This window comes from Tympanuchus pallidicinctus, unplaced genomic scaffold (assembly GCF_026119805.1).
Source record: "Tympanuchus pallidicinctus isolate F22 unplaced genomic scaffold, pur_lepc_1.0 scaffold4, whole genome shotgun sequence".
Taxonomy (NCBI): domain Eukaryota; kingdom Metazoa; phylum Chordata; class Aves; order Galliformes; family Phasianidae; genus Tympanuchus; species Tympanuchus pallidicinctus.
This window is the reverse complement of record NW_026294758.1, coordinates 24,332,340-24,391,523: the sequence shown is the minus strand read 5'-3', so window position 1 is coordinate 24,391,523 and position 59,184 is coordinate 24,332,340. Positions and strand designations below refer to the sequence as shown.

At 42.5% G+C, this 59,184-nt stretch overlaps 1 protein-coding gene and 1 pseudogene across 6 annotated transcripts; both read left to right on the top strand.

Annotated features, from left to right (window-relative positions):
* The first annotated feature begins 10,791 nt into the window (after positions 1 to 10,791).
* On the top strand, positions 10,792 to 42,845 carry YTHDC2 (YTH N6-methyladenosine RNA binding protein C2). 6 transcript variants are annotated; one of them, XM_052700961.1, is made up of 28 exons: positions 10,795 to 11,138; positions 11,345 to 11,435; positions 16,500 to 16,696; positions 18,626 to 18,825; positions 18,951 to 19,117; positions 19,455 to 19,557; positions 20,730 to 20,886; positions 22,352 to 22,459; positions 23,076 to 23,224; positions 25,336 to 25,471; positions 25,816 to 25,942; positions 27,419 to 27,484; positions 28,811 to 28,989; positions 29,171 to 29,267; positions 29,350 to 29,437; positions 29,519 to 29,599; positions 30,495 to 30,577; positions 31,661 to 31,766; positions 31,881 to 32,000; positions 32,336 to 32,608; positions 33,064 to 33,190; positions 33,685 to 33,890; positions 34,425 to 34,620; positions 36,466 to 36,572; positions 37,250 to 37,533; positions 37,854 to 38,028; positions 41,724 to 41,823; positions 41,964 to 42,845. In XM_052700961.1, exons 1-27 carry the CDS (start codon positions 10,940 to 10,942, stop codon positions 41,811 to 41,813), a joined length of 3,912 nt encoding a protein of 1,303 aa, XP_052556921.1. In that variant the 5' UTR covers positions 10,795 to 10,939; the 3' UTR covers positions 41,814 to 41,823; positions 41,964 to 42,845. The 6 variants fall into 6 exon arrangements, 3 of the variants coding, with proteins under 3 accessions (XP_052556920.1, XP_052556919.1, XP_052556921.1); XR_008210526.1 differs by lacking the exons at positions 31,881 to 32,000; positions 41,964 to 42,845 and adding an exon at positions 40,513 to 40,739 and having other exon boundaries at positions 10,793 to 11,138; positions 41,724 to 41,821; XM_052700959.1 differs by lacking the exon at positions 31,881 to 32,000 and having other exon boundaries at positions 10,794 to 11,138.
* A 1,153-nt stretch (positions 42,846 to 43,998) lies between these two features.
* On the top strand, positions 43,999 to 47,099 carry LOC128089501 (uncharacterized; annotated as a pseudogene).
* The last annotated feature ends 12,085 nt before the right edge of the window (positions 47,100 to 59,184 follow it).

The window sequence follows — 59,184 nt, the reverse complement described above, 5'->3', positions numbered from 1 at the left end:
GGCAGATACAGTTTCCGTGCATGTATAAGGTGAACTAAATCATTCAACGCTATTACATGTAAGTGGTTGAGTGAGCAACTTCAAGGAGAAAGACTGCAAAGGCTTGTCACCTTCTTGTTTACATTATAGCCAATAATCTTGAACATCACCAGATGATATTGCCCTGTCTCTGAAATCTCCCACAATCCTTGTCCTGAAACCACTTGTGACGATATGTTTTGGCAGTGAACAAGAGCAGAGAAAAAAAAATAGTAACATGTAAAAGTATGGCAATGAATAAAAACATCGCCTCCACGAATCTGTTAGAGAGGTGCATGATTAGTTGCATTTTTTAGAGTCTACCAGACACATACTTTGATCAAAATTTCTCCTTGATCTATGTTTTTATAAGTCTCTCCATTATCCAGTAAGGACTGAGTTCAAGATACAGGCTTCCTATTCAACTGAATACGAATAGGATTTCTACCTCCTACTCTGATGCCCACCTTCATTAAACTCTGTGGAATTTGGCATCTGAGATTTTTACCCCTTCTTTCAGTTTTAGTGAAAACTCATGAAGAATTTCAAACATTATTTCAGGAGAGACTGGAAGCAGGCAGACGGATGGGCAAACTGACAGGCCATTGATTTAACTGATGGATAGACCTCCCCCCTCAGTATTTTTAAAAATAAATATGAAGAAGTAAAAATTACAGAGAATAAGGGCAGATGAAAAAGAAATGCATCAGTAACTTGTACAAGTAACCATGATGGGTTTATTTTGGAGGGCCACCAGGTACCCTCCATGCCACCTTCCCATCTGGACTCCTCTAAGAGACAGGGGGAGAAAATACTGTGAAAAAAATCATGGTCTGATATAAGAATAAACAGATCATTCACTAATGATGGTAAAACCATGGACAAAACAGGCTTAATGTGGGGATGATGAGTTTAGTTTGTTGCCAGTTAATAAGAGAGTAAGTCAGCGAGAACTGAAGTCAAACTAAAGATCTCTTCTCCACATCCTATTCTTCCCAGGCTTAGCTTCAATTTCAGTCTCAGTTCTTCTACATTGTCTTGGACTGAGTAGTACAGAGGAATAGGGAACAGAGCTGTGGTGAGTTCGTAGTGCTTTGTTTCTGCCGCTACTCCATGGTCACTCTGCCTCTGCTCCATGTGGGTCCCTCCCACAGGATGCCAGCCCTCCCACACTGATTCTGTGTGGGCTTCTCACAGGCTGCAGCTCTCCCAGCACCATTCCAACATGGCTCAGTAGCACAGGGCTCACCCTTCAGGCACTGCTTCACATGGGTCCCCACAGGTTGCATTTCCCCCAGCCCCTTGTCTCACCACAGCCTGCTCCCTACAGGCTGCAGCTCTGACCTGGACTGCTCCTGCTGGAGTATCCATGAGCTGTGTGTCCTCCTGGCCTCATCCCCTCATGCACTATTGGTGGGCTCCTCCATGGCTGCATGGGGAGAAATGCCCATGAGCTGAAGGGGGACAGCCTGCTCCTCCAGGAACCTCTCCTGGGCTGCAGGGAGCTTCTGCTCTGTGCCTGGAGCTCCTCCTGCCCTCCCTCTGCACTGACCTGGGTGCCTGCAGGGCTGCTTCTCACCCATTTATCACCCATATTTCCCAGTTGCTGTTGTGCAGGAGTTTTCCCTCTCGTAAATCTGCTGTCACAGAGCACACCCAGTACTATCTATGGCTTAGCTCTGGTGGCGTGGGTCCCTTTTGGTCTTTTGGACCTTTGGGGCTGGCTCTGCTCTGACATTGATCAGCTTGCCCTGTAAACCTAATACTGTAACATAGATGGGGAGGAGGCATGGCTCACAACTGCAGAAGTTTTCCCTCTCATAAATCTGCTCTTATTTGAAGAATATTTACTTTGTCTAAGCATTTGCCAGAAATTATTTCTGAAGCTAATTGTGAAAGAAGATTTTAAAAAGTCTTACAAGTTAATACTTTTGATAAAGGAATCTACAGCTAGTAGTTCGTTGTTATTATTGTTTAATATAAAGAACGTGTCTCCCTCCAATTTATAGGAGGGAGAGGAGGTTTTTTTAATACCTGTATACCTGGTGTGAGATTAAAAATAACAGTCCAAATGTTGGTCCAACCAGTTTATTGCAGATCTTAATCAGGGAGATGGGGAAGGGGAGGACGGACACTATTATGAATTAGGGTAATGGGGAAGGGAAGGAGGGCGATAGAAAAGATAAGAAAGAAGAAGCAAAGAGTCTTTACAGGACGCGAGAGGGAGATAGTCACCACCATGGAACCAGCGTTGTTCATAGTTCAGTCACTGCTCTTCAGTAGTGGTGGGTCATCTGCCATTGCTGTTGTGTTGACAGTGATGGTGACCACGGTGATGATGGCCCCTTTTCAATGGTTCCAAAGTGGTCAAGTCAGCTGTCTTTGGAGGGAGAGTTCAAATCCAAAGTGGTTGAGTCAGCTCTCCTTGGAGTGGCAGCTTCTAGCTCTGGGATCTCAGCAGCGACTCCTTTTTTCCCATCTTCCAGGCTTTGTCAGCAGATAAGAGGGAGCAGAGATGCCCACCTACATCCTGTATTTCATGGGACACGATGGTAACATTCCCCAATTTTCCCCTACCAAGCTGGAGCTATTTAGTCACAGGCCAGATCTTCTGCCCATAAACACTCCTCAGCACTCTCTTCTGGAGGCAAGCAGCTCTGGAGATAGGGGCTTTCAAATGTCCACAAAGTGATGTCAATGGTCACACGGTAGCACCCATCACTCGCCTCTTCAATAAATCAATCTCTTATCACAAGAAATACTACAGGAAGCAAGTTTTGAGCCAAAAAACAAAGAAGAATTCTCACAGAAAGTATACAAACTACCACGTTTAAGAACCTAGACAGAATCAAATTTTAAAAAGTCTTGTGTCTACATTTAATATTGGCCTAAGCTTGAGCTGGAACTCAAAATGGATGAAAAGCTACCTGAATGCAGATGAGCATTTCCTTTGCTTATAGGCACAAACTTTTCTTGTTTGATCCTTTCTTAAAGATCCTTTCTTACAAGCCTGAGAGGAGAAAACATAATGGGAAAGTGGGCCTATGTCTTGGATCACATTACTCAGTGAGTAATATTCACCAAGAAGCAATTTAGACAAAATGATGAATTACTTCTGAAGGGAAGGGAAACTGTCAAAACTACACTTTGCAGTTATGTTTCCTTGCCTATACAACCTATAAACTACAGAGGTGAAAACAATGGCAATACCTATGTGGCACTAGGCTATTTTGCTTATATGACAAAATGGATGAAAGATTATGCATGCATAAAATAAGTGACACACATGTATTCACACACAACTCATACCAAATTCATTTTTCTTTCTTTTTTCTTTTTCTTTTTTTTTTTTTCTTCCCCTCTCCACTCTTCCTCAACCCCCCCCAACCCGATAATCCCTTTGGTTTGTTAGTTATGGTCAACTTATTTGCTTTGCTACTTATTTGATTCCTCTACTGTAACTATTCCTTGAATGGCAGCTGTATGCAACAAATTTGAATTTCTGACTTTGAAACTCATGATGATTAATTGAAGCTCATTTTAAGAAATGAGCAGCTGTATGCAACAAATTTGAATTTCTGACTTTGAAACTCATGATGATTAATTGAAGCTCATTTTAAGAAAGCACATGTTAAATTCTTACTGAAAACCAGTTAAAACACAGGATTGTTAAAATCCATATAATAATTTTTCTAGTCCTGTCGATGTACATGTTGATGCACATGTTCATTAATAAAGGGAAGCAGCTTAGCAGCTTTCTGAGAACATACTGCATGCTACACCCCACTACTGCTGTGAAAAGTCAGCCCCTTGAGCAGCAGTAGGCATGATGCATTTTACCACATGCTTCTACAATCTGGACCTAGGCAGAATGCCAGGTACATCCTGTGTGACACTGATACAGACATGTTTGAGTACCTTGGGCTTCAGAGAATATGTCCTGCTCATCCTGCCCAGATGCTGCCCGCACGCAGGCCAGAGCTGGAGGGCAGCCTCAGCTTGGTCCATAAACACATTTGGTGTTTTCAAAAGCATATTTGCTGTTTCTGTGGAAGATCCCAGTCTGCACAGGATTTGAAATTAAGACACAGTTCTGTTTTCAATTTATTTTTGTATATTCAGTGAAGACTGCAATCAACAAGTTAGCAGCACTGGTTACTGCATACAGCTATCAACTATCTAGATATGATCAACTATCAATACAATTTTTCTCCTGCTTCACTGTAGTCTACTGTGTTCAGCAGATTTTGTTACCTAAATCCTGACTCCAGTTTGTGCCAGAGTTCTGAGGAGAATGACTTGTTCATTGCCTGCATTTTTTTAGGCATATTTGTAGTGAAAATCTAAAACAAACAGATAGTTTAAATCGTGCTCAGTGCACTAGCACCCCACTCATCTTTACAGTGTGTTGAGACACTATTAGTTTACTGAGTTAAGCTTCCCTTCATTTCACTAACCTTTTATGAAATCAGATCTTAAAAACATGGAAACAAATTAACCTCTAGTATAACACTATCAGCATAACTACAATAGCTATGAATTCAGGCTGCACTCCTTAAAATCACAGAATCACAGAATCACAGGACGGTCCAGGTTGGAAGGGACCTCAAGGATCATGAGTATCCAACGGCCTCCCCTGCATCCCCTCCCGCCACAGGCAAGGCCACCAACCTCCATGTTTATTGCTAGACCAGGCTGCTTAGGGCCCCATCCAACCTGGCCTTGAACACATCCACGGACAGGGCATCCACAACCTCTCTGGGCAGCCTGTTCCAGCACCTCATCACTCTCTCTGTAAAGAACTTCCCCCTGACATCCAACCTAAATCTTCCCTCCCTCAACGTAAAACCATTTCCCCTTGTCCTGCTGTTATCTACCCTTTCAAAGAGTTGATTCCCCTCCTATTTATAGGCTCCCTTTAGGTACTGGAAGGCTGCAATGAGGTCACCCCACAGCCTTCTCTCCAGCCCAAACAAGCCCAGCTCTCTCAGTCTGTCTTCATGGGGAGGTGCTCCAGTCCCCTGATCATCTTTGTGGCTCCCCTCTGGACCCTCTCCAACAACTCTCTGTCTTTCTTGTACTGGGGGCTCCAGACCTGCACACAGTACTCCAGATGGGGCCTCATGAGAGTAGAGCAGAGAGGGACAATCCCCTCCCTGTCAATGCTGGCCACCCCTCTTCTGATGGAGCTCAGGATACCATTGGCCTTCTGAGCTTCAAGAGCACACTACTGGCTCATGTTAAGTTTTTCATCCATCAAGACCCTGAGGTCCTCCTCTGTGGGGCTGCTCTCAAGGACTGCTCCTTCCAGTCTGTGTGGATGCCTGAGATTCCTCCGGCCCAAGTGCAAAACCTTGCACTTTGCTGTGTTGAACCTCGTTAGGTTCACCAGGGGCCACCTATCAAGCCAGCTGAAGTCCCTCTGAGTGGCATTCCTTCCTTCTACTGTGCCAACCGCACAGCTTGATGTCATCAGTGAACTTGCTGAAGATGCACTCGATTCCATCCTTGATGTCATTGATAAAGGTGTTAAAGAGCATCGGTCCCAAGACAGACCCCTGTGGAATGCCACTCATTACCGGCCTCCAGCTGGACACAGAGCCATTGATCACCACCCTCTGTCTGCAGCCTTTCAACCAATTTCTTATCCATCGAGTGGTCCACCCATCAAATCCACATCTCTCCAATTTGGAGATAAGGATGTGGTGGGGGACCATGTCAAAGGCTTTGCTCAAGTCCAGCTAAATGACATCGATCGCCTTTCCCTTGTCCACCGATGCCGTCACTCTATCACAGAAGGCCACCAGATTGGTTAAGCATGACCTTCCCCTGGTGAAGCCGCTCTTGCTGTTCATGGATCACACACACATTCCTCATGTCATCAAGCATGCCATCCAGGAGGGTCTGTTCCATGATCTTCCCAGACACAGAGATGAGATCCACTGGCCTGTAGTTCCCCAGGTCCTCCTTGCTCCCTTTCTTACAAATAGAACATGAGAAAGGGCCCCGGGCCGCCATCTCTCCGCCATGTATGCGGGACGCAGTGGCGAGGCCAGCCGAGAGGCGCCGACACGCTGCCGAGGGGGGCTCGGCCGCCCTATGGAGGCGCAATCCCGCTCGGCGGTGCGGCGGGGCTTCTTACCTTGGCCGCCGCCGCTGCCAGGAAGGAATTTATTTCCCTACTTTTTACCTACAGGTTCTTAGCCTGCTTGGGGCTCTTCCTCAGAGGCAGCTCTTCACAATCTATCCGCTTCTTAACACGGAGGGAAGCTCCCTCACCCCTTTTGCCCTTGCTGTCTCTTCTAAAAAGCTTGTAGCTCACAGCTGTGGTGTTCCAGTTCTGTGATTAATTGCACTTTGTTTTTTTGATAGCATGTTAGGTCATAGCTTTCTTGTTGCACCATTGTTTCCATCCCCTCCTTCCCCCCCCCCTCCAGTGCTTGGCAATGGAAGGAAAGATCAGTAGGGGTTAGTTATGTCCAGGTCCTTTAGAAAAATCATGGCTGTCAGGTGAAGACTGATGAGTAGAAGAGAAACATTTTTAGAGAGGATAAAAAGGAAGACCCAAGAAACAACAGGCTAGTGAGCATCATTTCTGTGCCTGGGAAGATCATGGAACAGATCCTCCTGGAAGCTATGTCAAGGCACATGCAAGATAAGGAGTTATTCTGAGACAGGCAGCATGGCTTCACCAATGGCAGATCAATACCTGACCAATCTGACGGCCTTCTACAATGGAGAAAGGAAGAATAACTGATGTAACTTACTTGGTCTTCTGCAAGGCCTGTGACAAGGTCCCACAAAACATCCTTATCACTTAGATGGACAGAGATGAATTTGATGATTTGAAAACTCATGGGTTTCTTGGTCATGGGAAGGTCTACATGACATCAGACCTGCTGGTGCCTGTTAGGTGCACCTTTCTCTGCTAGAACGCACCTTTCTCAGAAAAGGAATTTTGCATTGGAGTTAGCAGGACTGATAAAGAGGGCTTAAAAGTAGATTTGAAGAGGGAAGTAGATAGAACCTGGTCAAGTAGTTATAAACTATGGGACGTCTCACCATAATGAGAGGGACAGTATGCTAGTGAGATCTTTCAGTATGCTCCACAAGGTGCTGCGTACAATAAAGCACATCTGAAGTGCTTCAACACCCATGCATGCAGCATGCAGAACAAGCAAGAATATCTAGAAGCCTTGTCTCAGTTCCCAGATCTATGATGTCATTGAAATATGTGAAATCTGGTGGGAGGAGTCTGGTAACCAGTTACAGGCTCTTGGGAAGAGACAGACAGGACAGAAGAGGAGCAGTGGTGGCACTGTAAGTCATGGAGGGGCTGGACTGCACAGGCTCTTCAGGCTAGAGAACAGAAGGCTCTGCGTACCTTACAGTGGTCTTCTAGTACCTGAAGGAGGCCTACAGGAAAGCTGGGGAGGGGCATTTTATATAGGTGTGTAGTGACAGGACAAACAAAATAGTTTTAAACTGAAAGAGGATAGATTTAGACTAGGTTTTAGGAAGAAATTCTTTACTGTGAGGGTGAGGGTGGTGAGACACTGAAACAGGTGCCCAGAGTGGTTGTGAATGCTCCTCCCTGGAAGCGTTCAAGGCCAGGCTGGATGGGACTTTGAGCAACCTTGTCTAGAGGTAGGTGTCTTGGCGTGTAGCAGGGGAGTTGGAACTAGATGATCTTGAATGTCCCTTCCCACCCAAATTACACTTTGATTCTATGGTTCTATGACTAGAAGGTGTTCTAAGCAAGTTTGCTGATAATAATGAATGAAAAGCTGTTGACTCTGTTGAGGGTGGAGAGGCTTTGTAGAGAGATCGAGACAAATTAGAGAGCTGGGAAATCATCAACCGTCTGAAATTTAACAAGAAGAAGTGCCAGATTCTGTACCTGGGATGAGGAAATCCTGGCTATATGTACAAACTGGGGAGCAGCCACACTGAAAAGGATCTGGGGGTCTATTTTGACAGCAACTTGAACATGATTCAACAGTGTGCCCTGCCAGCCAGTATGTCAGCTGCATGCTAGGGTGCATCAAACATGGGTGTCATTGCTAGCTAGTTGAGGGAAAAGATAGTCCCACTCTACACTGCACTGGTACAGTCTTACCTTGAGCACTGAGTGCACATATGGGTGCCACAATATAAAGACCAAGACTCTTGGAGAGTCCAAAGGAGTGCTACAGAAATGGTGAAAAGTCTGAAAGGAAAGACGTATTATGGGAGCAGCTGAAGTCCCCTGGCTTGTTCAGCCCAGAGCAGAGGAGCTGAGGTAGCGTGATGGTAGCTGCAGCTGCTCACATGGAGCAGAGGGGCTGCGCTGAGCTCTGCTCCCTGTGACAGCGACAGGGCCTGAGAGAAGGGCATGGAGCTGGGTCAGGGGAGGGGCAGGGAGGATGTTGAGAAGGCTGAGGTCCTCAATGCCTTCTTTACATCTGCCTTTGATAGGCAGATCAGTTATCCTCAGGGCACTTTAGCCCTGACCTGGAAGCCTGGGATGCTACACAGAATACACCCCATTAGACAGTTAGAGAGCTCCTCCTCCATCTGAACTGTTACAAGCCCAGGGGACCGGACGGGGCTCCACCCTAGAGTGCTGAGGGAGTTGGCGGGGGTGACTGCAGAGCCACTCTCCACCATCTACCAGCACCCCTGATTATCTGGAGAGGTCCCAGAGGATTGACTCCCATCTACAGGAAGGGCAGTAAGGAGGATCTGGGGAACTACATGCCTGTCAGCCTGACCTCAGTACCAGGGAAAGTTATGGAGCACATCATCTTGGCTGAGATCACATGGCACGCGTGTGGCATCCAGGGGATCAGGCCCAGCCAGCATGCGTTCATGAAAGGTAGGTCATGCTTGACCAAGCTTCTACAACTGGGTGACCAGACTGGTAGACAAGGGAAAGGCTGAAGATGTTGCCTACCTACACTTCAGCAAAGCCCTTGACACGGTCTCCCACAGGCTTCACCTGGGGAAACTGGCTGCCATGGGCCTGGACAGGTTACCCTTCTTTGGGTAAGGAACTGGCTAGAGCGCCATGCTCCAAGAGCAGTGGTTAATGGAGTTAAGTCCAGCTGGTGACCCGTTACAAGCGGTGTCCCCCAGGAGTCGGTACTGGGGCCCATCTTGATTGATATCTTTTTTAATTACCTAGATGAAGAGATTGAGCGCACCCTCAGTAAGTTTGCAGATGACACCAAGCTGGGAGGTGGTGTCGATCTGCCTGAGGGTAAGAAGGCCCTTCAGAGGGATCTAGATAAGCTGGAATGCTGGGCTGAGGTGAATGGGATGAGGTTCAGCAAGACTAAGTGTCGGGTCCTGCACTTTGGCCACAATAACCCCATGTAGCACTATGGGCTTGGGGCAGAGTGGCTGGATGACTGTGAAGAAGAAAGGGACCTGGTGGTGTTGGTTGATGCTTGGCTGAACATGAGCCAAAAGTGTGCCCAGGTGGCCAAGAGGGCCAATGGCATCCTGGCCTGCATTAGAAACAGTGTGGCCAGCAGGAGCAGGGAGGTGATCATCCCCTGTACTCAGCACTGGTGAGGCCGCACCTCGAGTATTGTGTTCAGTTTTGGGCCCCTCACTACAAGAAAGACATTGAGGCCCTGGAACGTGTCCAGAGAAGGGCGAAGAAACTGGTGAGGGGTCTGGAGCACAAGTCTTATGAGGAGAGGCTGAGGGAGCTGGGATTGTTCAGTCTGGAGGAGGCTCAGGGGAGACCTCATTGCACTCTACAACTTCCTGAAGGGAGGCTGTGATGAGGTGGGGTCTGGCCTCTTCTTCCAGGCAACAAACAGGACCTGAGGAAATGGCCACAAGTTGCACCAGAGGAGATCTAGATTACACATAAGGAAAATCTTTTTCTCTCAGAGAGTGGTCAGGCACTGGAATGGCTGCCCAGGGAGGTGGTGGAGTCGCCATCACCGGCAGCGTTCAAGAGGCGTCTGGATGAGGAGCTGCAAGATGTGGTTTAGTAGCTTGTGGTAGCAATGGTTATGGGAGGATGGTTGGAATAGGTGATCTTGTAGGTCCTTTCCAACCTTGTGATTCCATGATTCTATGTTAGGGAAAGGTTCTTCACTAGAGGGCAGTGGGCATGGAGCAGGCTGCCCGGGACAGCGGGCATTGCCCTTAGCTGCCAGAGTTCAGGAAGTGTTTGATCCACGCAGTCAGACTGTGAATTTTGGGTGGTCCAGCGTGGAGCGAGGAGTTGACCTTGGTGATCCTTACAGGTCCCTTCCAACTTGGGTTACTCTTTGATTCCAGAATTGTATGATTCTAACCCTAACCAATACTTAGGCATCTTCACAGATGCCTGCACGGGCACACCGCACTGCTAACTGTATTCAAGATACCAGCAAGGCCCTCTTTTGTGCTCTTTCCCAGTTTAGCAAGGTGGGTTACCCTGGCCAGTCTCAGTGAAGTATCAGTGCTGACAATAATAGGACTAAAACTCCCTCCCCTCATACCGGCGCCCCTTTACTCCTGAAGGAACATTTCAGTGATTCTACTCCTTCTGTCAAAAAGCTTCCAGTGCTAGCGCTACGAAGGGCCGAGACAAAAGCCACCCGCAGCCGCGTGGCCGCCTTTCTACGACCTGGGAGAGGCTCTTCAGGAAGGGAACAAAGACAAAGCAGCCGGCCCCTACCGGCCAAGGCTCTGGGGACGCTAAAGACCACACGCGCCCCCCGCCCAGCACGGCCTGCGGGCGAGAGGCGGGGCGCAAGTAAGGAGCCGTAGCGCCCCGCCTCGCGCGCTGACGGAACGACGCTGCCCGACTCCGGCGCGCAGGCGCTGGTGCAGCCGTTGCGGGCGGCTCGGATGCGTGTTGTTTTGTGGTCGTCGCCGGCGTTCGCGTCGTGTCAGTTCCCACTGACTGCGTGCGTCTCTCTCTCCGCAGCGAGCCATGTCCTCTCCCAGGAGCGCCTCCCCGCAGCAGCACGACGGGGCCGCAGGGTACGCCTCTGCCTTCGCGTCTGCACGCTCGGCCGCTTCCTCCTCCGCGTCGGGCCGCGGCAAGACGTTGGCGGATGCCCGCGTCTCCGAGGAATTGGAGATCGCGTTGGACCTGGCGCTGGAGCGGTTCTTGTGCAGCGATGATCAAGGTGGGGTTCTGGTGGAGGTGTCGCGTCCGCGGGGCGCGGGCCCGAGCCTGCGGGCGGCAGCATTGGTTTGCGTCTGCGCGGGCGCTGTGTCTCGAGTTGCCGCCGTCCTGCGGCGGGAGGACGTAAAGATGAGGGGCTCTGAGAGCTCGCGCCTTCGAGGTAGTGTGGTGTAGGTGCTACGTTTGTTTTCTTCGTTATCTTTGCAGAGATGGCGTTTCCTTCGTCTTTTACTTCCACCGAAAGAGCCTATGTTCACCGGTTGTGCCAGTCTCTTGGTTTGATATCTAAAAGTAAAGGGTGAGTTGGCATCCAGTCTTGTTTGCTGCAAATGTGTGGAAACTTAACTGTAAAATGCTGCACCTAATCTGGTGTATCCTGCATTGTTACAGGGCACAGTGAGTGTGGGAGGAAATACGGAATGTTTATTTGCACTAAGTTATCAAAGCTCCTGGCATGCTTTTTTTGAGGTGGCTTGTCTTGTGGAGTTTGTAAAGTCCTCACGCAGGACTGCTCTGTGTTACCTGTGCCACTGTTACGTCCGAGAGTTTTAGATAGTGCCTGACTACGTGTTGGATAAAATGCAGCATAGAACAGTCTTCCAGAAGAGAGGAAAGGGCTCATAGGCAGGTGTCAATATGTGGCGTTTTCCCCCCTTTCATTTTGCCCTCGTGTGATCTTTTGAAGAAGAAATAGATAGTTATTGACCACATGAACTTATATGTAAGTGCTGAGAATCCAGTGGCCGAGGAAATGAAGGTGGTAAAGCAATGGAAAAGGGAAAGATGCCCAGGAAGAACCTGGGTAGAGGAAGTGTCATGTCCTATCTGACGTCTGTGTGTGCAAGCTGCTGTCAAACCGTAGTATTGCTGGCTGTTTCTTATTTTTGGTGGTACTGCCTGATCCTTCTTAATGGTGTGTAAAATGCTGATTTTTGGAGCTGTGTCAGGTAGAGCAGACTTAACTTGTGCAAGATTAACTTATTTCTAATTAGTGAGAGAGTAAGAAAGGGAAAACTAAAACTAACAATCCTTTTCCTGCACCTTATTCTTCCCTGACTCAACTTCAGTGTTGGTTTCAATTCTTCTTCCTCCTCCGCTCGAGCAAATCATGCGAATAGAGAATGAAGGCTGCTTTGTCTCCGCCATTCCTCCATGGTTGCTTGCTGCTCCTGCTCCACATGGGGTTCCTCGCATGGGATGCCATCCTTCCTGAATTGGTCCTGGGTGGCCTTCCCCCAGGCTGCAGCTCCTCAAGCACTGCTCCGCCATGGGCTTGTTCAGGGCCTGGAGCCCCTCCTGCACTGACCTTGGTACCTTTGGGGCTGTTTCTCTTAGATTTCTCGCTCTCTCCCAGCTGCTGTTGTGCAGCAGTTTTCCTTCTGTGTGATCCCCTGTCCCAGAGCACACTCAGCAGCAGTCATGGCTCGGCTCTGGAGCTGGCTCTGATCTGACATGGCACAGCTGCTGGTTCTGCTCACAGAAGCCCGCTGCTGCCAAAACCTAGCTGCGTAAAGCCAGTACAGTAGTAAGATATCTGTTTACATATGACTGTGTGCTGGGTCTCTGTACAGGGGCAATTAAGAGAAGGACTGGATCTGTGTGGGGTAGAGGTAACTTTCCCTGTGGCAGCCCATGTGGTGTTCTGCTCGACGCCTGTGACTAGAGCAGGATTGGGCAGTGCTGCTGTGGGATTGCACTGGCAGATTACAAAGGCTCTCTCCAACTGGCGGACTTCTGGTGGGCAAAAGGACTGGGAATTGCCTTGTCCCTGCTCCAGCAAAGCCACCATGCATGTGGGAGGCGATGAAGTCATCTTGTGGAAGGGGCTGGGGAAGGCAGGTTGCTCCTGCCTTGTGAAAAGGCAAACCCTTTTGGGACACTGTCTTTGCTTTTGCTTCCCTTGGTGGATGATGTGGAAGGATGGGGACATGAGGTGTGTGCCTCATGGAGCCTTGAGAGAAAGAAATGTGTTTCTGAGTTAGGTGTTGTAGGAAGGCACTGAAGAGCTGGTGACAAGAGTTGATGACTTTGCAGGGAACCAGGTGGGTGTAGCAATGACTTAAGTTAGGCTGGTGTTGACATTTAGAAATCCAATGCGCTGTTGCTCCTGAGCCAGTATGTTGATGGACGAGGCCTGAGTCGTTGCTAGTTCTGCGGACATTTTGAGAGAGGCCCACTGAGTGGGAATATTGTATGCATGTATTAGTTAACAGGCAGGGAACAACGGTGAAGAAAAAGGTGAATCTTTATGTGGGAAGTAAGGATGATCAGAGGATAGAGATGTCCTAAGTGAGGTCTGTTCAACGTGTGGGGTGCTGGTGGCCCGGGACAGCTAGTAATGTGGCCCTATGTGATCGTAAACATTTAACATTGTTATTTTTAGCAGTATTTTCATGAGCGATATCTCCTGATGGAGCTGGTAAGAAAGTCTAAAAGGGGATGTGTCACGCTAGACTTGCTGTTTGCAAAGAGACAATGAGTGGTGGAAGATGTGGAGGTTGGTAGGTGTCTTGTGCAGAATGACCTTAAAATGGTAGAGATGTTGATTCTTGGTGAAGCCAGGAGAGGGACCAGTAAAACTGCTGCCTTGGACTTCCAGAGGGTGAACTTGGAACTGTTCAGGGTACTGATAGAAAGGGATGCTTGGGATTCAGTCCCGAAGGGTAAAGGGGTCTGTGTAGGTTGGCTGCTCTTCAAGAAGGAAATCTTGAAGGTGCAGGAGCAGGCTGCCATTGCCACAAGATGAACCAGTGGGGAAGAAGGCAAGCATGGATGAACAGGGAGCTTTTCCTGAAGCTCCAGGAGAAAAAGAGAATCTACCCCCTGCAGAAGAGAAAGAAGGACAACTCTAGGAGAGTACAGAGAAGTTGTTAGGATGTGCAGCGAGAGAAGTAGAAAGGCAAAAGCCCAGCTTGAACTCAACTTGGCTGTTGGGGTAAAGGAGAACAAAAAACTTTTTTTCACAAGTACGTTGACAGTAAGAGGGGGCTAAGGAGAATCTCCGTCGTTTAGTGGATGCAGCAGGGATTTGTGAGCATTGAAGAAAAGGAAAAGACTGAGGTTCTCAGTGTCTTCTTTACATATGTTTTTAGAGTCAGACCAATTATCCTCGTGGTGCTCTGCCTTCTGACCTGGAAGTCTCAGATGGGGAGCAGGATAAAGTGTCCACAATTCCGGTGGAAACAACTAGAGACCAGCTGTCCCACCTGCACTGTTGCAAGTCCATGAGGCTGGATGGGATTCATGTGAGGGTGCTGAGGGAGCTGGCAGAGGTGGCAGCCAAGCCACTTTCCATCATCTAACAGCATTCCTGGTCTACAGGAGATGCTCCAGAGGACTGGAGGCGTGCCAGCGTGACTCCCACGTACAAGAAGGGTCATAAGGAGGATCCGGGAAAGTACAGGCTTATCAGCCTGACCTCTGTGCCAGGAAAGGTTATGGAGCAGATCACACAGGGACTGCACAGCGCGTGTGGGACAGCCCGGGGATCGTGCTTAGCCGTCATGGGTTCCTGAAAGGCAGGTCCTGCTTGACCAGTCTGATCTCTTTCTGTGATTGAGCGACCCACCTGGTGGATGAGAGGAAGGCTATTGATGTAGTCTGCCTAGGCTTCAGGGAAGCATTTGATATGGTCTCCCTCAGTATTCTTCTGGAGAAGCTGGCAGCTCATGGTCTGTCCAGGTACGCTGTTTGCTGGATGGCTGATGTCACAGAGTGGTGGTGAATGGAGTTAAATTCAGCTGGTGACCAGTCCTGAGCGTTAGCTGGGGGTTGGTATTTTGTGTCTTTATTGGTGACCTGGCTGAGGGCACTGAATGCACACTCAGTAGGTTTGCAGATGACAGCAGGTTGAGAGGAAGCGTTGATCAGCCTGGGGGTAGGAATGTCCTTCAGAGGGACCTGGACAGCTGGGCTGAAGTCGATGGGCTGAAGTACAAGACCAAGTGCTGGGTTCTGCAGACAACGGTGCAGACTTGGGGCAGAGTTGTTGGGAGACTGTGTAGAGGAAAGGGACCTGAGGGTATTGGTTGACACTTTGCTGAACAGGAGCCAGCAGTGTGCGCAGATGGCCAGAGAAGCCAATGGCATCCTGGCTTGTATCAGAAGTAGTGTTGCCGACAGTGGAGCAGGGAAGGGATCATCCCTCTGTAATCAGCGCTGGCGACGCCGTACCTTGTGTTGATTTTTGGACCCCTCACTGCAAGAAGAACCTTGAGGTCCCTGGAGTGTGTTCAGAGAAGAAGAGTGAAGCTGGTGAGGGGTCTGGAGCACAGCTCTTACGAGGAGTGTCTGAAGGAGCTGGAAGTGTTCAGTCTGGGGAAGAGAAGGCTCGGGAGAGACATTATTGCTCTCTATAAGAATTGAAGGGAGGTTGTGTTGAGGTGGAAGTTGTCCTGTTCTCCTGTGTAACTGATGACAGGACTAGAGGGAATGGCCTGAAGTTGTTCTAGGGGGATTCAGTTTGGCTGTTGGGAAGACTTTTCTGAAAGCGTGGTCAGGCATGGGGCTGGACTGCCCAAAGAGGTGGTGAAGTCGTCAGTCGTGGAGTTGTTGAGGAAACATTTGGCTGTTGTACTGGAGGGCATGACTTAGTGGGAAATCTTGGTGATAGATGGGCAGTTGGACTTATGATCTTGGAAGTCTTTGCCAACCTTGATGCTTCAAATGATTCTGAGTTGGCTTCGCGCAGTTCAACTGCAGATTGCATATCTTGGCTTTTCATTTTTTGTAATTAAACTGCCCTTAATTCCAACCCATCCCTCTTGTTGTTTTGAACAGTGAGAGTGAGAGAAGTGTGATGGGGTTTAACTTGCCATCAGTTTGAGATCTCTGCAGATGTCTTTTAGGTTTGCTGGATATGAAGTTACTTTAAAAAGTGTCTTTCTAGATTTGTTTAAGGCTTGGCATATTCATAGAGGGCTGCTTGTTTTTCTGTTACTTCTACTCAGTGATTTTTTTTTCTCTCTTACATGTTTCTGTAAATCAATTCTGTATAATATCTCTCAGTGTTGATTGATACAGTGATTGATGGGGCTTGCTATCTTATAGACTGTGAAAATAGCAGTCAGTGTTTAAAAGGAAGTTAGCAAAACAGTATGACGTTATGAGACTGTGAGGTTGTGCTGAGCACAGGCACTCCAGTTATGCAGTATGTCATGCTGACTTATGGTAATAGTGAGTGGTTTTGCTGTTGCATACTGAAAGCCCTTTTCTTAGAAGCGTTATGCGTAAGATGCTATTTGGACATTTGTTTATCGTGTTTTATTTGAAACTAATCTGACAGCTGTTTTGAAACACTTTTAGCCAAAGATCTTTACAAAGAATTGAAGAGATTACTTATTTAGAACTTTTTCTCTCTCAGAAAAGGATCGAGTCGATATCTAACTGTCAGGAAAAAGAATGGATCGCAAGTAGCTCATGCAGAAATGACTTGTTGTTTGACTCCCAGAACGAAACAGGCTGTTCACAGTTTAATTCAAAGATTTCCTCTCACAAAGAAAGAACGAATAGAACTTCTGCCAAAGAAGCAGCGAGGAAATGCATTTGCTGTTGAAACTGGTACGTGCTGTGTGTGATTTGAGCATCAATACTGCTTACGGAAAACAAACAAACAAACAAACAACCACAACAGATAAAAAACACCACAACCAAACTACACACAGAAAGTTTTTTTCACCCTTAATTCTTAATGTGGCATGTTTTCAAACTGGTTCCACGAGGAAGCGTAACTTGGGCATTAATGCCACTCATACTTGAATGTCTTGCCTGTGCCAAGTTACTTTTGAATCTAGCCAGTTCAACACAGATTTACTTGAAAGGACATTTTTCATATGTGGGAGCTCCTGCATGTTCTGTAAAGTGGAGCTGAAGAGAGAAATGCTCTCAAGTCACTGTGTAAGAACAGCCTGTGTGAATATAAGGCTGTTTGTTCTGCTTGTGGAAAGTCCTGTTTTTGATAAAATGAGAAATCCTGTTTTGTTTTGTCTTCTGGCAGTAGACGTGATCCCTCAGAATTTACTGTTCAGACTTGTTGATTTCCAGAACATGAAAGAGTTTGTCAGAAGGCATACTTCTGATGTTTTCTGTCATTAAAGAGAATCTCAGAATAAGATGTTTGCCTTAACGGCCTTATAAGAAGGTTTTGTTATGTTTCTGTGCACAAAGATGGGTGCAGTGCACAGAAAGCAGGTCTTCCGTTATTCTCTTTTTCACTGGTTTGTGCTCAAAGTGCTTCCTCTTCTAGTTCTCTTTATATGATGTTTCAGTTTCCCAGCAGGTTAGCTATTTGGGTATTCAGGTCTTTTGAACCGTGAGGCTATGTCTGTCTTGGTAAGGCAATACTTCTTGCAATTAAGTATGTATGTCTGTTAATCATGTTATGAATATGTCATTGAATTTACAACAAGCTTTTAATTCTTCTGGAACAAAAAAAAGAAAGGAATTTTAGAATTTGAAGTAGCTCTGAAGAGTTGCAGCAGCTATGAATGCTTAAGTCTTGCTTTCTATTAAGTGGTAGTGTGCTGTCTACGCGTGGGGGTCTAGATCAGTCTTACTGACTAGAACGTCGTGTAAAATAAGACTGACTTGAATGAGGTAATACAAGACACGGAGAATGTGGAGGAGTGGATGTGAATCACAGTCAAGTCTTTTTTTCCCCTCTGAACTTGTTAACAAACCTGTAAGGAGTAGGAAGGGACCTCTGGAGATCATGTAGTCTAACGCCACTTGTAAATCACCCCTCTTTTTAATCCGCCCCATGCTACCATCGGCCTTCTTTGCCACAGGGACACTCTTCTGGCTCACCGTTGACCTGTTGTCCACCAGGACATCCAAGTCCTTTGCAGAACTCCCTTCCAGCATTTCAGCCCCTGACTATACATACAGTTACACCCCCCCCAGCTATAGCACTCTTTGCTTGCCCGCGTTGAACTTCATAAGGTTCCCTTCTGCCCAACTTTTCAGCCCATCCAGGTCTCACTGAATGGCAGCACAGCCTTCTGGTGTGTCAGTCACGCTTCCCAACGTTGTATCATCAGTCTTGCTCAGGCTGCATTGTATCCCTTTTCCAGGTCATTGATAAAGGCAGCGGAGAAGACTGGATGCAGGATTGCAAGAGAATCCCCTATAGCTATACTGAGAAAACTCCCATTTTCCAGTTGGGGTTTCTTAAGAGTTCTGTTCATTTAAGTCTCCAGAGAATATTTCTAGGCCAACTGTGGAGTGTAAATGTGATCAAAAGCCAAGAAAATAAGTCTAGATTTGTTCAAAATGTGTTTGGAAGTTGTAATTCCTTTGAACGGTATCTGTTTCAAACACCGTAGCAGAACACAGTATTATGAATAGTTCTTGTAAATATGCGATGGTTCATCGCTTCATGGGGGGGATGCGTGCCAAGTCAGGAATGTTCATTTCTGTGATAGCTAAGTGATATTGTGTGTGTAGCAGTTCCTTTGTATCTATGGCTAAATTGTCCTGTTCTCTCCACAGAAAACAAAGACGTTGGGAAGACGAGCGGAAGGCTTAGCAGTGGTATTCCTCAAGTCCCGCTGAAAAGAGGGGAGTCGGAATATGACTCCTTTAGGCAGTCATTGCCAGTTTTTGAAAAGAAGGAGGAAATTGTCAAAATAATAAAGGAAAATAAAGTTGTTCTCATTGTAGGAGAGACTGGATCAGGAAAAACCACGCAAGTATGCTTTTTTTGCTATTTGTATAATATTGAGATGTAATTAAGTTGCTTCACTCTTTAAGAAGAAAAACCTCAACACCTATTGCTTCATGCGGCTAACAAGTATTTTGAAACCCTTTTTTATAGATTCCTCAGTTCCTTCTTGATGACTGCTACGAAAATGGAATTCCCTGTCGTATGTTTTGCACTCAGCCAAGACGTTTGGCAGTTATTGCTGTGGCTGAAAGAGTGGCAGCAGAAAGAAGGGAAAAGGTTGGCCAGACAGTTGGCTATCAGATCCGATTAGAAAGCAGGTACTAACAACATTTCTTTAAGGCAGCTGACCTTATTTTCACATGTATGTTAAAGCTACAGTATTTTGGGGGTCATTTTTATTTGCTGATGAATTTATTTAAACATGAATCCTGTGTCTGAGGTTTTGGAATGTAAGCACTAGAATTCTGTGGTGTTCTCTGCCAATAAGGGCAGTTTGAAATCACACAGTATTGTTGAATTACTTGGTGAGTAACTGTAATCTAATTCCAGTTCTGGTGAGTAGCTGATCAATCCTTTAGTTTTGCATACGTGTGGAAAAGGTCACATGCGTTTGAATGCTGCAAGGCTGAATCATCTTCATGAACTGTTCCATAGGGTTTCTCCAAGGACACTGTTAACGTTTTGCACAAATGGCATACTGCTTCGCATGCTGATGGCAGGAGACAGTGCTCTATCAACAGTAACACATGTTATTGTGGTAAGAATCCTGTTAAATTTCATGTAAGGTGAAGTAATACGTATTGCTTTTGAAATTTGTTTTCCTAAGTAAGCATATGAAGTGTTTTTATTCGGGCAGAATCTGATTTTTTTTTTTTTTTATTTTTTTCCTGTACGTACTGAATTTTTTTCTCTTGGAATGTGTACTTTTTTGGTTAAAGTATCTTATTTTTGTGCTAATTATAGCATTTAGTTCTAGGATGATGTTGTGAAGGACAGGTGTCTAAACATTTCTGTAGGTTTTTTTTGTCATAGAATAGGGAAGCTGCAGGCATATGGGTGTGTGACTCACTGTGCATCTGTGAGAATTTCTTGTATCGTGTACTTATTTTTGCAGTACCAGTTCAGCAGTCCACTTGTTAACACAGAGGTTTTCAAAATAAGGCGTAGTGTTATTTCTGTCATGGGGACTGAGAACTCAGTGGAATCAGAGTATGTAATCACCATGAACAATTTCTCCACTGCTGAAAGCATAAACATCAAATTAATTGTACGTGCTCACCTGTCTACTGAAGTAAAAGGGTGTTTCATGTTCTTGCTTTCACCTTAAAAAGTGCTTGGCTTCCTGTCTGATAAATTCTTGATGTGTGAGAAAACAAAACTCACCAAGTAAATAATTGCTGTAATCAATTATTACCAACCAAATGCCTTAACTTATGTTAAGCTTTGTACGTGACTTAATGGACCTAAGCAACCGGATTTATTTTCTTATTATGTGATACTACATTGGTTTAAGTGCTTCAACTTTGAAGAGTTGATGAAAATAAGATTTGTGGGAACTGTGGTTCTTGTCAGTATCTCAGAGATGATAATTGTTCAGAGAGAATTAGTAAAGTTTCAGAAACGCACTTCATAGAATCATAGAAGGGTCTGAGTTGGAAGCAGCCTTTAAGATCAAATCGGGTCATTCAGCCTCTGAAATGAAGTTCTCTCTTCCTTGTTCATTAACAGCACAGCCTGCTCCAATATTTTTGTGAAGCTTTGAGAAAGTTTTTTACTTGAATACTTTCTTCTTAAAAAGCGCTTGGTAGAACTGGGTTAGAATTCTACTTTTTAATGCATCTTCAGTGAACCTACAAACCATAAATTGTAGTTTTAAAATTCCTGTTTGTGAATGTTTATCTACTGGTTTCTTTTTGCCTTTTCTTTTAGGATGAAGTACATGAGAGGGATAGATTCAGTGATTTCTTGTTAATAAAACTGCGAGATATATTGCAAAGCCAGACTAATTTAAAACTAATCATTTCTAGTGCTGCTCTGGATGCAAATCTCTTTATTGAGTATTTTGGAAGTTGCCCAGTAATACACAGTAAGTATTTGTGAACTCCTGGATCTGAATATACCTGTGTCCTGCTGTCAATGCTGTTAATGTGGACGAGGTAACATGGACACTGAGTGAGAATCAGAAAATGCTTGTTATTTTTGCTTCTTTTAAGTTTACTGTTGCTTTTTTTTTGTTTTGTTTTGTTTTTCTACATCTGTTTGCAACTATTTCAGAATGAGGTATTTTGTTGCTAGAAGCACTGTAAGTGCAGAGATGCCTTGTCTCCTGATACTCAGCTCAAGAAAAGGAGAAGTTCTTAATGTACTGATCTGCAGGATGAGAAAGTCCTTGAGGGCTGCAAGAGTACACTTCAACTAATTCCACCAAGTTTTAGTTTTTCAGGCTTCATAGATGGCTGTTTGTTACTGGCTAAAGCACAGATGACTGTACCTGGTCACTTCAAAAATGCAGACCTAGGCAGTTTGTTTTTCTCATGTTTTGATCACATGATTTCAAAGGCAATTGTCAACTGTTAGTCCTGGTAAAATTTGAGAAAAGATGTGATAGTTTATGTTTGGGTTTGGTAACCTGTAGTTAGATTACATTCAAGTGTAGAAAAGTTACCTTTATTTTAATAGCTGATTTGATGGATTTTTAGTAAAGGTAAGGTGTGGGAGATGTGGGTTTTTTCCATTTTTTTCCACATTCCTGGCTTGCAGGCCTTCTGCATGAGTGACCTGCTTCTTTTGATTTTTCAACAATAATGTCCTTGTAAGTACATACAGTTATTCCTGAAGGAGGGAGAGGTTCTGAGTAATTTGAACTCAGCTATGGCAAACGTCTAGTTGAAGGAGCAGGAATCTGGAGAATTTTTTTCTTGTGAAAAAGGATCCTGTCATGCCTTTTAGAATGGCTTAGAAAACAGTGACATTGAAAAAGAAATAGGGGTTGGTTCTCAGAAGACAAAGACAGTTTGGATTGCCTGGCTGGTCAGGCCTTACTCAGCAAAGAAGGGCTGAGGTAACTGAAGAAACTGAAAAGCTGTGTATGTGTCTTGAGCAAAGCATTTGTACACAAAGTGACAAACTTCTTACGGAATATTGCATTAAATCAATGTTATTATTATGTTGGTAATCCAGGTGATAATCTTACAACAAAAATACTAGTTTTCTTTGTCATTTTGATAGAACTTTGATGAATATTCTGTCAGACATGTAGATCCCTTTCCAGAATGCTCAGAGAGCATTGAGGAGTTTAGTGATACATGTTGTTTTTCATTGGGATTTCCCTTCTTAATCTTATTTTGTTTTGCGGCTCAGCAGTCTTGAGAAAGCAAACTCTCAGGTATTCTTCAAGGATTTTTTTTCAAGGAAAGTAGTAACTGCTTAAAGTTTCTGCTTTTAATTTCTTAATTGATTTTTTTGTTAATATTTACAGAGAGTCTTTTTTTAACGGAGATTTTTGGTCAAACTAGGGGATATCTAATTTCATTAGTTATTTGTGCTTGCAGTCCAAGGAAGACCATTTGAAGTTAAAGAGATGTTTTTGGAGGACATTTTACGAAGCACTGGGTACACAAACAAAGAGATGATAAAATACAGAAAGGAGAAGCAGCGAGGTTGGTATACTTCTTAATTGTCAGAGTGGTTGCTGAGGCCTATTGAGCATTGAGAACAGTGGAATCGGATGATTCTGTTGTCTTTAATATATACTATGTAATACTATGATTAGATACCAGCAAGTATCTCTAAACTTGTAATGTTGACATTATTGAAGCTGATTGTTCAGTTAAAAAGCCTTTCAACGGGGTATGCTTTTTGCTTTCATTTTGTAAATGTTTTGCTAATATGATGGTGTAGATTTGCATGTAATTGTTGCCTCCATGAAAAATACAGAACAAGATGAGACGATGTTTTGACAGTGGGTACAAATTGAATTGCAGGCAGCCGTCCATCCACAGTGCAGGATTTTGTACATCTTGAACAGAAACAGTCCCTGTTAGTAGCATCCAAATGATATTTTTTACCTTACTCTTAGAGCAGACATTTGCAGTCATGCACTTTGTGTGCCATTAATCATAGAACTTATATTGGATTGGTGTCAGCATTCTTGGTTGGATAAAAGAGAATGCTATAGGTAAGCCTGTGGTTTGATTGGACGATTTTTGTAGCTGAAAGCAACAGATGATTAAAAGTGATTCTGATACTGTTTTGATAACATTGTACACCTTCTAGAAGAAAAGCAGCAAAGCACTCTCACTGAGTGGTGTTCTGCTCAAGAAAGTAGTAGCAACCCAGAATCACGGAGCAGAAAATCTGTTGCAAGTGTATCTGAAGAGTATAATCTGCTGGACAGCAGTGGTGACACAGTTTTTAATGCTCTGGTAAGTTTTTTCTGTGTTGGAAGAAATGTTTTAGGTTTATGTGGTAAATCTTTTAGAAACTTGTTTCTAACGATATGGGAAAAGAAAGTGCTTAGGTGGTTTGGGGCCGTCTAAGAATTCTGTGTGTGCAGAAGTCTGTGGCATTTGGTGAAGTGCGTCTGGGGGTACTGAGGAAAGTGGCAGATGAAATTGCTGTGTGTCATCTTTGAGAAGTCATTATGAAATTCTCGGTGACCGGACGTAAGAAATAGAACCCCCATTATTCAAAAGATGAAGGAAGATCTGTGGAACTACAAGCTACTCATTCTCTGTGCCTGACAAGATCGTAGAGCATATCCTTCTGTAGACTGTATTATAGGACGTGGAAAACAGATTGCAGGTGTCAGTCAGTACGTCATCTCTAAGGGCAAATGGTATTTGGCTACTTGATGGTCTTCTGTAATGGGGATGCAGCATTGTTGAAATGTGGAGATGTGAAGTTGATGGGTTGGATACTCAGAATAGAAATGGGCTGGATTTTTTAATTCAGATAGTTGCAGTCAATGGTTTGATGTCCAGGTGGAGAGCAGTGATGAGTATTGACCCTCAAGGGCCTGTATTGGAGCTGATAGTGTTTCACATCTTTGCTGGTAACGAGGAAATTGGGAGTAAGTGCATCTCAGCAAGTTTGTGGGTGAGACAAAACTGAGTGGTGCAGTCAACGTGTTGGAGTGAACATTGCCCTCCAGAGGGATCTTGACAGGCTCAAGAGTTGAGACCGTGCCAGCCTCATGCAATGCAGTAAAGTCAAGGTCCTGCTCTTCAGGTAAGACAATCCCAAAACTGAATACAGGCTGGGTGGAGAATGAATTGAAAGAAGCTCTTCAGAAGAAGTTGTATGGGTATTGGTAGAAGAAAAATGCAGCATTAACAAAAAAAAAAGCTCAATTGCAGCCTGCAAAGTCAACCATGCCAACAGAACTGCAGTTACATAGGTTATATGCATTCATCATTTGAATGTTCATAGAGTTTCTGCAAAGCACCCACCTATTCTGAGAATTGGTATGTGTACTGAAGTAGAACACTACGCATGTGCTGTGCTAACATGGGATTCCTGCAAGAGGTCTTTGGTGGCTGTGAGGTTCCACAGAGTGATGGTATATGGTCAAAAAGGATCGTGTGCGGGGTAGGTCAGGTCCATATTTGGTCAGTAAAGTTATTTACAAAAAACTGTTTGTGATTATTGTATAGACCTCCCCGTGGCTTGTGGAATGTTGAGACTGTTTTTGGGCTCCAGATGTCCTGCTTATGTAAGGAAAACAAACTTGCCTAGATAGAGAGTCAGTGTAGTGAGGATTTTGAGGTTATTGCTAGATATTGGAGGGATGAAGACCTGTTGGGATGGGTCCAGAGACAGCTACAAAGATGAACAGAGGGCTAAAGCACCCCTTTTTCAAACACAGTCTAGGTGAGCTGGGCTTGTTTGGCCTGGAGAAGAAATGGTTACAGTGAGAGCTCAGTGCCTAAAGGGGGCTTACAGGAAAGATGATGGTGGTATTCTATCAAAAAGTACGGAGTTAGGATGAGGCTTAATGCCTTTAAACTAAAGGAGGACAGATTTAGTTCACACATTAGGAAGAATTTCTTTACTGGGAGAGTGCTGGGGCTGTGTATGCCCCATCCCTGGAGGAGTTCAAGGCTGGGCTGGATGGGATTTTGGGTAACCTGATCCAGTCAGTGGCAACCTTGTGCGTGGCTGGGGTATTAGAACTGGATGATCTTTAAAATGCATTCCGTTGCCAAACAGTCTTTTGATATTATTCCTGTAGAGTTTCTAGAAGAAGATTATCATGTTCTACATTTTCTTCCTTTTTTGGGGATTAGGGTAAACTATTCTCAAACATAGCCAAAGTATGCTCTTTCATTGTGATGTTTTTAAATAGTTTTTTAGATAAAGTGGTTAGTCTGGTACTGTTTTAAGTACTTGCACAAGATACCATAAATCCATTAGCTCATAACTTAATTCTATATTTCTAGTTGTTTAAAAACTAGATTTCGTAGTACCTCGTCTGTGAGAATGAAGAACAAAAGAACTTTTTGAAGAGACTCATCATTTTAATCTTGTTTTTCAGGTTGAGAGAGATGCAAGTTGTCTTGAACCATGGCTAATAAAAGAAATGGATTCTTGTCTTTCTGACATCTGGTTACATAAAGATGTTGATTCCTTTGCTCAGGTGTTCCATTTCATCTTAACTGAAAACGTCAGTGGTAAGTTGCTTTTGTTCCTCTTGTTGCACGAGGGAAAAAGAAATCACATAGTGACTTGATTTTCTGTTACCACTTTTCAAGTGTTATTTTTTTCTTTCTATTTGCCTAATTGAAAAATGAATGTATTACGCAATTCATTAACTGTTCACTTATTTGTTACTGTACTGGTTTGGAAGTATTGACAGATAGGTTAATACTATTTTAAAGATATTGAATTCATGTGAATTGACTGGTGGCTGGGAAGAAATAAAATTTTGTTGGTCTAGATCTTGAAAGTCATATTCATGTTTTGTTCAGATGAAAAAAAGCGTGTATTGTTTTTGCTAATTTGTTTTACTTCTCAGTTGATTATAGGCACAGTGAAACCAGTGCAACTGCACTAATGATAGCTGCAGGGAGAGGCTTTCTAAGTCAAGTAGAGCAATTGATCAGTATGGGAGCAAGTGTCCACTGCAAATCATCCAATGGCTGGTAAAAACAAACAGATGAAGTGAAGGATTTATTTCCCAATAAAAACATGAGAACTTAAGACATGTAACAGAACTTGTTAATTCAGTGATTTATGAAAATGCTGTAGGTGGTAGTAAGATTTAATAGTCATAATGATGTAGAGTTTGTTTCATCAGATTGTTTTCCATAAATTCTAAAGGAATTCAGAAGGAGTCTTTAAAATGGTTTATGTTTCCTCTTTCAAGGAACCTGCTATAACCTCTGATTAGGAAAAGGTGGTAGTCTTTCTTGATAGATTTAATTACACTCAAAACGCTTCATTATTGTAGTCTTTAAGACGACTGCCTGTAGAGGTTTTAAAAAAAAAAATACTACAGGGGCAAGGGTCTTTGCAGTGTTATGGCTGCAGGTATGTTGGAGCATGTAAGAAAATCCATATTAATATCTAAAAATTCAGGTCTTTATGACCATGAGTTTACATTTAGGAAGCGGGGGGTGGGGGGTACCATAAAACGTTGAGTGTAGAAAGGTAAAAATTAGGATTCTAGGTGTCTGTTATTGGAAAAATTAGTGAAAGAATGGAGTTTAAAGGGAAAACAGAATGATCTGCTTTGTGAAGAGAATGGTTCCCATAAGGCATCAAAAAGTTTGCCATTTTTAGATGTTTTGGAGGAACATGAATTGGGGCATGAATTCTTAAGATTATTCAAGGGAGTTAATAAAAGGATTCTTCAGAAATGCTTAGTTGTGTGCATTGATATTGTGTTTTGAAATAGTGGTGTATTCTACTCCTTCCTGTTTGATCGGGGGACTGGAGCACCTCCCCTGTGAGGACAGGCTGAGGGAGCTGGGCTTGTTCAGCCTGGAGAAAAGAAGGCTACAGGGTGACCACAGTGCAGCATTTCAGTACTTAAAAGGAGCCTACAGAGGGGAGGGGAATCAACTCTTTGGAAAAATTGATACGTATAGGATGAGGGGAAATGGTTTTAAGTTGAGGGAGTGGAGATTTAGGTTGGACGTCAGGGGGAAATTCTTTACCCAGAGAGTGGTGAGGTACTGGAACAGGCTGCCCAGAGAGGTTGTGGGTGCCCCATCCCTGGAGGTGTTCAAGGGCAGGTTGGATGGGGCCCTGGGCAGCCTGGTTTAGCATTAAACATGGAGGTTGGTAGCCCTGCACGTGGCAGGGGGGTTGGAGTTTGATGATCCTTGAGGTCCCTTCCAACCCTGGCCATTCTGTGATTCTGTGATTGCTGTGTAGAGGTAGCATTCATACTTGGTCACAATTTGCACCTATTTAAAAATCATGTAGCTGTTTGTTATACATATTATGCATGTTTTTGCATTTGGGAAGATGTGGATCCATCAGTGAAGGCACTGCTTAAATAATAATGCAGAAACGAAAACAGCGCAGTGTGTCAGCTGTCATCTCATGTAAGGTGCTGCCCATACATATGATTTGAAGTGACAAATAATAAAGTCTATGTACAACTCTTTCAGGATGGCTTTAGATTGGGCTAAGCACTTTGGACAAACAGAGGTGGTTGACCTGTTGGAATCTTACAGGTAAGCTATGGCGGCTTCTCTAAAACAGTTGTTTAATATAGTACGTAAACATCTGTGTCTCCCACCTTTTAATCAGAACAGTTTAATTTTGTATAAAATATGACCTAAACAACAAGACTGGGAGTCAGAACGTTTTGGAAGCATATTTAAAAAAACAAAAACAAACAAACAAGAAGTTTAGCATTATGGTGATTTTTTTTTTTAAGCAACTCCTATGATAAATATGGTAAACAAACTTCTTTCTGTCATTAGCATTTGTTGTCCCACGTCATCGTAGTTGGAATTTCCATTCCTAGATGAAATGAGTCATCGTAACTTACATAAATACGTAGGTCACTTTGAAAGTGATGCCTCCTACTTCCATGGAAATGACAACAGATACGAAGAGCAAATGACACTACTTGGTAGTGCAAGTTCTCAGCTACACAGTTCTATTTTTTCAACACCATTAGCTGATTTGCATGGATGAGCTGATCAAGTGCTCTTCATTTTGAGGTATGGCAGCTGTGCTTGTTTTTTCACATCACTGTAACCACTGCTGAAATGCACCTGCCTCTGCCTCACTTTACTAACACCCACTGTGTGGTCTCCACAAATGTTCAGCAAGTCGTGAGGAAAACTCTGTTTTCCTCATGGAGTAATTCAACAACACAGCCTTGCATAAAGCGCCGTTTTGTCAGGTTTCCCCTCTGGTGCCATCTGTTACATAGAAGACTGTAATGGAATATTGGCAGTAAGGTTCAACCTCTGCTGCCAACGTCTGCCTCTGACCCTGCCCAGTGTAATAAAATAGGGGGCGTTACTTTTGGAGCAGCCTTCATGTGTGGAGGAGATACTGATTCTGTACCATGTTTCCAAAGTAAGCATCTGAAATGAAAATAGTGCTTTTCTATGATGTTTTATTCTGTGTTGTTGATGCATTATATACCTACATAAAATGAACATTGTATGCCAGTACCATACAGCCAGAGCACTAAGGAGCTGATGGTAGGGAAGTGTTTGGGAAATACTCTTTTTAAATGTCTTACCCTTAGCAGATGAAAAAAAAAAAGTAAAATGTTAAAAAGAAAGACATATCTATACTTCTTCTCAGGTTTGCTTATGGTTATGTTTTGATGAAATGTGGGAAAGTTAATGCTAACAGCTGAAGTTCACCTGCTCTGCAGGGTAGTGCTCAAGTCAGTAATATTGTGGACATGCGGTTCTGCTGCAGTGTAGACTTAAAAATTGGTTACATGTAATCTTCTGAGTCTTGATCTAAGCCTGAATTGATGGGTGAATGCAAGCCCGAGGAAGCAACTGTATATGTGTATTTGTATGTTTTAGTGCTTCAATGGAATTTGGAAACCTGGATGAAAGTTCTCTGGTCCAAGCAAATGGTAATGACCTTGGAACAGAGGACAGAGAGTTGTTGAAAGCTTATCATCACAGTTTTAATGATGAGAAGGTGGATTTCGACCTGATCATGCACTTACTTTACAACATCTGCACTAGTTCTGATGGGGGTAGGTATACATACACAGTCTCATGTTATTGCTGTGGATTCAACTTCTGAATGAGTCATTTTTTCAGTAGTACCAAATAGGGAAGACCTTCTGGGTAGCAGTATGCGTGGCACTAACTGGTATTTTTATATGTGTTAAGTGAGTGTCTGGTTTAATGTTGTGAATGGATTCTCTCTTTTAGGAGCAATTTTAATATTTCTTCCTGGATACGATGAGATAGTTAGCTTGAGAGACCGAATTATTTTTGATGACAAGAGATTTGTTGATAATGCGCACAGGTAAAACTTCTAGTTTCAATGATTGTCTCTAGTTTTTTCTTTCTTTAAATATACTTAAAGAGTACTCTTTGTTTTGCATTAGATACCAAGTATTCACACTTCATTCAAATATGCAAACTTTGGATCAGAAGAATGTGCTTAAAACTCCGCCTTCTGGCATCCGCAAAATAGCAAGTATCAGATGACTTCTTCAGATACTGCTCTCCGTAGTCTTTGCTTTTACAGTTACTGTTATGTTTTTCTGCCTGCAGATTCTTTCTACTAATGTTGCAGAAACCAGTATCACAGTCAATGATGTTGTATTTGTTATTGATTCGGGAAAGATGAAGGAGGTATGACTGGGGGGAAGTAAACTTCCTAAGATTATTTTAAAATCATAACACTAAGCTGTGATTTTTGGGAAGTAGTGCTTTTTTATTAGCAGTCTAAAAACCTGGTGTGTGTAAAGTAACAGAACTCGCTGAAGTTTTGACATCCCTTTTGTTTATAACAAATCATAAAGATGCAAGGAAGTTGCCTTCTGACAGCCAGCTGCTGAAGAACCCTGCAAAAGCTACTGCTGATTAGACAAGTAACTTGTCACTTCTGTGTACATTTTAAGGGAAGTCCATTAGTTTAGACCTTCATCCTCCTGGAAGTTAGAGAATACCGGGAGTTCCCTTTGTTGTTTTAATTGTATCTGAATGAAGTGTACTCGAATGTTAAGTTTTCAAATGTTTATCATATATTGAATGCCCCTTACTGGTTACTTGTGAAATAAACATAGATAACATAATTGAAGTACAGTTCAAGGCTCAGTGTATGGAGTAGATTTTGTGGGATATACACGCAGTAGATCAACCAAGTTCTTACATTAATACAAGTATTTTGTGTTTCTGCACCAAATGCAGGAAAACTAGGACATAATTTCCAGGTGAGGAAATGAGCAAAATTTCATTGTGCATAATAGCGTCTTTTTGCTTTCTGTTATGGTGCAAAGCACAACTCATCATTTCTTGACTTAACCTAGAAAGTTTTCAATGTAGAAAACTGTACCCAAAGATGTTGTGAAAGAGGTGGTGTAAATTCACCTACAACAAAGTACTTTAGAATGTAACTGTGTGCCAGAAGTCAGTGGTGCTTAGTATCAGTTTGAGGAGAACATTGTTGTCATTGTAAGCCATTAGTAATTGTTCTTTCATGTACCCTAGTAAATCTTGATTTTATTTCCTTGTTTTTCTTTTTTAGAAGTCTTTTGATGCTCTGAGTTGTGTTACAATGTTAAGAACTGTGTGGATTTCAAAAGCCAGTGCTATCCAGAGAAGAGGGAGGTAATAAATACTTTGTACGTATTTTTATCTTGCAAGCATCCGCTACCCTGTACACTGAGAATAAAGTACTGAATGTAAGAGGAGCAGTGCTGGATAACAGTATTATTCTGGTCCGATGTAGTGTTTGACAGTGGCCAGTATTAATTCTCTGGAAAAAAAGCAGGGGTCAGCATATACTTCCTTAGAGTAAGTTCCTGATAGAAATGTGAGTTGGGAATTTCCCAAAGCTTTACAGTAGGTTCGTTTTTGTTCCGTGGAGGAATTTGTTCTCCTTTCACCTCGGTACTGCCAGCGCCCACTGGGCCCTATGGATTTTACACAACTTACTTTACTGTGGGAAAAGGAGGGCCTGTTACAAGTTTTCCATACTGCTTCATCGCTCTATTAGAAGAGACATTGAACAGTAATTCCTACATTCCTTTGTCAAATCAATTCCCGACTTCTGTTCTTCCCAGTGCTGGGTGAGGGCGAAGTGCAATAGTGGGTCCTGGGGGACTGTATTTGCTGCTACAGCATTGGCATTAGTCTGCTGGAATTTCGTTCTGCGTGTGTTTGCTGTTTGTCCCCTCGCTCATTTGTTCAGCCCTTGTTCTACTTCTTACTCTGGACTGACTCCTGGTTCTTTGGGGCATGTTGAAGGGTTTTGCCAGAGGAAGAAATGAAGATATTCCGTATAGCAAAAACAACGTGATTCAGATTGACCTTGGACTTGCAAAACAAACAAAAAAAACCCAAACAACCAAAGAAACAAAAAACAACAAAACACTTTGGATGCTCAGGGAGCGCTTGCTTAACTTATTTTTTGTTTTTCTAAATCTTTCAGGGTTGGGGTAAAATCACAATAAATTTCTGTCGTATCAAAAGTGGTTCATGTTCTAGAAGTGTCTCGCTTCACATTTGGCTAAATGACAACTTTATCTTTCTGTTACATACGCTTGTACATTTCTGTTCCATATCTGTGGGATGTTTTTGCATGTATATGTATGTCTTATGGGGGAGTTCATTGTTTTTTGTGATTTTTTGCATTTCTCCTTTAGTTTAAAAGATGTTATAATTAATAGCTTACCATATTTTATGTTCAAGAGCTGGGCGCTGTCGGCCTGGAGTCTGCTTCCATCTCTTCAGCAAGCTCCGATTTCAGAATCTGCTGGAATTTCAGACTCCGGAACTTCAAAGAATGCCGCTTCAGGCATGTGTTCTCTTATAAATTACAACTTGAGTGTAGTTATTAGTGTCTAGCCATGTTATCAATCACAGCGGGAGTTTTTTTGTGTAATCTTAGCTTTGAATTTTTAACTTGTAGGAGCTTTGTTTACACACAAAACTACTGGCTCCAGTTAATTGCCCAGTTGTTGACTTTCTCATGAAAGCTCCTGATCCTCCACCAGCTTTAATTGTGAGGAACGCCATACAAATGCTCAAGGTCAGCATAGGTACAGTTCTAGATGGAATCGTATTTGCTTCTGTGCTTTTGGTGTGGCAACATATGTTACTGAGTTTTGTGTTTCTTGAGACTGTTTAGTTACTTGAGGATGCTTTGTGTTTTTGTTCTGTTTTCATTTTTGTCATGTTTTCATGTTAAGGGAAAAGAATGCTTAAGAACGTGGTCTCAAACTTCACACAGAGTTTGGCGTTCGTTCTTAGTAGTCAGAGCAAGTCTATGTAATGTCTTGTATTCACATCTTTTCTGTTTTCACTGTATATTATTTTTGTCTATGCTCTTCTCTGCCCCACCCCCCACTTACTGTTTGTTATCAGAAAATAGATGCCATGGATGTTTGGGAAGACCTCACTGAACTTGGTTATCATCTTGCCGAATTACCAGTAGAGCCACACCTTGGTAAAATGGTGCTGTGTGCTGTTGTTTTGAAGTGCCTGGATCCCATTCTCACTATTGCTTGCACTCTCGCGTATCGAGAGCCTTTTGTTCTACCTATGGTGGCCTCTCAAAAGCGTGCAGCTATGCTGTGCAGAAAACGTTTAGCTGCAGGAACATTTAGTGACCATATGGTGCTCCTCAGGGCTTTCCAGGTATTGTTTCATCTTCAGAAAGGGTACCAATAATAGCTTATGTAATAAGTAAGTGGCATAACATTGGATGTGAAATGATTGACTGGAGGGAGTCCTTAGAGAATAAAGGTTCTTTTTGTGTAGCAGCTTTACTGTCTTGAGCTAATTAGTAATGTTGTAAGGAAACATTGTATTCAGCTGTTCAATTTTATATTTTTTAACCTAAATTTCAACCATTACCATTTTGACAGGATAGAAAACAATATAGAGATAGAGAGATGTAGGAGATAGATTAAGTTAACGTAGAGAATTGGGTAAACAACATTTAGTAATTGACTAGAGAAATGGTTTAATACATTTCAGTTTCAGAATTGTTTTTGGCCTCTTTTTATTAACATATGTCACTGTATTTAAGTGCATTTTCTTATTTTCAAATTTGTCTACAGATTTGTTTAGCTAAAAAATACTCTTTGTAGGCATGGCAGAAGGCACGAAGTGATGGCTGGGAGAGGGTCTTCTGTGAAAAAAACTTTCTTTCTCAAGCTACAATGGAAATCATCGTAGGCATGAGAACAGAGTTACTTGGTCAGCTTAGAGCTTCGGGTAAGTAGCTCAGATTTTTCTTAACATAGTTTTTGAATTCAGTCTAGTACAAGTGTATATAGATTGTGACAAGAATAGTATTCACTGATTTTGTTTTCCATTCCTAATGTGAAATGGACATGTACTTTCTGAGTGTGGTGAAGATGCTAGAGTGAGGAACTGTAGCTGATAACAGAATTAGATGCTAACCTAAGTGAAAATGCCCTCATATGTCCTCATTTCACTGGTTTTCGTAAGAAATCTGGTATGACTCGTATGTGAAATGTTGCCTTGAATTTTTATGTCCTATTAATTTATTTCTGTAAGAGTGAATTACGTTTTGTGTTAGCATGAAACATCAAGAAGTATTTCCGGTGTTTTTTTCTTGGTGCTGTTAAAATTGGCAGTCTGAAAAATGCAGCAAATGCATAGTTTATTTCACCTTTGTCTCGAATTCCTTTTCAGAAACAGGAATATGAGTAAGCAATCCAGTGTAATTTCTGTGTCCTCTTCAGGTTTTGTCAGAGCCAGAGGAAGTGCTGATATTAGAGATGTTAATGCTAACTCTGAAAACTGGGCTGTGGTTAAAGCTGCCTTAGTGGCTGGGATGTACCCCAATCTTGTGCATGTGGACAGGGAAAACCTGGTTTTGACAGGCCCAGAAGAGAAGAAAGTGCGATTTCATCCTACGTCTGTTCTTAGCCAGGCTCAGTATAAAAAGGTAATAAATATTACTCTCGTTTTTATGAACTGCAGATTGAAAAATATTCTGTCAAAGTTAAGGAAGTTTCAGAAACGTGCCTCTAAGTTCGTCAGTACTTTAAAGAATCCTGCGTGTGCCTGTTTTTAGACACTGTGTTTTTAAAAAATGCTTTTCCTGCCGGGATGATAAAATAAAGCACTGGCTTAAGAGCACTGTTTTTTCACCAGAATTTAATTCACTTAATCCTTCTATTGGGACAAGATAATATGGCATAAAAAAAAACCAAACAGCCTTCTTAGGAACCTGTTCTGGAGATACAGTAATCTCTGCTGATAGTAGCAAGAAGTTCTGCTCTGAAGCTCAAATTTCTAGATACATGGAGAAATAAGATTTAGCTTCCGAGATGTTTGAATGTTGTTCTGAAGTGTGGTTGAGTTTTTCTGTGTGTATCTGTTCACATATTTGTATGTTTAAAATAATAAATGTGTTTAAATTTATTTTAATTACAAATAGAAGTTAAAACAGCCTAGTCTCTCGGTTGCTCTTGTGCAGATTCCGCCATCAAATGGGCAAGCTGCAGCTGTTCAGGCACTCCCTACTGACTGGCTTATATATGATGAAATGACAAGAGCTCGCAGGATAGCAAATATCAGATGTTGTTCAGTTGTAACACCTGTCACTGTGGCACTCTTCTCTGGACCAGCTAGGTTGCCACATAATGCTTTGGAAGAGCCTTTGTCCTTTCGAGGTATATGGGCTTTTGGATTTGGAATGTTTCAGTTGGATATACAGCAGTATGTGACATAGAAGGCTTCTTTCACAAGAATATGCACTACATGTGTTAGTGAATTCTTAAAGCTACAAAGCCACGGTACCTGTAGCTGTTGAAGAATAGTTTTCTGGTTCTGTAAGTAGTGCCTCAGGCACAGGCAAGTAATCTTCTAAATGTGTATGATTTTTCAAAGAGCATTGAGTGCTACATCTTTCTAATTTTGAATGTAACTGTTTAGGCATTTAATTCTTTATTATACTATCAGAAGGAACCACCATCTTGGCCTTATATGCTGCTGTAGGTAGAGATTATGAAACATGTGACAAGGATTGGGATCTGTATTCTTAGTCTACGGTGATTTTTTTTTTTTCTTGGGGTTCTCATTAAAGGGCTGATTTCTTTGCAGATGCTAATTGATTATAAACAGCAATTACCCTGTTACGCTTTCTTTCTGTTACTGGTCCTCCGTTCTGAAAAATTACTTTTTAATCAAATATTGTTTCATCTTCCCCATATTTCTAACTTGAGTTGTAACTGATAGCTTAGACACGTTCTACCTGTTAAGGTGAAGTCTCAGGCATCCGTCATACAATGCTATTGAAGAATGACCTCAGGAGATCTCCTTCTCTTACTGCTGTAATACTTACGAAAACATACCGTTTTAAACCACTTATGTCCCTACTGGACAGAAGCAGGTTTGCTTTCATTTGTCTGAGATTAATTAACCAGAAAAAATGTTGAACACAGGCATTTTTAAGTCCCAGATAATATTTGAATAATTACTTGTAAGTTACACTGATCTGAGAACAGTTCAGCATCATATTGTGTTATGAGTAGTAGAGAAGTAGATTTACAGAATATCTTCCTCTAAGATTTGAAGGTTTATGATGTAAATGGGGGGGGGGGAAATTATGGAATGCTGCTGCTTAGGGAAGCAGTGGAGCAAGAACTTCAGATTTGTCTCACAGGTTGTTTGGAGGCCTCCTTCAAGAAGGTAATATGTCTAGAAGCCCAGCTGAAGTGCCTCTGTACCAATGTATACAGTGTTGAATAAGCAGGAGGAATTGGAAATGGTGGTGCAATTTGTATTTGTATTTGTGTGTATATATATATATATATATTTGTATTGCTTCTAGCTGGAAAATGCATTTCAAAGGTTAGCAGTTATGTTCTGCTTTTAATTACAATTAGCAAGAAGAAATGAAGTACGTAGAAATTTTCATTTATTTTTTTCATTTAACTTTGATGGTATAGGAATAGAAGTTCATCTATTCTGCCTTCTGTTCCCTAGAACTGGTATTTGAGTATAAAGAAGAGATAGTTTTAATCTTTCATGTGATAGCCAAGGAGCAAGATCCTTAAAGAATAGTTTTTTTAATAGAAATCAAGAATTACTTCTAGAAATGAGACTCCATTTTAGTAGTATGTATATATACAGAGAGACATTTATAATTATTTAGGTCTGCTGCTTTCCTAGGAAATAAAGCATACAGCAGTGTGTGATTTTTGCAGAGAGCTTCAAGCCAGAAGTTTGTGTTATAACCTTCATCAATATCAACAAATGGTTATGTGGCTTGAGTCGTGAATGTGGGTGCTTACGTAACAGGACCTCAGGAGTTCTGGGTACTGGAGTTCTGCTGAAGCAAATGCAGACGAGCAGACTTGTTACTGAGATGTATTTGCAGCAAATAAATGTAATTTTAAAATATTTTTAATTTAGAAGGAAAACTCTGCTATTTCATGCATTATGCTATGAATAGTGCACATCTGATGACGATTGTGTGGAAATGTGAATGCTCGTTTTATATCTGTTTGATTCAGGAAATAGGGTAGGTAATGATGACAGCGATAGTGGGATGGAGGACGAAAGATCCAATGTGGCACTACTGAAGCTAGATGAATGGCTCCATTTCAAATTGGACTCTGAAGTAAGTAATGTTCAGAGAAGCTCTGAATACTTTAGAAGGTGGAGTTAAGACTGGGTTAGGAAACATTCAACATTCAGATGCGGTAGTAACGCTATCTTGCAGAAGAGTTCAGAACAGTTTTTAGATAATATGGAAGTTAAATTCTGGTCTTCTAAAATATATTGTTTTTAATATAATAATATTAAAATATATTTAAATATATATTATTTCTATATAAATATTAAAATAATATATATATTAAAAATATATAATAATTATATAAAATATAAAATCATTTGAGTTATTATGCATAAGAAAATGATCTCCCTTAGAAATTAAGCTCTTCCTTCAAAATCGTGTAATACTTTCTTTTCTCCCTGTCAGTCTGTATTCCTACAGGATAAAAGTGAAAGTGAAAAATAAGTTCTGTAAGTTGACTGTACAATTTTGAATTTCTCGCAGAGCTGATTGAAATGGAAAATTCTAGTAATGACCTCGAAGCACCTTTTTTCTTCCATTTGTAGGAACTGAGTAGCTTTCTTTAAATCTTTTTTTTTCTTCCTGCTTTACTGGTGGTTGAGTATGGCCCTTTGGCTTGCACTCTGTTCATCATAGAATACCAGATGCTGCCTGATAAGAGAGTGTATACCTGTGTAATCTAACTTTCATTAGTGTTTAACAGTTTGTATTCACGACAGGTTGCTGGTTTGCTGATGCAACTCAAACTCAAGTGGCATAACTTACTTCTGCGCCGTATGAGAGCTCCTTCTAAACCTTGGTCTCAAGCTGATGAAATAACTATAAGAACAATTGTATCTGTTTTAAGTACTGAAGAACAGTTTGCGGGATTGCTGCAGCCTTCAGGAGTTGGTCAGAGGCCAAGGCCTGTTTCTTACAATGAACTTCCTTCAGCACCTACCTGGAGGTCAGCCAGCACCTCAGCAGAAAATGAATTATCTGATGATTCCTCTAATGCTGAAAAGTAAGCTCCTGAAAACTTATGATTTCACTGATGAAAGTTCCATATGTGTGCCTGCTGTATGACAGTACAGGTAAGAGCGTTCCTGAATTGTGATCTCAGAGAGATCACAGTAAGTAAAAGTAGTAGCGGAAAGTTTAGCATTCTAAACTGATGCGTGATGAGCAGTATGCATTTCTTAGATTTGAAGTGTTTGATATAGTTTGTAATTTCTGTAATGCATGTAGTTATGTGATACGCTACTGTGTATACCTTAGTATTTCTGTGATTGCTTGCCAAACCCTTGTATATTAACACCATTTGGTACCAACCTCTACGTTTAGAGTTCTGAGGAAGTCTGCACATCCAGGATTTCATCAGCCAAGGAGATACAAAGAAAAAAATATTTTGTCTTCCAAACGAACATCAGATGAGAAGTCAGATCAGTCATCAGTGAAATCTACAGGCAGCAGTTCCTGTCCTAGCCCACGTGCTAGTCCTTCTCCAATGTCTGGAAAGGTAGCATTCATAAATTACCCACTTTGATATCCACTCTGAATTTCAGAAATAAGTTCACTGGTAACTTTCAATAGTGCTGTGCATTACATGGATAAATTAAGATCTTTGTGTTTTGATTTTTAACAGCTGCATAGCACTTTTTTTTCTTGCAGCTTTCAACCTAGACTAAATATCCTCATGAGAATTTGAAATTTACATTGCAGTTAATGTTTTATTGCATCAAGTCTCTCTTTTTTAAAAAAATTTCCATTCCATCCACTAATTTCCACTGAAGTCTGTCTTGAGCTCAATCTGTTTCAACTGCGTGTCTGGTGATTTAATGCTGGTAGACAAGGAGGCTCAGGCAGAGATCAGCGAGGGAAACTCAGTGCACACAAATCCATGTGTCCCAGTGGGATGCACCCATGAGTTCAAAGGGAGCTGGAAACAGTGATTGCCCAGCCACTCTGTCATCATGAGAGGTATTGGAAAATGGGGAAGGTGTCTGTGGAATGGAAGAAAGCCACTGTCAGTTCATCTTCAAAAAGGGGATAGGAGAAGGAGCTGGGAAACTCCAGGCCTGTCACCTTGACCTCTGTACCAGGGAACGTCGTGGAAGAGATTATCTTGAGTACAACCACACAGCATATGCAGGACAAGCAGGGGATCAGGCCTAGTCAGCGTGGGTTCATGAAAGGCAAGTCCCACTTGACTGTCCTCATCAAGAGGCCTGTGGAAGTAGTCTGCTTAGACGTGCGTAAAGCCTTTGACCTGTTTCTCCCAGTATTCTCTTGGAGAAGACAGCAGCCCATGGCTTGAACAGGTACACTGTCTAAAAACCTGGCTGGATGGCTGGGCCCAGCTCATGGAGGTGGATGGAGTTAAATCCTCCTGGTTACTAGTGGTGTTTTGCAGGCGTCAGCATTGGACCTGGCCTTGCTTAATGTCTTTGATGATTTGGGTGAGGGATTGAGTAACACCTCAGTGAGTTTGCAGATGACACCAGGTTGGGAGAAAATGTTGATGTGCCTGGGTGCAGGAAAGCACTACAGAGGGATCCGGATGGGCTGGATCAATGGGCTTAGGCCAGCTGTATGACCTTGTAACAAGATCCAGTGCCAAGTCCTGCATTTTGGTTACATTTGGACTCCTTGGTTCAGGGAACTTTTAGAGAGTATCCAATGGATGGCCACAGAGATGATGAGGAGCCTGGAGCATTTCTTGCATGAGGTAAGACTGAGAGACCTGAGATACCAACCTGGGAAAGATGAGGATGGGCACAAGCTGGAACACAAAGTTCCATCTGAACATGAGAAAGAACTTCACTCTTAGGATTGACAGAGCATTGGAATGAGCTGTTCAGAGAAGTTGTGTCGACTTCTCTGGAGGTGTTTGAGACTAGCGTGGATACTTTCCTGTGTAACATACTCTAGGGAACCTGCTTTAGGAGAAGGGTTGGACTAAATGATCCCCTGAGGTCCCTCCCAGCCTCTGTGAATCTGATTTGTGGGCCTTTCCTGGGCTGCGTAGAGCTTCGGTTCTGTGTCTGGAGCGCCTCCTCCCCTTCTCTTGCACAGGTCTCAGGGCCTGCAGGGCTGCTTCTCTCCCATTTCTCACTCCTCTCTTAGCTGCTGTTGTACGGTCGTTTTCCCTCTCTTAACTCTGATCCTCTCAGAGCACAGCTGGTGTCTCCTGTGGCTCAGCTCCGGCAGCAGCGTATCCCTTTTGGTGCAGTTGGAGCTGGTTCTGCTCTCGCATGGGACGCTGCTTAATTCTGCTTGCAGAAGCTTCCATGCAGAGACCCCTGCTACCAAAACCTTGCCACGTGAATCCAATTCAGTGTCTTCAAACAGTAGTGCGTGCTGCTAACTCAGGAGTCCAGGGAGAGTACAGCATTACGACTTGCAGAAAAGATGCCAGAATAGGTAGATGAGCTGGATGCGATTCGTTGTTGTAGTTTTGATTTTTTTGTTTTTGGAGAAAGGAGATAAGTAGGGGAAGAAATCTTGTTTGTTTCCTTTTTTATACTCTCTGAATGTTTGTCTTTTTTTAAATTTATTCCCTGTTCTTTGGAGAAAAAGAAAACCAAAGCAGCTCTGACTTCTGTGTTTGACAAACAGCTACCTTGTATTAATTCTATGTGAAAATTTAACAGAAGATGGGAATGAAAATGCAATAACATCTACAACTTATCAGAATAGCTAATGGACTGTTATGTAATACAGTGTTATTGTTGATGTTTTTATGACATGTAAAACTTTGCTGAGTCTTTCAGTGTAATCACAAGTGACTAATAGACTTTGCTCGTGGTCAGATTTCAGAGAGCATCTTTGAAGAGGAAAAAAGAAAGATACTTTTGATTTTTCTAGATTAAACATTTTTATACATCCAGCTGCTTGAGGGATGTAGTGAGATCACCCTAAAACTAATTTGAATGTTTAGTCTTCAGTGCAATCATTATTGAATTCCACAGTTTAAAACTGTGTTTTTCCTTTTGTGTTTCAGTTTTTGTTCCAGAGATTTGCTAGGATGTCTTTAGAGATACAGGCTTGGGGAGGAATGGCTGGAAAGCTGCCTGATGGAAAGGGACCTTGGTGTACCGATGGACAGTGAGCTGAATATGAGCCACCTGTGCCCTGGTGGCCAAGAAGGCCGATGGCATCCTGGCCTGTATGAGAAATGGTGTGGTGAGCAGGAGTAGGGAAGTCGTCCTGCCCCTGTGCTCAGCACTGGTGAGGCCCCACCTCGAGTACTGTGTTCAGTTTTGGCATCTCAGCACAGAAAGGACATGGAGGTGCTGGAGCAGGTCCAAAGAAGAGCAGCAAGGCTTGTGAAGGGCTTGGAGAATATGGCCTGTGAGGAGAGACTGAAGGAGCTGGGGCTGTTTACTCTGGGGAAAAGGAGGCTGAGAGGAGACCTTACTGCTCTCTTCCAATATCTGAAAGATGACTGCAGCGAAAGTGGGGTTGGTGTCTTCTCACTGGTGACAGGAGACAGGCTGAGGGGAAATGGCCTCAAGCTGTGCCAGTGGAGGTTTAAGTTGGATATGAAGAAAAACTCGTTTACAGAAAGGGTTGTTAAGCACTGGAATAGGCTCCAGGGAGGTGGTTGTGTCACCATGCATGAATGTATTCAAGAACCGTTTGGATGTGGTGCTCAGGGACATGATTTAGCAGAAGGTTGTTAGAGTAATATGGTTGGACTTGATGATCTTGAAGGTCTTTTCCAACCTGATCAATTGGTTCTGTGATTCTATGGCAAATAGTTCTTCAGACCGAAGGAGTCTTAAGGATCTTTACGCAACTGTTCTCTATTTATGGCCGTGATTCTACAAAGAGCCAACCTATCACTTGTTTGCACTTTACTGAATTAAGCTTAGAATAGAGAGAATAAGAATCTTTGTTTTTAGAAAGGCACAGGATATGTGGTTCAGATGTTCTTGTGTGTAGCGGTGGTCTGTTCAGTGAGAATTGTCTTCTTAAAAAATGATGTCTTACTGTGGATGGAAAGAAAGCTTGAACTAACTGGGCTGATGTTTTGTCTTCTTTCAGCCCTATTTAAGACAAACAAAAATCTTGTGCAGGGAGGTTCCAATGTATGTCTCAACAGCAAAGAGAATGAGTTCTTCCAGAGAAACTGGAAGTAATCGCCTTTGTCTGTCTTGTTCCAGGAATTTAATACAGAACAGACTTCTCTAATTCTCTGCTTATTTCTAGGAGCTAGACCCGCAAATTGGAGAGCAGTTGCTCCAGCTCTGGGATCATACTACTTCAGCAGGAAAAAGCTCAACTGACAACGTAAAGTAATAAAACAGAAGTAGGTATTTCTTGTATTATTTGCTTTTTGTGATAGAGGAGAAGCTATCTATGTGCAATTTAGCTTGACAGCATTTGTCCTTGCAGCTGTTAAGAAATAAGAGAAGGTAATGTTTGCTAACTGCTTGCTTTTTTTTCCAGCCCTGGGTGTCAAAACATTACTTAAAGCCAGAAATGTGCCTACAGTAAGAAGATGAGGAAGAAGATGGTGCAACAAGGCCTGAAAGTGTTAGTGATGCTGTGCAGCTAGCACTGGAAGAGTAAAAGGAAATAAAGTTGACTGTAATATTTCTCATGTATTAACAAAAATCTTAACGTTGTTCACCCGCCTGATTTCAAGTGAATTATTTTTTTCTAAAGTAAAATATTTAGTGTGTAGGTGATTTTCAGAAATAAGGTTAAATTAAGAACAAAATCTGCAATTGTGCTTACTGAGTTTTAAATGGCACAGCAAGTACAGTTTGAACTGTTGAAGTACACAGTTACGTTCAAAGCTTTTTCAGCATGAGTGGTAAAGAAACCAGTGTAATAATTGGTCTTGTGGGATGTTGAAATTAAATAAATTTCCTTTACTAAAATGAATGAAAGATTTCCTTAAGTATTAGTTGACGTTCCATGTGAGAAATCAATATGTATTCATACAAACAATTGAGCAGCTGGAGAATATAGAAGTTCACTGAAATATGTAAATCAAAGGGAGTGTGAGACTCCTTTGAGAGTTGTCTTGTTTGAGGTCTGCTCCCAGTTTGTAGTTTTACACCTTGTTAACGATGAGCGTAGTTTACTAAGTCTCAGTTGCGTGGTAATGGGTGAAAGTCAAGTAGGGCCCCACTGTGGGCATTCTTAGGAGGGGATTTGGGTTCATTAAAAAATAACTGCCAGCACAGCTTTCTTTGATTACCGAGTTTCTCTTCACAGGTTAAGTTCTTGCTTTGTGAGATTAGTGTCAATTCACTCTATTTGCTGTCAGCACGATGTTTGTAGTTGATGTTAAAATAAACACAGAGCGTTTTCTGCCTCTGAGCCTGCTCTTTTGGTGTTGATGTCTACTGAAGTGTTCCTAGGGAGTACAGAATGCTCCATTCATTCTTGCGTGCTGTGTAGTGTCTGCTATGCATACCCAGTTGGTATTGACTTCACAAGTCTGCTTGGATGCTGGTAAAGCTAGTATTGCCTGACAGGGTATTTCTGGAGAGCACGTATGCAATGAAGGTGTAAGTCTGTTGTCATGTTCTCCAGTACTGCTGGGCTGTAGCATGCAAAACAGCGTGGACTTGTATTGCCTTGTACAGTATTTTGGAGTCCTGTGCACGTGAGGGTTAGAACTGGATGGGTAGCAGGAGTGGGATGTGACTGGTCAACAGGCTGAGAGTGTGTGAGATATTATTCTGTTAACGTCTGTGTGTCAAAGCTTGCTGGGGACACAGATGGACTTGTTCAAGTCCCGAGCAAGGATTGTGAAATCCTTTGTGAGAAGGACACAGATGAACAAAGTCCAGGCAAGTCCTGGGCAAAGGTTGTGAGATCCTTTGTCTGGGGGACGTAGATGGGCAAGGCCAGGGGCAAGGAGAGCGAGATGAGCTGCAGCTAAATAGCTGTGAAGTGCTCCTTTGTGTGGACTTATCTCAGGATGATGGCCATCTCAGGCGGTACTCAATGACTCTTGCTCAAGGCCCATCCTTGTCTCTTGTCTCGTAGGCAGGAGAACAAGGAGGATAAAAGAGGAACTGAAAACCATGAGGATAGGTTTCTGACAACAGATTGCTCATGAAGAACGGAGGTTTCTGACAACAGACTCCTCATGAAGAAGAACAGAGGTTTCTGACAAGAGATTCCTCATGAAGAACGGAGGATTTCTGGTAGCAGATTCCTCCTGAAGACGAAGAGGGATTCCTGACGATCAGATGCCTCGTGAGGTGACTCCTGCATGCTGTCGAACTCCCTGATTAGGTTTGGTAATAAACTGGATGGAACAACATATGAACCGTTGTTTCTTAATCTCACGCCGGGTACACAGATATTAAAAGAACCTCCTCTCCCTCCTATAAATTGGAGCGAGACATTTTTTATTGGCGTAGTCGGCAGGATACCCGCTGTGAGAGTGTTGTCCTTCCAGATATAGTTTGAAACTTTTCTCCTGGAGTTGCAAGGAGCGATAGTTTTGAAAATGTAGGCGTGAGTCCTTCTCCAGGAAGACCGCTCCATATTCTGAAACTTTACCTTTTATGTGTGTACCTCTCGGGGATGGATTTTGAATACTTGCATTTTGTTTAATACGTGTGTGCCTCCTCGGGAAGACTTCTCTGGTTATTTGGTGACTGAAGTGCGAAACTTGAAGCGATATTTTGTGACTTAAACGTTTGTGCCTCTCCAAGAAGTTTTATTTACTCTTGAAACCTAGAAAGTGTTGCTTTAGCTTCACATTTTTTGTGCTCCCCCCAAAGAAAGGGAGGAGTGATTGGAGCATTTGCATTTGTTTAGGTGTGGTGTATCTCCCTGGGAGGAGCGGTAAGGAGTAACTGAGCTTTTGAACACGTGTACCTCCTCCTCCCTTAGTATGGATCTTTCATTGCATTAAGAAATGAGTAACAGTATTGCCAGTATGAAAAGTGAAGATGTGTTATTTGACCTTTTAGAAAAGCATGGTGCTCGTCCCTCTTTGTCAGGGGTGGACTGGGCACGCCAAAATTGGCATAATTTGCAGAGTGTTTTGGACCGCATTAGTGTCTTACAGAATGAGGCTTGTACACGAGCTGGAAAAGGAAAGGCGTTTATTTGTGCCGTTCTCGGGGCTGCTTTAAAAGCTGCCGTGGAGTTCTGAAATGAAAAGCATTCGGCAGAACTCCAAACCATAGAAGCACTACAGGAGTTGGTTAGAGTTACACAAGAATTGGTGAAAACTCTGCAGAATCAAATAGTTAATCTCGAGGAACAGCTAGAAAGAGAGAAACATAATTCAGCTTTGTTGCAGATGGCTTTCAAGGAACTGTTAACAAGTAAAGATACTACTGATACTGTCACCCATAGGTTGCCTCAAGAAAAAACTTCTCCTCAGGAGGAACTACAAGAAATAAAGGAAAGACTAGAGAAATTAGGAACCCCAATAGCCCCATTGCGTCCCTTGATAAAAACAGAATATACCTTCAATAACAGTGAGGATCTAGATCCTCAAATGAATGTTAAGGCAATTCCGTTCTCGGCCACCGAACTAGCAAAACTCAAAAAGGACTTTAGCCGCTCTCCAAAGGAATCAGAAACAGAATAAGTATGGAGGGTGAGTCTCACTGGTGGCGACCAGATTCGGTTAACAGAAAAGGAAGCAGAAGGTTATTGGGGACCAGGAGTATTTTTAACTACTGGTAACAATCGTGCTCCCTGGTCATTAACGCAAAGGGCTGCCTATTGGGCAGGTGGTCTCAACCCGTTAGAAAGGGGAGACCCTCTTGCCATTACTGGAACAACTGGCCAATTAGTAGAGAGCGTACAAAAGGCTGCTTGTCTCCAACTGATGTATGATAGAAAGCTGCAGCCGCATCATGAATCGCCCATGATGATACCTGTTGATCCTGAGAGAATGACCCCTTTAATTAGAGGGCTTCCGGAATCACTGAAACCCATAGGCATACAATTACAAGCAAGGATACAAGCCATGTCACAGGGAGAAAGAACCCGGGCAGTGTTAGAAGAAACTGTAACCCCCAACCATCTGCAGTCAGGATGCAAAGTATGGACGTGGGGGGAGGTAGCCCAAGAGTTAATTAACTATGGAAGAAAATATGGGACGGTGGTTTCTTTTCCCAGTAAATCTGAGCCCAGAGGTGTAAGGCTTGCAGCAGCCAGTCTTGCCCCCAGGCCACCTTGCCCAAAGCTCAGTGGGTCTGGAAGGGTCTCATTGCCAGTAAAAACCGGTAGGCGGAATATCTTTCATAAGCGTAATGGACTTTGGACTCTGGGCTGGAAAAGGGGCATTCCACGAAATTTGATGGATGGATTGACAACAGATAGGTTAGAGAAATTAGTTAACTGGTGGCCAGAACAAAAGCTCGAGAATCTTGAGGAAAGCAAAACCGCAGGTCCTAGGGTCTCTCCCAGGGAACCTGAACGGCTATCCAAGCCATTAGGAAACTGATGCCTCCGCCCCTCCCAAGTGAGCGGGGTGAGGGCGGTGAAGGGTGGATGCATGAGAAAGCTCACAACAAAGGGGAAACACTTATCGCCTGGGCCAGCCTGTGTCGATTGGCTCAGCTAACCTGAGGCCTGTTTCCCTAACCTTAACGGGATACCTTAACAAATATCCTTGGAAGGCCAAGGACACCGCGAAAAAGGAATATAAAATTAACACTTGCTGGAGGTCCCTCATTTTTTAACCATATTAACAAAGCCCCAAAAAAAGGGCAAGTCGGTGTCTCCTTTTATTTTTTCAGAATACTCCTATGGACTTTGACTGAACACAGAAAGGACTCTAATGTTTTGTGACAGAAATATGGAAAACGTGATCATGTTAGAATGCTGAATACACCTCTTGATTACACTTTGTGTTTTGGTTGCAAAAGTACTATGTTGTGTGTTGTTGTGGGTAGTAATGTTGTATCTCTATTTGTTATTGGTTATTGCCAAATGTATGGTTGTCTCTTTTCACTTTCTACTTTTTATTCATCATGTAACATTCGTGTCACCACTCCCGAGGTATCACCGAGTGGTGTCTGTGGCAAATTGATATTGTGTGCTGTTGCAACTCTTATGTTTGTACCGTGTATGATTCCATGTTTTACTCATGGATTTATACAACGTGTTGTATCTTCCATGTATTTTGTAACTACTTCAACTGATGATGGACAAGTCCAACAGATCAGGGCAACATTTGTAACCAAGCCCAAGAAATCGTTTGTAGTAATTGTATAACGATTATCTTCCCCTTCTCCCCTTCTTCCTTCCCCCCCTGCTTCTTTGCTGTCTTTTTATGTTCTCCCTTTTCTTTTCCTCACCACCGTGGAGGGTCACTTGTGCTTTGTTTCAAGCAATCTTTGAGCCACGGGGTGGTGTGAGAATCCTTCTTTGTTTTTTTTGGGCTCAAAGCTTGCTTCCTGAGGTTTTTCTTGTGATAAGACTCTGAGTGACTTGCCAAGGAGGCAAGTGATGGGTGCTAACCGTGTGACAATCGATATTGCTTTGGGAACATTTGCAAGCCCCTTCCCCCAGAGCTGCTTGCTCTGTAGAAGAGCGGAAGAGAGTGCTCAGGAGTGTTCACTGGGGAAGATCTGGCCTGTGACCAAACCGCTCCAGCTTGGTGTGGGAGGCCGGGGGATGATACCATTGCATCCTGCGAAGGCAAGGTACAAGTTGGTGCCTCCCTGCTTCCTCTTATCTGCTGGCAAGGCCAGAAAGTAAGAACAAAGGAGGTTCCTGCTGAGATCCCAGAGCCAGAAGCTGCCACCGCAAGGAGAACTGACTCAACCACCTTGGGTTTGAGCTGTCACTCAAAGGAGAGCTGACTCAACCACTTTGAAGCATTGAAAAAGGTCCATCATCACCATGGCCATCGTCGTCCTTCCTCGTCATCGTTGTCAACAGGACAACTCTGCCTGACGACCCACCACTACTGAGGATCAAAGACTGAACTACGAACCTCGCTGGATCCATGGTGGTGACTATGTCCCTCTTGCTGCCTATAAAGACTCCTCGCTTCTTCTATCTTTTCTATCGCCCTCCTTCCCTTCCCCATTACCCTAATTCATAATAGTGTCCGTCCTCCCCTTCCCCCATTTCCCTAATTAAGTTCTGTAATAAACTGGTCGGACCAACATTTGAACCGTTGCTTCTTAATCTCACACCGGGTGTATAGATAATAAAAGAACCTCCTCTCCCTCCTATAAGTTGGAGCGAGACAGAGAGGTGCTGCTGTGGTGTGACAATAGAAATGACAGTCTGTCCGTGGTTCTTGACATTTGTTTGGAAGTCACGAGTGCAGACGAAGCCGTTTTCTTCTTCCTGCCTGCCTGATAACCATGGTCATGCAGGTCTTCATGTGCACAGGTATTGGAACTGGCCCAGTCTTAGTGGATCACTGCACTTCCCTGTCTTTAGGATATAGGTGATCTTACTACTCATCTGTATTTATTCCTGTGTTGTTATTCAGAGAGAATTACTTATCCCTAAAGATTTTGGTCTAGTAGATGTTACTATAATCCTTGGTACTTGGCAAGGCTGCCTTGAAAGTGTTGCAGTCCCAGCCTACAGTGAAGGTATTTTTTGGTGGGTTTGCTTTTCCCACTTAGCAGCCTTTGTTGTGGGTTCCCTTGTTGTTGTATTGTGTTGATACATGTAAGAAATTTCTGCAACCGTCAGCTAAATGGAGAAGTAGGAATTTACAGCTGTTTTTCTGAGCTGTAGGCATGGTTGATTATATCATCTTTCATTACTCAATAATTACCATGTAGAAGAGATACAACTTACATTGTAGAGAAGTTGGTAATTATTTGCAACTTCTGAAGCAACTGAAGCCTTGAAAAGTCCTCTGTGTGCAGATACTTGCACTAATTTTTAAAAAAGGTTGCTTCTGATCTCCGTAATTGTGAACTGAGCACTCTGTAATTGTAAGCATGTCACAGAGTTGTAGGGATTGGAAAGGACCACTGGAGATGATCCAATCCCACCCCCTGCTAAAGCAGGTTCCCTGCAGCAGGTTGCATGGTGAGGTGTGGAGATATTCTTGAGTATGTCCAGAGGAGGAGATGACACAGCCACTTTGGATGGCCTGCTCCAGTGCTCTGTCACTCTCGGTGTAGAGAAGCTCTTCTCTGTGTTAGTATGGAACTTCCTCTGTTCTAGTTTGTGTCCGTTACGCCTTGTTCTTTTCAGTGGTGTGCAGTGATGGAATAGGTATGTATATATTCAAATAGATATATTTGAATTGTAAAATATCAGGAACATGTGGAATTCATTAGTATAATAAAAAGCTTAGGACTGAAAGTGTCTAAGTATTTGATAGGGTACCGAGATAAACAATTATGCATCAACAGGTAAACAGCTTGCAGGAATACTTTATGGACATCTTGTTTCCATTCCTCTCAATTGGCTTACCTAGTTGCAGCTTCTCTAACAACTGGAAGGCTCACCTTCTCTTTGTATTCAAAATCCAAATTTACATATTTATAGCATGTTTATAGCATTTCATATAGTGTGAAAGAGCATTCAGAAGCGGATTCTGTGAAAATATTTTTTAGGCTTTGATTAAAAATAATAATAATTAAAAAAAATCGAAAGTTATCATTTTAATGCTAAGTCATTAAAGTTTTAACTGACCTCTGGAATAAGGTCAACTAAATGTGCCTGGGGGCATTTTGGGTCATGTATTTGAGTAACACCTACAGAATTAGATCCGTGATACAGAAAGGAAGGGAAGGTAGTTTCCCTTCTTTCTTCGTTCACACGCGTGATAAAGACTGAAAGCTTCCCTCTCGCTCATCCCAAGCACTGGTGCCCATCTGGTAAGAAGCAAAATGGTTGGTGCTTGACCTATTCCTAGTAACTTGAGATGACTGAAAGATTCTCTCCTACTGCTTCTCAGATATTTTTTTGTTACTACTAAGAAACACAGGAAGCAAGGCTCCCTTGTGCCTGACACATCTACAATGAAGATCTTCTTGGAATTAACAACTTACAAATTATTTGAATAGATTTATCATTAAGAGCATAGCACTACTTCACTTTTAGCAGCAGCAATAGAAGAAAAAATAGATTAAAATCATTACTTCTGATTTTCTTTCTGAATTCATCATGTAGAAGCTACTTGAGAGTTTTGAAGAAGCTTTTCTCTGCAAGATAGTTTTCCAATGCTGGTAGGAAAAACAATGTGACCATTTTTTTGTACGCACAAGAGATCTTTGGTTGCCTTTGTAACCAGCTCAGTCTAAGTTCTTGTTTATACTGCAGCTTTAAAATAAAGCAAATCTGTATTTTCTAAGTGATACAGATTTACTTATTACTGTGATACAATATTGTTAATGTGTTTGGTACTGGATACAAATTTTGCATCTCCTACTGCTTGTAGTTTCACAATAGCAATCAAGAATCTGCATGTGAGGAAGTTATGTAGGTACAAGCCTGGCAAGATGGGACAATTATTCCCACGCGCTGGCATTATTTCTTCTGTACAGTTAACCCTGTTGTTTTTTCATCCAAGTGACAGGCAAGTGTCAGGTCCATAAAGGAAGAAGTGGAAGCAACAGAACATTTTTTGGTCTCACTGATCAGATGAGAGTGACGCAGATCAAATGCAGCATTGCAAAGTAGTTAGAAGGCCACTCTAACAGTATTTTGTAGCTGATAATTACTTTTTTAGGACAAAGTGAGGTACACTTAGATTGATCAAGCTTAGAAGGGACCTCTGGAAATCATATAGTCCAACCACCCTGGTCACTAAGAGTCACTCAGAGTACAACACACAGGTCACATCCAGGCAGGTTTTGAATATCTCTCCAGAGAAGGATAATTCACCACCACTGACAACCTGCTCCAGCGCTCTGTCGCTGGGAATGGCAACAGCAGAAAAGCAAACCTGTAGGCCTGAAAGCAGTTGTAATGCCATTATCTAGATCAATCTCTCTGTGACAGGGGGCAGCAGGCCTGCAGGCCCACTGCTCCCAAAAAAAGGGAAAGGGAAAAGGGAGAGAGTGGGGAGGTGGGAGCTGGGCCCGAAAAAACAGAACAGAGGCAACGATCTAAGGAGGAAACTTTATTTTACTAAACGTGATATCGGAATGCAAGATAACACAATTTAATACAATATAATTGGAATTGAGGCTAATAAATAAAATGAGAGTGTCTGGAACAAAATGCCTTAATCTGAATTGAAGACAAAATGGCTGGAAAGCACAGCCACACACTGTCAGGCAGCAAGAGAGAAAGCGAGTCCCTGATTTCATCCGATGACTTATCTTCCTCTTCTGCATGCAAAGTCCTCTAAGTCATGTAGTTCTCCTCTTCTAGGAACCAGCTATCTGGCAAGTTGTCAGTCCGTGGAACTGGAGTATTGACTCTTTAATTCCCCATGCTTTCATGATGTTATGATGTGGAATAACCATGGCAGTAGTTGTGTTGCAATGCTTGTTCGTAGGTAATGGTGGAAAATGACTAAGATTGGTTAAATTTCTTAATTTTATGCTTGGGATTTAGGAAGTTACTGAAGGGAGATGGCAAACATTCCTGCCTACCACAGAAAACATCAAATGCTCTCCAACTGGATTGGTCAGAGATTGGCAGAAGACCTAGCAATGAGACAACATCTGAAAGAATTCATGAGCTGTTTTGAAATAGAATTATTACTGTGTGGTCTGGACATAGGAGAGAGGTCAAAGACAGAAAGGCATGAGGGAACAATCCCAGAAAGTTGTTGGCAGAACTCAGGCCTGTGTAAACATTATGTCAGTAGTTTGCAGATCAAAAAAAACAAAGGAATAATTATCTAGACAAAACTGGGTGTATGAAAGTTTGTCCTGCATGAAAAGGTAGGAAGAACTTCCTTTGGCTCAAAAACAGGAATTCAACAGAGAGGCGATTGGTAAAAAGAAGGAAAAACAGAATATCGGTCTGGTTAAGGAAGCTGAAAATGCCAGCAGAAACAGATCTGTGCAGATACAGAGTTCTGTCGGGATCAAGTATCTTACCAATGTGTAATACATGAACTACTGTGTACCACAAGAATTCCTCCACAGTAACAGAAACCTGCATGTGCTAATAAGGCCAGCAGCTAAGCGTCACCTAGACGTTGTGCTGTGGCATCAGAGCACAGCAGACCTGATGTGGTCCAGGACTAGGGCTTACCCAGGTGAAGACTTTCTGACTAGAACCGCCTTTGTGGCTAGAGCATGTCTACAGGAAACATCCTGTCAGAAAAAATATTTTGAACACAGTATCCCAAATGAGGCCAACAAAAAAACCTGAATGTATGCCAAGGAATATGTAACCGCAGAACTTTTAAGGTCTTATACAATTCGAAATAATGCAAGATGAAACAAGGTAAGCGTAGTATTTCCTCCCTGACTTGTAATCTCTGAAGCTTCTGAAATTTACTCCAAGTCTTAAGAGTTGCATTAGCTATTTTGAGGAGAAAAAAAAACCACAATACAGAACAATATTATTTCCTCCTGAAGACTAAATGCTAAAGAAGAGCCAATATTCAGTATATAAAGTGGATCCCCCAGTCGGCCCACCTACCTGTTCATAATGAAATTCAATCACATCTCATGCTGTGCTGTCCTTTCAGGTGTACCTTTACCATGACAAAAGAAAGAAGAGCTAGTTAAGCTGAAGCAGAGGAGCCTCTGCTTCACATGGAGTCTGCGTGACCACTGTTCTTATTGTGGTAAAAAGTATCCATCAAACGTGGTTCTGGATGAAATGAAGTTGTCACTTAGGAATTCACAATATGGTTGTATTTTGATGTTTGGCGAAATCATTAAAAAGCTTTAATTAGATTGAAACATTTCAGTGTAGTTCTTACATAGACTTTTTCAACTTCCCATTTTGAAATAATCTCAATGTCATTTGGAAATAAAATATCATATTTTTTTTAAAGTTTAAAATCATACACTTTGGTGTGATTTTAAAGTAAAAACAAGTGAGGGCTTTTTTTCTTGATAAACAGGCTGGTTTTTGGGGCTGCAAGGGCACAAAGATTACTAACGATTCAGTTGACATCAGAACAGATCAATGCTCTCCATTATTTCTGCTTTTAATCTGAGATGCTGAAAATGCCTTTTTGTAGCCATAACAATAACAATAACTGCACACTGCTTTTGATCTTTTGTCAATCTGATTGTGCGGACAGGGGATAAAGGCAGGAAACCTAAATGAAACCACTGAACTGTAACTTCCCACTCTGATCTGGCTGAAGTAACTTTTTAGATATCTGTAAGTTTAATTTCCATTTTTTAATCAGAAAATCTTCTTGATTTTATTCCAGGAATGTTAGGTCTCAACTTAGAAGTGAAAGGTAGATTTAAAGCAAAATTGACACTGTGTTATTTTAATTTACATAAATGGTTTCAGTTTATTCTAATACTCTGAAACAATGGATTGGATTTCCTTTTATTATCAAATGAAAGAAACATCTGGTCTGTACTCTTTGTGTTGCTTATCATGGTAAAGACACTTTCTGACAATTGCTTTTCAAGGTACTAATAGGGTACTAATCATCAATTTAATGTAATTTTATCATTCTCACATTAAAGTGAGTAAGACAGGAACTTTTTTAAACATGCATATACACTTATTATTTCAAAAATAATTCATTTTTGTGAATTGTTGAAATTTGATGTCTCAAAAGAAGAACTTATGAAGGAAGAAGACTGAAGTCTGGAGGATAGCCAATGTCACTCCGGTCTTCAAAAAGGACAAAAAGGAAGATCCAGGCAATTATAGGCCGGTCAGCCTCACCTCTGTCCCTATAAAAGTGATGGAAAAGCTTGTGCTGGATGCCAGCTCCAGACAACTGGAAGAAAAGGGGGTTATCAGAAGTAGTCAGCATGGGCTCACAAGGGGGAGGTCATGCTTGACCAACCTGGTAGCCTTCTATGATGTTGTCTCTGGCTGGGTGGATGGGGGGAGAGCAGTTGATGTAGTCTACCTTGATTTCAGCAAGGCATTTGATACTGTCTCCCACGACATCCTTATAACAAAGCTGAGGAAGTGTGGGATAGATGAGTGGACAGTGAGGTGGCTTGAGAACTGGCTGAGTGGCAGAGCGCAGAGGGTCGTTGTTGGCGGTGCAGAGTCTGGTTGGAGGCCTGTAACCAGTGGTGTCCCCAGGGGTCTGTGCTGGTTCTGATCTTATACAACCTTGATGAGGCCACCCTCAGCAAGTTTGCTGATGATACGAAGTTGGGAGGATTGGCTGACACGCCTGAAGGCTGTGCTGCCATTCAGTGAGACCTGGACAGGCTGGAGAGCTGGGCAAAAAAAAACAGATGAGGTTTAACAAAAGCAAGTGTGGAGTCTTGCATCTCAGGAGGAATAATTGCATGCACCAGTGCAGGTTGGGGGATGAGCTGCTGGAGAGGAGCTCTGCAGAGAGGGACCTGGGTGTCCTGGTGGATGACAAGTTGGCCATGAGCCAGCAGTGTGCCCTGGTGGCCAAGAGGGCCAATGGCATCCTGGGGTGAATTAAAAAGAGCGTGGCCAGCAGGTCGAGGGAGGTGATCCTCCCCCTCTACTCTGCCCTGGTAAGGCCTCATCTGGAGCACTGCATCCAGTTCTGGGCTCCCCAGTACAAAAAGACAGGGATCTCTTGGAAAGAGTCCAGCGGAGGGCCACGAAGATGGTGAAGGGCCTGGAGCATCTCTGCTATGAAGAAAGGCTGAGTGAACTGGGTCTGTTCAGCCTTGAGAAAAGGAGACTGAGAGGGGACCTGATCCAGGTCTATAAATATCTGAGGTGTGGGGGGCAGAATGGCGAGGCCGGACTGTTTTCAGTGGTGAGTGGAGACAGGACAAGGGGAAACGGCTGGAAACTGCAGCACAGGAAGTTCCGCACAAATGTGCGCAAGAACTTCTTTACAGTGAGGTGACGGAGCACTGGAACAGGCTGCCCAGGGAGGTGGTGGAGTCTCCTTCTCTGGAGATGTTGAAGACCTGCCTGGATGCTGACCTGTGCGACCTGCTGTAGGGAACCTGCTTTGGCAGGGGGTTGGACTCAGTGATCTCTGGAGGTCCCTTCCAACCCCTACAATTCTGTGATTCTGTGAAGAACATGAAAGGTGCAAGAAAGTGGCCATAGGCAAGGAGAATTATTAGTAATAGATACCTTAATTAGTAATAGATATATTAAGTAACAGATAATTAAATTTAAATGGTGGTAATTGGAGCCAGGGATCAACTCCTTGTTCTTTGTGCTACGGATTTTTCAGTCTACACATTGAACCTGAAAATGATGCAGGATAAATTATATAATAAATTATATAAATATATATCCATAGATAATATATAAAGTAAAATATTCAAATACTGACAAAATTTCTTAATGTCCTAATACCCAGTAATAGAATAATATAATATTTGGAGCTCAGAATGCTTTTTCTTGTCTGAAAAATCTTGTTCATGTTCTTGAACAAATGTTATCTCTTACTGACCTTTTTTCCCCAGGTAGAATGGACACTATAATTTTTAGATGTTTTGTGAGACCTGGTATATGCAGCTGCTTTCTAATTTCCGAAATTTTATTTATATGGAAGAACAGTACAATTCAAATTATGGTTAATATTTTTCATCTTCTTGTATGTAGTGACCAAAGCAGATTCAACTATTGAGTACCTGGACTAGTGCAGAATCTCCAAATTCCTATGTAGGTGACACCCATGTCCACTACTGAAGCTCCTATACAAAGAATACCATTTCCTTATATGAGTTAAGAATTTATATATATTTTTTGAGATAAATAGTGAAAATGGGTTCACACAAAATAGTGGCGCATTTTATTAAAGTCACATTAAATATTCTGTACCTGCGTACACATGAATGAATCCACAGATGCCAAAGTCAACAATTCTGGAACAATTCTAACATCTTTGATGTCACTAGCTTTGATAAGTAGATTTAGCCATTGTTGAGGTAAAGTAAAGAAAAGTAAAGTAAAAAGAGGCTTAAACAGCTGAGCTAAATGATATAATATTTGTGATCCTATATCGTTCTTAATGTAAAGCAGTGCTACTGATAATGAAAATACAAATATTATATTATTTTTGCTAAGACACTGTTTGCTGATAATAACTAAATCAAGGAAAAAAATAAATTTTTACATTGAAAATGGCTCACCTCCTCTCTACAGTTACATTACAAACTGGCCTACAAAGCTTGGTTTTCTATAGGAATTTATTATGCACCAGTTTCATGACTAACTAGAAAAAACTACAGGCTGTTCCATGTATATTTTAAGCAATTCTGAAGGCACCATTTCATGTAAAGTGAGACTGTGATGACAGTAAATTCGCAGTCTGGAATAGAGAATCATCTTACAAAAACGAAGGGGCTTAGGACAATTCCTTTTTTAAAAAAAATAATTCAACATTTTTTATTTGATTTTTCTTTTCATAATAAATTATGCATTCTATTCCTTGTGACATGAATTCCTCTTTGGAACTGTCCTATGAGCTCTCATTTCACTTTCCACATCTAGAATTCAAAAATTCAGACCAAGAAAGAAGACTTAATATAGGAGGCATCTACATACTGCTGAAGGAATCTGCTGAAGGAAAAAGACAATAAAAATCTTTAGAAGCTAGATATGTCTTTTAATTTCAGAAACAGACTTGGAGATAAACCAGTACCTAGCACAGAACAATAAAAAGTTATAAAAAAGAATATTCTGGATCAATTCCAGTAAAGTCACTTAGGGTTTTGACCTGTGACTTAATGAGCAGTAAGGAGTGATGTCCACTATGGAAATGCTCCAAGGACTTCTTGATGTTCAGAGACCCAGGCACACCATAAAAGTTCCACTCTGGCTTCTGATGCGGGTTTTTCCTCAGATTTTACTGATTGAGTTGGGGACACTTGTAGTTTTGGTACAGATTTAGCAGTAAATCCAGTGAGTCTTAAAAAATCATGTGTATGCAGAACTAGATGACTCATGAATTTTATTTTAATAGAAGCCTTAAGGACCTCATCTGAAATTCACCGAAGTTAACGCTCAAGCAGTGCTGCAGATGGGGCCTCACAGGAGCTGAGTAGAGGGGAACAATCACCTTCTTCTCCCTGCGGGCCACCCCTTTTTTAACACAGTTGGCCTTCTGGGCTGCAAGCACGCACTGCTGGCTCACGTCCAGCTTCTTGTCCACCAGGACCCCAAAGTCCTTCTTTGCAGAGCTGCTCTCAAGGAGATCTTCCCCCAGTCTGTATAAATACCTAGATTGCCACAACTGAAGTGCAAGGTGTTGCACTTCACCTCATTAAATTCGCATGGGCCCACTTCTCCAGCCTGTCCAGGTCCCTCTGAGTGGCTTCCCTTCCTTCCAAAAGATCGACTGTATCAATCAGTTTAGTATCATCCGCAAACTTGCTGAGGGTGCTCTCAATGCCATCGGCTGTGTCATTGATGAAGATGTTGTAGGGCCCTGGTCCCAAGACTGACCCCTGAGGGACACCGCTTGTGACTGGCCTCTACCCTGACACAGAACCACTGATCACAACCCTTCCGCTGTGACCAGCCAGCCAATTTCTAATTCACCAAACAGTCCATCCTTCAAATCCACACCTCTCCAATTTAGAGAGCAGGACGTGGTGAGGGACCATGCAAAGGACTTGCAGAAGTCCAGGTAGATGACATCCATTGCCCTTACCCCATCCACCGAAGCCATCACTCCATCATAGAAGGCCACCAGATTGGTCAGGCATGATCTGCCCTTGGTGAAGCCATGCTGCCTGTCTTGAATCACCTCTTTGTCTTGTATGTGCCTTAACATAACTTTTAGGAGGATCTGCTCCATGATGTTCCCCAGCACAGAGGTGAGGCTCACTGGCCTGTTATTCCCTGGGTTTTCCTTTCTCCCTTCCTTAAAAATGAGAGTAACATTTCCTTTTTCCAATCACTAGGAACTTCACCAGACAACCACGATTTTTCAAATACGATGAAGAGCGGCTTGGCAGCCACATCCGCCATCTCCTTCAGAACCCTATGATGAATACCATCCAGCCCATGGACTTACACACATTTAATTTCATGAGGAGGACTTGGACCTGTTCCACCGTTACAGTGGGACAGAAGCCACTCAGAGGCTCATGGTCCTGGCAGACATGGGAAGCCTGACCACTCATGAAGACTGAGGCAAGGCACTCATTGAGTACCTCAGCTTTTTCTATGTCAGAGGAAGCCAGCTCCCCATTACCTTTGCCTCAGAGAGGGAACACTCTCCTTGGCCTGTCTCCTCCTGCCTGTGTACGTGTAGAACCCCTTCTTGTTATCTTCTACATCCCTCACCAAGTTCAGCTCCATCTGCTCCTAGGCTTTCTTAATTCTATCTCTAGAAACATGGATAACAGCCCTATATTCCTCCCAGGATATACAACCCTGCTTCCACTTCCTGTACATTTCCCTCTTTTTCTCAGTTCAAGCTGCAGGTCCTTGCACAGCCATGACAGTGGCCCTGCCTCTCCTGCTCTACTTCATCTGCTGGGGAATGGAGAGCCGTTGTGCCCTCAGAAGGGTGTCCTTAAAAAGGTCCCAAAAGTTCTTACCACACATTAACAATTAAACAACTACCAGTTAATTTTCATGAAAAAGGAACATCCATATCTAGTCATCCAGTGTCTTGGCCATATCACAGTGTTGCTGCTTCATTCTGGATAGATTTGATCATGGCAGCTCATTTCTTCTGATTCACATGTTCTCTGAATTTGAATGTTTAATTTTTTTTAATAAAGAAACTGTGTTTGTCACTTATTTGTTAACAGAACTGTGCTTCTGTTTCCATGTTGAACATAATTTGCTGCTTGCAGCTCCACTGAGAGCAGCAAATCTCCATTTCTAGTCAATGGAATTCCAAATCCAGGCAGGATGGGTCTTTGAACATCCTGTTCTAGAGATAGATGTCCTTGCCTGTAGCAGGGATGTTGGAACTAGATGATCTTGAAGATGATCTCCTTTCTAACCCAAACTGTTCTCTGATTCTATGATTCTGTGACTGTTGCAAAAAGTAAGTGGACTCAGACACTCTATGAGAGTGATAGCATCGACACTTTATTAGAAAAAAACACAATTCTTATAAGCACAGTTCTTATGCATAACATACTCCGATTGGTTTGGTCGTAAAGCATGCATAACACTTCTACTGTTGATTGGTTAGCATGTGGTTAGCATGAGGCGATCACACCCCAAGCCTTCTCTCTGATTAGCTGACGACAGCTTCTTATCCAGCCCTAGTTCACAAACTGTTACTTTTGTGTTCCAAAATAAAGTATCTTCTACTGAGTAACGCCTGAGAGGGCAGATGTTTCACAATATCAAAATCTTTTTTTTTTAACTTGGTGAAGTTGGATTTTGTTTCCGAACTCTTCATTTTCAAACAGTGTGTTCCTCTAGCCAAAGAAAGACTAGGTAGATGTGCATGGATAACATTGCAGGTGACAGGATCCGCTGGAAAAAAATATGTTATAAAGCATTACAAATCTTTTCCCAGTGTTTGTTCTTGAAATGTTACTGACACAGCATCAAATAAAAATCCAATACTTTGCAACTGACAGTAAGATAAACACATCTTTAGAGGCAGTAGGAGTTGGCACCTCTAGTGTCTCTAGACAGAAACACTCTCTTTTCTTGGAGATACCTTTGGAGCAGGTATGTCTTCGTGTTTCCATTAGACAGAGAATCTGTG

Excerpts from the sequence above, each read along its gene's own strand:
- YTHDC2 (XM_052700961.1), top strand. The coding sequence starts at position 10,940 with ATGTCCTCTCCCAGGAGCGCCTCCCCGCAGCAGCACGACGGGGCCGCA. Across the intron at positions 28,990-29,170 it reads CTGCACTAGTTCTGATGGGG|GAGCAATTTTAATATTTCTT; the intron begins GTAGGTATACAT and ends TCTCTCTTTTAG. Across the intron at positions 33,891-34,424 it reads GCCAGGCTCAGTATAAAAAG|ATTCCGCCATCAAATGGGCA; the intron begins GTAATAAATATT and ends GCTCTTGTGCAG.